The sequence below is a fragment of the Lolium perenne genome, chromosome 4 (assembly GCF_019359855.2).
Source record: "Lolium perenne isolate Kyuss_39 chromosome 4, Kyuss_2.0, whole genome shotgun sequence".
Classification (NCBI taxonomy): Eukaryota; Viridiplantae; Streptophyta; class Magnoliopsida; order Poales; family Poaceae; genus Lolium; species Lolium perenne.
Window position 1 is genome coordinate 31,812,714 of NC_067247.2, and position 72,089 is coordinate 31,884,802.

Below are 72,089 nucleotides of genomic sequence, written 5' to 3' on the forward strand. Positions count from 1 at the left end.
ATCATCAACCACCAGCTGTACAAACGCATCGTAAGTGGGGTGTTCTAGCGGTGCGTCGAGCCAGCTGAAGGGATAGAACTCCTCAGAGAGATCCACCAGGGAGAGTGCGGACATCACGCCTCCTCCAGAGCCATCGTAGGCAAAGCCTTCCGGCACGGCTTCTACTGGCCAACTGCATTGAAACATGCTGAAGAAATGGTCAAGACATGCAACGACTGCCAGCGCTTCGCCAAGAAGAGGCATGCGACGGCTTCCGCCTTGAAAACCATCCCCATCACCTGGCCATTTGCTGTGTGGGGCCTTGACATGGTTGGCCCATTCAAAACTGCCCGAGGCGGCATGACACACCTACTGGTGACGATCGACAAATTCACCAAGTGGATAGAAGCCAAGCCGATCAAAAAGATAGATGGCTCCATAGCCGTCACCTTCCTCAAGGACATCATCGTGCGATATGGCTATCCCCACAGCATCATCACCGATAACGGCACCAACTTCACCCAAGGCGTCTTCTCTTGCTTCTGCGGGGAAAAAGGAATCCAGCTGGACCCAGCGTTCGTGGCACACCCAGAGTCCAATGGACAGGTGAAAAAGGCCAACGGGTTTATTCTAGCCGGCATCTATCCCCGGCTGGTTGAGCCGCTCAAGTGAGCAGCCGACAGCTGGATCGAAGAGCTGCCCTCCGTACTATGGAGCCTGCGCACCACACCAAACTGCTTTGTTGGCTTCACACCCTTCTTCCTCGTTTATGGGGCCGAAGCCGTCATGCCGACTGATATCGAGCACGACACGCCAAGGATCAAGCTATACACCGAAGCGGAAGCCAAAGAGGCCCACGAAGACGGAGTCGACTTGGTCAAAGAGGCCCGGCTGCTGGCCGTGTCCAGATCTGCTATATACCAGCAAAGCCTCCGACGCTATCACAGCCAGAAGGTTCAACCCTTGGCATTCCATGAAGGCGACCTAGTGCTCCGGCTGATCCAATGGACAGCCAGCCAGTACAAGCTATCCTCCCTATGGGAAGGTCCCTTCATCGTGAGCAAAGCCCTAGGCAATGATTCCTACTATCTCATAGATGCCCAAGAGGCTAAGAAAAACAAGCCGGACAGGGCCGACGAGGAGACTAAATGTCCCTGGAACGTCAACCTGCTCCGCCCATTTTACACTTGAAGAGTGGAATGTATGTATCCCTTTTGTAATCTGTGTTATAATGAAAAAACTTGCGCCCAAGTGCGCCCCGTACCAATGATTTTTTCAAGTACTACTTTCGCTGACTGGCCTAACCCCTCTCACGCGTCCGGCTTAGTACCGTGATCCGGCTTCTGGTAGCAAACTCCCGACCCAGCTACGGACCGCAACCCGGCTGTCCAGCTGGCGGGAGCCAAAAGCTCAAGGAGCTGGCACGCGAAAAACGACTAAGGGAAAGAGCTAAGGCGAGTCGGCCCTCATGCTAACCCTTCAAAAAAGCGTCGGTTTGTTCCAACTTTGCTCCCTTTGCTGAAATATTATCGGCCTCACTCAGCGGCCCCTCCCTTGCCCAGCTACGGACCGCAACCCGGCTGCCCGGCTGGCGGGGGAGAAGCCAAAGGGTGGGGCGGATGAGAAAAGGCAAGTACGCGGAGGAAAAACAAGCCAGAAGCATAAAATGATAAAGGAAACACACTAAAAGTGCTGCATAATAAAAAGATAACGAATATTGTCTTTACAGCTACACCTGGCATCCCGGGGATTTAACGATTGTCTTGTTGAAAGCAAAAGAAACAGGCGGGTAAAATCTAAGCGCCGGCTGGAGAAGGACCAGTCGACGGAGCCCCCAAGCCAGAAGCTGGATCAGCCTCAGGCGCAGCCGCCTCCTCAGCATTAGCCATCTCTTCATCCTCTCCCGGCCCTTCCTCAGGAAGTTCGGGGTCGTTGACGAAGATATTCTTATTGACATAGTCGGCGATGGCGCAGGCCCTCGCAAGCCGGCGGGTCTTGTTCTCTGCGCTGAGCGTATCTTCCACGCCAGCTCGGTGAGACTCCAGCTGATCCAGGGAGACCTCATCATACCACAAAAGCACGAAGGAGAGGGCCATGTCGGCACCAGCGCGGGCAGACTCCTTCTAGTCCAGCAGGCGGTCGGGCGCGTTCTCGAGCCACTTCACCAAGTTGGCGAGTTTGCCCAGCAGCGTCTCGGTCGGCTACAGAGCCGGTAGAGCTCTTCAGCTGCAACCCGGAGCTCGTGTCCCAGCATGGTGATGGGGGTGATCCTGGCGTGCATGGACACCAGGTGATCCTCCATGCTGAAGAACGGCGAGCTCTCCTCGCCGGCTGCCCGGCGCGCATCCCACGCCCTGCCCACGGCCGCCAGCGCCTCCTCCTGAGTCTCGGGGAAGGCAGCTGAAACAACAAAAAAGAAAAGCATAAGAAGCATGTGTATCCGGCTGAAAGCAGCCGGCAGAGACCTGCCACCAGTATCAGCCAGAAGCTGGGGAAAGGATAGAAAAATGCAAAATTTTGAAGTCAAAAGTCTGCCTGGCGCTAGCCGGCAAAGCACTTGCCGCCTGCCACCAGCCGGAAGCCGGGGATATTCCAAGTTATCCTGCTGCCGGCTGCCGGCAAAATCCTTGCCGCCAGCCACCAGCCGGAAGCCGGCAAGGGGAAGAGGAAAATATAACAAGTGTAAATAACCTGCCATGCCGTGGTCCAGTGCGCTGATCTCATCGACCCAGCGCTTGGGCGTCTCGGAGAGCACCTTGGACTGGGCGGCCATGTCGCTGCTGAGCTTCTGGCACTTCTCCTCCACCTCGCCCAGGCGCTGGTTCAAGTTGTCCAACTTCTCCTGCTCAACCCGCTTAACAGCGTCGAGCTCGGCCAGATGGTTGGACTCCAGCCTGCGCAGACGCGCCAGCTCCCCCTCGGTCTCCTTCGCCTGGGCGGCCAGAACCCTGGCCGTCTCCTGGCTCGCGGTGCACTGCGCACGCAAGAGCTGGAGCTCCTCCTGCAGCTGGGGAATTTGGGCAGCCACAGCTGCAAGCCGGCAAGAATCAAGGCATCAACCGGCTAGAGCAAGAAAAAGTGAAAATATATGCAAGGCGGAAGTAAAAGAAACATACCTTGGGCGGCTTCCAGCTCGCGCGCCATCTCGGCGCGCTCAGCCTTGGCCTTGTGGTAGCTGGTCACGAGCTTGTTGTACAAGTCGGCCCGCTTATCGATGACCATCTGAAAAGAAAAAAACAAAGTCAGAAAAGGGCGAAACCCGAGCCGGCTCCGCGACAGCCGGCTCCAAAACAGCCGGCCCGTGCCTCGGAGGGCTACCAGTACAATATCATTTGCAAAAACAAACTCAGCCAAAAACTTACCTTGGCAACCTTCTCAACCCGCTTGAGGCGGTTGTCGGCTTCGGAGGTGGAGGTGGCTATGAGGGCGCGGAAGTCAGAAAAGAACATCTCCATGGGAACCACTCCCTTCCGGCCCTCCCGGCTCGTTACCTCGTAGGCGTCGGCGTCGCGCCACTCCTTCTCCATGGTGCCCACAGAGCTCAAGCTCGAGTTGGCGGCAGAGACAACGTGCGCCAGCTTGGCAGCCGGACCCACGTGCAGGCTCACCAGCGGTTGCGAAGGCCACTGAGGCTCCACAGCGGGGCCCTTGGCCTTGATCAAGGCCCTGGCGTCTGTGCTGGCCGAGCGCGCCGGCTCCTCCCTGGCCGGCTCCGAAGCTGGAGGCGGCACGGCCTGGCCCACCGGGTCAGATGTGGCCGTGGGCTCCGACGGCGGCACTACCCTTGGGCCCGAGTCAGCACCGCCCCTCGGCGCGCCCCCATCTCCTCCAGCCGGCGGCACCTCTGGCCGGCTGCGCCGCAGCAGGTCCCCGATGGTCGGCTGGCTCGTCCGGCGAGCCGGCTCATCCCGGGAGCCGGAGCTGGCTGGAGGCGGCGCAGAAGATGAAGTCCCCGCTCCCACAGAGGGCAGCGGGAAGACCGGTGGTGTGCGCGCCCGCTCCCGAGCCGGAGGCTGCGGAGTCGACTCCCTCCTCGCCCGTGGCAAAACAGGCGGCGACGCAATGGTGCCGGAAGCCGAGCCGGCTCCCGCACCCTTGGAGAACTTGATGGCGGAGCTGCACCAAGAAAGCAAAAAGAAAGCAAATAAGATACCCACAAAGATGAGAAAGTGGAAGGAAAGAAAAGGAATCAAACAAGTTTAAGAAAGAGAACTCACCCGGCCGCCTCCGGGACCTGCTTCTGCTGCTGCCGGCCCTGCTTCTTCGTCGCGGCCTCTAGCTGTGAGGTGGTCCTCTTTAGCGCCCGGAGCGGTGGCGCGGCATCAGCTGCGGGAGGCACTGCGGCTAAGGGAGTCACACGGAGCGGCTCGACAACCGTAACCTCCTCGTCGTCCGGCTGCTGGGGTGAGGAAGGCTCACCTTGCTCCTCGCCGTCTTGAGGAGCGGCGTCTGGGTTCTCATCCTCGCCGGTTGTCCGGTCCCTCTCGTCCTCCGGGCTGGGGAGGTCGGCCTCCCACACCTTCTCCGCCAGATCGCCGTCTTCGACGATCATCCGCGGGAAGTTCTGCAGCCGACAGGAACAACAAAGCTATAACGGCTAAACAAAGCAAAGGAAAAACAGTCGCAAGCCGGCAAAAGTATCAATGACTTACCAGAGCCGGAGGATCGTTCTGGCTGAAGGGCTCCATCCCCCACTGCCAGTTGTCCGGCAGCTTGGCCTGGGAGATGGCGTTCACCCGGCGCGCCACGCCCTCGTGGGTGAGTTGGACCTTGGATGTCCGGGTCGGGTCGAGCCGGCCGCTCATATAGCAGATCTTGTGGGCCCGCCGCTGCAGTGGCAGCACCCGCCGGCTGGTGAAGGCGTAGAGGAGGTCCGTCCCCGTCAGCCGGTCCCGCATGACACAGGTCCGCAGGAACTCTAGCAGCATGTTGACCTCGGCCGTTGGGTCAGTCAGCTTGAGGCAGTAGCCCCAATTCATCTTGGTGGGCGGATCCAGCGAGAACTCCAGCAGGTTGAGGAGATCCCTGGCCTGGTTCTCGTTCTTCACGTAGAAGAATGAAGCCTGCCACTTCTTCACCGAGTCCACCGTTGGGATCTTCGGGAAGGGCCCCTGGCGCGGGTACAGTGAAGCCGCCCCGCACGCGCGCAGCTCGCCGTAGGTGGTCTGCGCCTTGATGAAGAACTATCGGCTCCAAAAGTCGATGTCGGGCCACACGCTAGCGTAGCCCTCGCAGAAGGCCACGTAACATGATAGCGTCACGAAGGTGTTGGCCGGCAGGTGGTGCGGCTAGAGCCGGAAGAACTCCAGGAAGCCGCGGAAGAAAGGGCTTGCCGGCAGGCCGAAGCCACGGTCGAAATGCGCGACGAAGTCGACGCGCTCGCCGGGCTCCACCACCGGCACGGTCTCCTCCTTCGGTAGCCGGGTCACCACCCCCACCGGGATGCGGTGCGTCTGGCGGAGACGCTGGATCTCCGCCATGGTGGTGGTGGCCGCCTCCCAAGAGCCGCTGGCGTGCGCCATCTCCTCCGTCGACGGCGGTGAGGACGGCGGTGTCGTTTGCGGCGGTGAGAAGCGAGGGGCGGGGGTACGGGCTCCCGTGGCACTGAAACCGGCTGCGCGGCGGTGGCATGGCGAGAGGAGGCTCCGCCGCGTCCGGATGCAAAGAATCGCCGAAGTTCGCCGGAGAAATCGAGCTCTGCGCGCGGAAGAACAGAGGAGAAGAGAGAGAGGCGCGGTGCGATGGAGACAAGGAAGAAGATGAAGTGAGCGGAGGGCCTCGAAGCCTCCCCTCGCCCCCATTTATAGTGGCCGGTGAGTCGGGATCGTGGGCGGCGACGTGGGATTAACTGCGCCCACGATCTCCATTAACTCGTGCGTTTTGGGTAACTGCCCACGAGCCGGCGGATTTTTCGGGGCCACGTCAGCCTTGGCCACAGAGGATCCTTGGCCGGTAGCGACATGACAACACGCTGGGCCAGGCCCAGGGAATCTCACAGGAGCTGGTCGCGTCAAGGCCTGTGCCCCGAGGTGGTGCTGAATTCGGAGCAGCAGAGTCCAAACCGGCCACGTTGCCCCAGAACAAGCCGGCACCTACTTCATCAAGCTGGAAACTTCTCGAACACTTAGCGCAAAAAAGGTTCATAGTCCGAGCCGGCATCCGCCTCGAGGACAGTCGGACGACGCAAGCCGGAAAGGGCGAAGCCGGCCAGAAAAAATTTCCTGCCGGCCCCTTCAAATGCTTTTCAGCTAGATCCATGAGATCAATAACGAACGGCCAGGAAAAACCTGCCCAGGCCCTTCTCTACGTAGGGCCTCGCCAGCTTCAGGGGCTAATGTCGGGGGGAAGACCCCGAGTATGGCAAAAGACTAGGAACAGTTGGCTCAGGGCCGGCTGAGGAGCGGCCAGCTGGAGCCGTGGCCGGCTGCCTTGGGGCTGGCTGGAACCAGGTCTACGCCGGCTTGGCCATGGCCGGCTGAGCCATGGTTGAGGCCGGCTTCAACATGCTATATCCGGCTTGGTCCATCTTCCCCCTGGCCGGCTCTAGGCTGGTGATCCTTGCAGGAGAAGGCTCCGGGAAGGTCATCCGGGTCCAAAAGTCCACAAGGACATCCAATCCTGCGGATCCTGGAACACTGCAGAGCAACAGGGGTCCGCATCGGGACAGGCCATCATGGCCCGGCTTCTGTGGGCAGCGCAGGCTACGGGCGGCGCTACCTAGCGGCTGCAGGCTATGGCCGGAAGCTAGATCCGACCTACTGCACGTCGCTCGGTCCGTCCTGTCCCTGCCGGCCGCGACAGGAAGGACGAGACGTGGCGACAGCCGGCGGGCCCTGGGCGCCTCGGGAAGGCACGATCAAGCCGGAGCCGGCGGAGCCGGCACCTTAGGCTGTAGGGACTTCTATGTAAATGTTTCAGGCTCTATATAAGCCGCACTAGCACCCTCCTGCGTGGGCACGATCGATCGCTCACTACTCATTCACACTTAGAAGCGCTCGGGAGAAAGGCCTTCGTCTACCTCGAGCCCTCTCTCAAGCCGGATACAGCTCAAGGAGCACCATTGTACTATCTTACACATCATATACATCACTAGAGCAGGAGTAGGGGTGTTACCTCCATACGAGGGCCCCGAACCTGGGTACATCGATGTGTCGCTCGTGCTCATACCCGCATCCGGAGACCGCCGTGGACCAAGGCCGGAACCACTCGACTTTAGCCACCCCATGGCATATGCCGTGACGATACCATGACAGCCGAGATGCACAAAGCTCTCGGCGATCTTCACGTGGTAAGCGTTTGTTCGTGCAGTATGACATCCACCCAGTCCCCGAGGGTCGACTTGGGCTAGAAGGGCGAGTCGAGTCTCTTTCTTTTTGAAGCTAGATGACTGACTTTCTTATTTTGATTTTGCAGGCCGAGATGAAGTCCTTGGGCGCTGAAGTGAAGCGCCTGAATGCGCTTGTGGAGGAGGCGGCGGAGAAGAACCGCGCCTTTATTTCCATTGGCAGTAAGTGGTCTTTTTGCTATCCTTTGTCCTTTTTCTTTCTGCGAGTGGAATGTCCTCAGTTGCTTTGTATCTGTAGCAGAGGTGCGTGAGAAGGTGCTCGCCGACGCCCGAGTCGGGTACGTGAAGGAAGCGCGCCTGAAGGAGGTCGAGGAGCGCGCGACTGCGGCTGAAGCGGCTGCCAAGCGAACCGAATCGGAGGTGACGAACCTCACTCAAGTCCTGAATGACAAGAACAAGGAGCTTGAGGACGTCATCGCTGAGCACAAGGGCAAGCTTGTCGCGGCATTGAAGGAGAGGGACGAGGCACGCACGGCGACCACCGCGGCTCAAAAGCAACTAGCCGCGTGGAAGAAGAAGCACGACAACGATCTTGCTGCGGAGAGGGAGGCGTCGGGCGGAACGATCTTGGCGCTGCAGAAGGAGAAGATCTCCTTCATGGCGTTCGTCCGGGAGATGTTGCGGCAGCTCCTAGGTAGGTCTTTTGTGCGTTCCCCTTGGCATTTGTGTTGTTCGTCGAGCTTGAACGGGCGAGTCCCCGAGCATGGCGAGTCCGCTTGGGCGGCAAGTCCCCGAGCGTGGCGAGTCCGCTTGGGCGGCGAGTCCGGAGTTGTCTTTTAGTGGCTAACTTGGTTGCTATTTCTCCTTTGCAGGGACCTTTGACTTTGTGGAGACCGTGACTCCTCGCGAGTTCTTGGAGAGTGCGATGACCTGCATCATCCAATGCGTGGCGGACATGCATCCTGGTGGCTCTGAAGTACTTGAGTCCGCGGGAGCGGATCCCCCATGATGCCCCGTTGGTGTTCAAGGCCATGTCCGATGTCCCCGCCGTCGTGGACTGGCTGTGCCACTCGTCGTGCCGGGTGGGCATTACCATGGCTTTGAGCATGGTTCTTGCCCACTACTCCGAGGGGTTTGACGTGGAGGAGGTGACAACGGGCTCCCCCTCCGAAACTGGCGAGTTTGACGTGGCGGAGGTGCTGCGGCTGATGGCATTGGTCCAGCCGTATGCCGACCGAGTCTTGGCTGTGGCTGACTTGGAGTCGCACATCACGAGCCAGACCGCCCCGGAGGATGCCGAGAAGGATCAGGGCGAGGAGAAGCCTCTGGACTTCCCCGCCGAGGGGCTATTCCATGCCGCTGTGTCTAAGCAGCTGAGGACGTATCCCATCATGATGTACGTGCCGAAGTTCATGCATGGCGAGAGCGGCGTGGAGAGGGTGTCTGACCCGGGGCCAAGTGCCTCGAAGTAGAAGGTCTTGTGATCTTGGGGGGAATGCCCCCCATTGCCCTGTAATAAATAACTTTGCGTCCGCGAGTCGGCCGAAGCGACTCGCGGATTTTTTGAGTACTGACAATAATATGCTTTAGCTTATTGAATGATTTTGTACCTTGTGATTTTGGCTAAGTCCCCGATCGCTAGACTCTAATCGTCGCGGTCGACTGCAGGGCTTTTCGCTGTGTTAGTCATTGTCTTTTAGTTAGCGTGCCTACTCGTCGTGGCCCGAGGGGCCAGTCGCTTGGCGACCCCAATGGAGGCTCTCGTCTTGACTGTTTTCCTGTTCGAGCTAGCGGTTTGTTTTGCGAAGTCCCCAGTCGCAGTATGATGTGGGCATTACCCTTCGGGTAACCAACATTAGACTACCTCCTTCGGCCCAACCAGGGGCCGAAGAAGATTGCCTCACAACCAAGGTGGGCCTATACGTCTGTTGGGGGGATGACCCCCGGTATGCCAAAGGCATGCCAAACCGGATGGTTTGAGCCATCAAGATACCGGTTTAAAGGTTATTCCGGCTAACAAGAGTTGATTCTATGCGAAGTGAATCATGCCGGTATCCCAGGAGGGGTATACCGGCACCGGCTAAGAAGATACCGGAGTACCGGTACAGGCTACACTGTAGCACGTCGGCAAGGCTGGTCAAAGATTCTCTCCGGAGCTAGAGGACAAGGATGAGCGAAGCACTTCAGCTTTAAACGAAGCCCTGACGCCTAAAGCAGAAGGTGACGTAAAAGGTACCGGATGATGTCGGCGCCCCTGATTAAAGAGATACCGGCGTCACCGGTAGCTAAAGTGACTTTGTAAAGTAGTTTGTCTGTTCAAAGATGCCATTAGGGTTTCCTAGGGTTTCTTCCCCTGTAAGCCACCCTCTCCCCTATATAAGGAGAGGGGGCACACCCTTGCACGGGTACGATCTAACGTTCAGCAGGCGTCTCATACGGTCTAGGGCTACCAGAAACCTGTAATCTCTGGTGATCAAGGAATAGAAAGATCTGAGGGAGAAGTAGTTTGAGTGTTCTTCTTCTTCCTCCTCTAGCCAAGGCCAAGTTCTTCATAGGAAAGCAACCGGCTCTACTTCCGGAAACCCTCCCCCAAATCCTCTAGCGCACATTCGGCCCCAACTTAAGCCATCCCATGGCATCTGTCTGTTCACCACGACGACAGTTGGCACCCACCGTGGGGCCAGCAGCGGCGCTTGCTGGAGTTCACATTCGGGCGGGCCTCCTCACCATCTCCGGCGAGCGTGTGGTGTCTGGTCTCGTCCAGCGCCTCGGCTCGTTGGACTTCATCAACGACAACGCAGGCTGCTTCGCCAACGGAGGTAAGTTCCCCAAGAACGGCAGCATCATCGAGTTCGGCAGCCTCCGCGTCTACTACGGCACCGTCCCTGAGCGCCAGTGCCTCTCGCCGGTACTGGTGGCTCCGGACCCGCCAAGATCTGCGCTTCGCAGCGGCCACGCCGCCGGCAGCGTGGAGGTGCTGGTGGTTGGCACGGCTGGTGTCGGCAAAGAACCTGCGGCGGAAGGCGCTGGACAAGCAAGATCCACGCGCACGGCCAAGCCACCAACCGAGCGTGACCAGGAGGTTGCGGGTACATCTACAGCGCCACCGGAGACTCCTCTCCAAGCAGCCATGAATGTGCTGGCGACGCCTATCGCGCAGAACATCGACCCGGCAGCGGCTCAGGCGGAGCTGGAGGCGCAACGACAGAAGCTTCTTTCCGGCGGCGCGGACATCATCCGGGCGCAACGCGAGCTGAACCTAACCCTACGTGAGTATAACGCTGCTCATGGCTTTGCTTCTGTTAGCGCTCAACCTGCTAGGGTACCGGAAAACCGGCTTAAAGCTCGCAATCTAGACCAGGACCTGCGTAAGGAGATTCTTACCGGTAAAAGTGCCTCGGCATCTTTGAGCATTGTAGAGAAACCTAAGTACAGTAGCCCGGATAAAACTATAAAAGCTGCTAGGGCTGCTGTAGAAATGTGTGATTCGCTTACCGGAGATGCTCTTGCAAAACAACAAGATCGTGTCAGGGAGTTACTTGACATAATACAGGAACAACATGCTGAGCAGCTTGCTAAAATGAACAAAGCTGCGGCATCAAAATCGATGCGTTCGGCAAAGAATGCCGGAAGCAAGTCCCATGGGCAGGCATCGTCCCCCCATCCGGACAGAAGAAGAGAAAAAGATGTGAATGCACAGCAAATGACTGTGTATGATCCGGTACTTGCCGGAAAACAACAAGCCGGGCAACATGAGGCCGGAAGAAAAAGCCAAGGGGCAGCACGTGGCTATGCCGGAAATGGCTATGCCGGAAACAATTATGCCGGTAAAGGTGAAGCCGGGCAAAATTATCGCGCGGCAAGAGCAGCGTATGAAGAGGAGGAAATGCCTCCGCCAAGGTACCGGCAGGCAAGAGCCGCGGTACCGTTACGATGAAGCTGATTCCGGAGCAGAAAGAGCCGGAGCCTACCGAAACCCTTTAGGGATACGGCTAGGAGAAAGATGCCTGCCAGACCGGGATGTGAGGCACAGGCTGGACAGAGTATACTTATCCGAGATGATCGAGGCAGAGGGTCCTCCGGGTCCGAAATGTTTTGGCCCGCGGATCATGAAAGAGGAACCACCGGTTCGCAACTTCCAGTTGCCCCGCGATACAAAAACATACGATGGCACCACTAAGCCGGAAGATTGGCTTGCGGATTATGTTACCGCAGTATACGTCGCTGGCGGCGGAGGAACCGTCGCGGGTGGAGGAAACCGGCGTTGGGCCGTAAGAATCGTACCTTCCTTCCTGGTAGGGCCGGCACGTATTTGGCTTAACAACCTGCTGGCAGGAAGCATAAATGGTTGGATAGACTTTGAGGAAGCTTTCGTGAGCAACTTCAGCAGTACCTACCGGAGGCCAAACAGACCGCAGCAGCTCGCCCTGTGCGTGCAGCGCTCGAATGAAACAGACCGGGATTACCTGACCCGGTGGAACTCCACAAGGAACTCCTGTGAGGGGGTAATCGAGGCACAGGCCATTGCTTGGTTTTGCAATGGGTGCAGAAGAGGTTCACCGCTGTTGCAAAAGCTGCAGAGGAACATGCCGGTAACTTTGGCAGAAATGATACGTGTGGCAGATAGCTACGCATTGGGAGACCCAATGCAACCGGCGGTTCAAGCTGAACCGGCGCAGGCAAGCCAACCGCGCCATGATCCATACTGGGACAACCGGCATAACAAAAGAAGGGAAGATTTTCCGGATCGGAGGTATGGCCCGCAGCAAGTTGCCGCGGTGCAGGATAACTCTGGTGCCGGCGGAAGCCAGAGACAAAAAACCGGATCGCAGCCGTGGGCGGGTCCTAAAAAACAATGGGTTGAAAAGAAGCCGTGGCAAAATGATGAAAAGTACACCATGGAATCCGCAATGGATCAGCCATGCCGGTGGCACACACCAAATCCGGCAAGACCAGCGAACCACTTGACAAAAGATTGCACTTGGATAAAAAGGTTGATGGAAAGAGGCATGATGAAAGATGCCAGGGATCAGGGTTCCGGAAGACTTCCACCACCACCCCCGCTTACCGGAGCAAACGCTTTACCGGTACACCCTCAGCCGAACCGGCAGCAACAACAAGTTCATCAGGTGGCACAAGGTGTTAACCAAGCCCCACCACCGGCACCTTTAGGCCGGAACGTTTATCAGGATCCGGACATGTGCTGTGTTGTGTTCGTAACTGAGCCAACCGACAAGCAGAGCATGCGCCGCCGCTCCATGGAAGTAAACGCAGTGATGCCGGCAGTGCCAAAGTACATGCTGTGGTCAGATCAAGAAATTACCTGGTCATTCAAAGATCACCCTAAGATCATGCCGAATCCGGGTGGTTACGCTCTCGTTGTGGACCCAATCATGCATGGGCCAACGGCTCGTGTCAAATTCAGCAAGGTGCTGATAGACAATGGGAGCAGCATAAACATTATGTACCGGCATACCATACACACGCTTGGCATAACAGAAAACATGCTTCAGCCCACTCACACAACATTCCACGGAATCGTTCCGGGGTTGTCCTGTTCGCCCATGGGAAAAGTCCGGGTGGATGTGTCGTTTGGGGGACGCGATAATTGCCGGGTGAAAAATCTCTTGTTTGAGGTGGTGGACCTAGACAGCCCTTACCATGCACTGCTGGGGAGACCGGCGTTGGCTGCGTTCATGGCCTCAACTCATACGGCGTATCTTAAGATGAAGATGCCGGCACCCAACGGACCCTTAACCGTGGTGGGAAACTACAAAGTGTCGCTGGAAACTGCTTCTGCCGGATCGAATCTGTCGTCGTGGTGAACAGACAGATGCCATAGGATGGCTAAGGTTGGGGCCGAATGGACGCTAGAGGATTCGGGGGAGGGTTTCCGGAAGGGTAGCCGGTTGCTTTCCTATGAAGAACTTGGCCTTGGCCAGAGGAGGAAGAAGAAGAACACTCAAGCTTTCTCTCCCTCAGATCTTTCTATTCCTTGATCACAAGTGGTTACAGGTTTCTCGTAGCCTAAGACCGTGAACATCTAGATGGTCACCCGTGCAAGGGTGTGCCCCCTCTCCTTATATAGGGGAGAGGGTGGCTTACAGGGGAAGAAACCCTAGGAAACCCTAATGGCATCTTTGAACAGACAAACTACTTTTACAAAGTAACTTTAATCATAAATGGCGGCGCCGGTATCTTTAATCAGGGGCGCCGACATCACCCGGTACCTTTTGCGTCAGCTTCCGCTTTGGCGCCAGGGCTTCGTTTAAAGTTGCTTTGCTTAGCTCATCCTTGTCCTCTAGCTCTGGAGAGAATCTTTGACCAGCCTTGCCGGCATGTTCTTCTTACCGGTAGCCCGGTGTCTTCTCAGCCGGTGTCGGCATACCCCTCTTGGGATACCGGCACGATTTACTTCGTATTGAATCAACTCTTGTTAGCCGGAACAACCTTTAAACCGGTATCTTGATGGCTCAAACCATCCGGTTTGGCATGCCTTTGGCATACCGGGGGCCATCCCCCCAACATTAGTCCCCGAAGCTGGTATAGTCCGGTGGATCCTATCCAACGGACCATGCCAGGTTCCCTTACATTCACGATACCGGTTTAAACCTTCCGGCAACCAGTTTAAACCTTCCGGCTTCTCTGCCGACCTCTAACTTAGCATAGTCCAGCGGATTCTATCCGATGGACCACGCCAGGTCCTCATCCTGAACGTACCGGATTAATCCTTCCGGTTTCCATTTGAACTCATCCGGCTCCTTGCCAATTCTTTCCGGTAGCTTCGTCATTAAGACTCTACTCGACGAAGTCGAGAATTTCTCGGGTACAGTGCCTGTCAGAGACATGCGCACTGTACCTGACGCGCCAGTGTCAGGGGTCACTTCCCTTCGGCTTCTGCGCCCTTATTAAATGCGGTGTACTGAATTCTCGCGCCACGTGGCGGCCCACGGGTGAACCGCCGCGGCCCAACGGTTGCCAGCCCACTAGCTTTTTCTCCTATAAAAGGGGGAACCGCTCCTTCTTCCTCCTTTCTTCGTCTTCTCGAGTTCTTCGCGCACACAGAGCCCTAGCCCCCTTGCGCCCTTCGCCGTTTTCGCCCAGTGCCTGAGCTCCGTCGGCCGGCGAACTAGCGCCGCAGCTCCACCAAAACTCGCCAAGCCTTGCTGCGTGGAGAGTCGCTGCTGCGCCCCTGCTGTGGCCGCCGCATCCGTGCTCCGACAGCTTCTTTTCCGCTTCCTCGTCGCCGGACTTCTCCAGCAACCGCGGGTTCACCGCTCCGCCGGCGACCTTCTCTCTCAGCGTCTCCGCCGCCTCAGGTTAGGTTAGATTCACCTTTACCCATTTCTTCTTTGCTTTTCAGATCTTGGGCCGGTAGGATATTTATCTTTTCTTTTCCTTTGTTTTTTCTCTTACTCGTAGATCTTCGCGAGCGGGTAGATCTGGGGAAAACTGTTTTTCCGGGTAGATTTGCATGTCTAGTGAAGAGTATCTTTCCGAGTCCTCCTCCAGTAGCCAACAAACCGAATCATCCGACGGGCTAAGCGCTGAACTTGCCCGGATGGAAACCGAGACCGGCAAGGATCAAGAGGCCGGCAGCTCTAGCCAAGCCCCCGGAACAGGCCTTTCCGGTGTCACACGCGGAGCCTGGAGAGGCTCCGACGTCACGCAGCACGAAATTGACTGGCTCTACCGGTCAAGAAGGATACCGGAAGGAGTATCCTGCCGGCTTCCCCGCGACGAAATCGAACCGATACTCAGACCCGGTGAGTACGTCGTGTTTCTTGCCCATTTTGAGCGTGGCTTCGGCCTTCCCGCCTCCGACTTCTTCCGCCAATTTCTTGATTTTTACGAACTTCAGCCTCACCACCTTCCCGGCAACGCCGTTTTCTATCTTTCTTGCTACGCCACCTTCATGGAAGCCTACATCGGCATCCGCCCCACTCTCGAGACCTTTGCTCGTTTCTTCTCTCTTAGGATCAACTCTGTTCAGGGCAAGGACATTCCCAAGCCCAAACCCCCCGTACAATGCGGGTCTTGTATCATCGGCTCCCGCCAAGGGAGCCCTTTCTTTAAATTCACCGGTCTCGAGTCATGCCGGTTGTGGCAAGAGACCTTCTTCTATGTGAAGAATGAGGGCGACGCTGATCTTATCAATCTACCGGCATTCAATCCGGCGCCGCCCAGGAAGACCAACTGGAACTACTCTCCCGGGGTGACTCATATCGAGACGAACCGGGTAGTACGCTTTATGGAGAAGCTGATGAAGGAGACCAACATCTGCTCGGACGATATCATCCGCGCATTCATTTCACGCCGGGTGCTTCCTCGTAAGCGCCGGGCTCACAAGATGAGCGAGATGTACGGTTCTGGCGACCCCACGAAGATCACCGGCCTCCCTCTTAGCAAGAAGGACGTAGTCCTCAAGGCTAAGCAGATCTGCCAGACTGCCATGTCGGCTGACTGGGAGTGGGGCTTCCTGCCTCTTAGCTCCACCAACCCTCCAACTGAGGAAGTAAGAGATTGTGCAACCCGGGTTCTTGTACCGGTAACTTTTATGCTGTGACTAACTTGTTTTTCATACGTCTTTAGGCCAAGGACCGCTTCCCCCGCATCGAAGCGGATCGGCGGGGCCCTCGCCGGAAGCGCCCTCTAGACCAGGTGGACCCTGACCCATACATTCATTGGTCTGACCTCAAGATGGGCCGGACTCACACCTCGCGCCCCGGTAACTTCTCATCTGAGGCTCCTGGCTCCGCTGACGACCTCCCTGTGCTTGAGGTAGCTTTCTTTTCTTGTCTCTCATACTTTATCGTTATTCCTCCTCTGTAGATGCCCGTTCAGCCAGCACCGAACCGCAGGTCCATGAGCACGTTGCTCCCTTGGACGCCGAGGCCGGAGACGAGTTTGTGGAGAAACTCGCCCCCCAAGGCAAGAAGAACAAGGCCCCGGCACCTGATGCCGGCACAAGCCAATCTCCTCCCCCCAAACGCTTCCGGACGGAAGTCCTGGCGGGGAAAGAGACGAGCAAGAGGCGCTACAGGGGCAAGCAGATGCCGGTAGTATCTGGGTAAGACTTTTGCTTCTCTTCGCTTGTTTGGTTCTTTTCCACTTTTCCTTCCGGTTCCTTTTTTCAACCTTTCTCTTTTTCCTGTTCAGCCCTGCGCTCAAGCTTGGCCCAAGGCCTGAGAGCTCTGAGGGAACCGTAAGGACCTCATCTCCTTCTCACCCAAGCCCGGCACCGTCTGGTGCCGGCAACGCTTCTGCCTCCCCTCTGGGAGGCACCTCAAGTTCGGGGCGCGCGGCCCCTACACCTCCAAAACACCGCGCGGAGGAGGAGCATGTCTCCCGTCCTGGAAAACAGGATACCGGCACCAGCAACACCGGCGCCGACTCCGAAGCTGCCGGGAGGGCGGAACCTCTGGTTCCTCCCGTCCCCAAAAAGAAGAAGGAGAAGAAGACCGCTGAGTCTTCCCCCTCCAAGCCGGTGCCGCAGCCGGAAGCTCCCAGCGCCAAGCCAACCGGGGCCACGCCTACGCCGCCGCCCGAAACCGTCAAGATCACTGAGGAGAAGGCCACGGCTTCCGGTACCTCCTCCGCCGACCCGCAGCAAGTAACGCTGCATGCCGGCCGCGCCGCTGTCGCAGCCGGAGACAAACCTTCCGGCGTCCTGGGCCGGATCATCGAACTAAAGCGCGGAGGCCGCGATCTGGGGCCCTTGCTCCCCTATGCTGAAAGATGGAACGCTGCGGATGTGTCCGCAGCCACACGCGGCCTGGGCAAGGACCGGCTCCCGGCGCTGGACCCGTCTGGCCCTCGTTGCACGGAGGAGCACTTCATGCGGTTTCGGCGCGCCGTGAAGGAGCTGGACAATGCGTGGCATGATGCCACCAACAATGTTTTGGTAAGTTTCTCCAAATTCTTTCCAATTTTTCAATTCATGCCGGTTTCTTTCTTTCCGGATCTTGTCTATCTTCCCAGTCCCCGAGTTTTGTGTTGAGAGCGCAGCTCTTAGCGCAAAACTTAAGTAGAAACTCAAAAAACTGGCATGCCCAGTCCCCGAGTTTCGGGTTAAGAACGCAGCTCTTAGCGCAAAACTTAGGTGATAGCCTAGAGAAACCGGCTTCATTTTTCTAACATCTTTTCTTGAACAGAGCACGGCCGACACCCGGAAGCACCTCTTTGAGGAGCTTCTGTGGGAGCACCGGGATCTTGCTGAAGCGCACAGCAAGTGCCAAGGTGAGCTTCTGTGCCTCCGGCATCTTTTTACCGAAAGGTTTTCCTTCTTAACACTTATAACTTTTCTGCTTAACAGCCATCCCGGAAGCTTCCGTCGAAGCCCTCAAGAATCAGGTCGCCACGCTCCAAGGTACCGTTACTTCTTTTCCGGTTAACTTGTTTATTCTTCATTTTACCAACAGCAACTTTGTTGACACCTTCTTTCCGGGCTCTAGGTGAAAAAGAACAGCTCATCCGGCAGCACCGCGAGGCACTGGATGCCCAGGAGACTTACTCCAGTGGGTTAGAGGAGCAGCTGACCCAGCTCGGGCTAAAGCACAACGAGGCGATGAAGGTCGCCCAAGACGCCGCTGAAGCTAGGCTCAATGAGGCCCTGGAGGATGCCAACAACGCCACCGTGGTGCTGCGGACGGAGCTGGAGGAGGCAGCCAAGGCGCGGCAAGCAGCCGAGGATGAGGCCGCGCGCTTGAAAGCAGAGCAGCAGGAGTATGACCTTTTGGTCATGCAAACTGACGCGCTTGCCCTCAGTAAGTGTCTTCTTTCTTTTCCGGTTTCGCTTATAAGCTTATCTCTTCCGGTAGCGTGTACTTATCTTTTTCTTTTGTTTGGAAGGGCTCTTCCCGGATTCTCAGGCATTTGCCCTGAAGAAGGTGGCGGAGCGCCGGGTGGCACAAGCATACAAGAACCTGGATGCGCCCTGGGACCCCTATGATCATCTGGTTGCACTATCAGCCCGCGTCTCCCACATGCGTGCGGTGGACCAGAACCTTGCCGAGATCCCTGAGGTGGCCATCCAGCTTTTCAAGGTGCTTTGGCCTGAGGAGGAGGTGCCGGACAACTTGTCCCTCACCAACGATCGCCTGAAAGGTGCCGGTCGGAGGATCCGGGAGTGGCAGTGCTCTGCGGCTCGTGCCGGAGCGGATTCGGCGCTGCGCGTCGCCTGCTCCTGGTACCCGGACTTGGACCTGGATGCCCTTCTTGGCGTGCGCGAGAACGCTCCAACCGACTTGGATCCGGTCCTCACCGCGAAGCGGCAAGATCGGGCCTACCGGATTGCAGAGTACGCCGAGGTCCGCACCTTCATCCCCCCTCCTCCCAACGTCAAAGACTATCTTAGCGACGAGGAAGAAGAGGACGAAGAAGGTGAAGATGTCGAAGCCGGCGACGCGCCTCCGGAAGCTCCAGAAGCCGGTGCTGTTCCTCCCGAGGCTCCTTCTGCTTAAGCGCTGTTTGCTATATGTCTGCCTGTCCTGGTTAACTGAAAACAATGCTCATCAAATTCTACCCCGGTATGCCGGGGTCTTATGATGTAATATACAACTTAGCCTTTTGGTTGTGGTGTAACAATTTCTGCCGGTATGTTATACCGGTATGTTATTAAGTCATGTTTGTCTTATCAACTTAGCACTTTGCTCATGGTTTGTCTTTTTTATCTTGCACTGTGAAGATTCCGGAATTGCTTCGGCATCCAATCCGATGCACACTTGGTTCTTTTACTTTGGCTCTGCCTACCCTCTGGGTTTTTTGGCGTATGAGTTCCAAAGTTCTTTTGCCAAGCAAGCATTTTCTTGAACTTAGAAATAACTCGAAATTTTGCACAAAAAACCGGTATAGCCGGGGTTAGTTAAAATTTTCCGGATTGTTCGTTCCCACTCCCTCTCTTCGTCGTTCACGTGTTTAATCGTTACCGGTTTATCTTGCTTGCCATGAAGCCGGGTTGCAGACAGCAGCAGAGTCGAAGACTCCGGTAAGTTTGACACGCTACTAAACCGGAAAGAAAAAATGTTCACTAAGCAACCGGTAACTGAAAAAATAAACATATTACATGCAATTCTGGTAGAGACAGTCCCCGAGATTTATTCGAGGTTCCGGCATCTTTTATTCATAGCAAATAAGGTACAAAAAAGAACTTCTTACAGCACATCTTCAGGAATAGAAAGGACGTAGCAAAGCTATGTTCCATGGGCGCTTGGTTTCATCTCCGGACCTGTCCGCCTTTCCTTTCTTCCATTCCTGTGCATCGATCAAATAGTATGCATCATTGTGTAGAGCCTTGCTCACAATGAAAGGTCCTTCCCAGGGAGGTGAGAGTTTGTGGCGCCCCTCAGTGCGCTGCACTAGGCGTAGCACCAGGTCACCTTCCCGGAACACTCTCGGATTAACCTTCCGGCTATGATAGCGTCTGAGGTTCTGTTGGTATATGGCTGTTCTTGCCAAAGCCAACTCTCTTGCTTCCTCTAGCAAGTCCACATCATTTTCTCGGGCCTCTTTTACCTCTTCCTCGGTATAGAGTTGAACCCTTGGTGAATCATGAATGATATCGGTTGGTATCACGGCTTCAGCCCCATAGACCATAAAGAATGGAGTGTATCCGGTTGACCGGTTCGGTGTTGTTCTTATGCTCCACAGCACTGATGGCAACTCATCAAGCCAGCATCCTGGTGTCTTTTCAAGCGGTTCAATTAACCTTGGTTTGATACCGGAAAGCACCAAAGCATTGGTTCTTTCCACTTGGCCATTGCCTTGCGGGTGTGCAACCGAGCACAAATCCAACCGGATATTGTTATCCTCACAAAACCTTTTGAACTCACCTTGAGCAAAGTTCGTGCCATTGTCAGTGATAATGCTATGCGGGTATCCATACCGCAAGATAACATCTTTCAAGAATTTCACGGCTGTATGCCCATCACACTTTGCGATAGGTTTCACCTCTAGCCACTTAGTGAATTTATCCACCATCACTAGGATGTGGGTAAAGCTGCTCCTAGTAGTTTTGAATGGTCCAACCATGTCAAGGCACCAAACAGCAAATGGCCAGGTTAACGGTATAGTTTTTAAGCCGGATGCTGGGGTATGGTTTTGCTTGGCGTACCTCTGGCACCCGTTGCATTTTCGTACCAAATCCTCAGCATTTTCCAGCGCAGTAGGCCAGTAGAATCCATGCCGGAACACTTTTGTGACCAGCGCCCTTGATGAGGCATGATGCCCACACTCTCCTTGGTGAATTTCCACCAGCATCTCTTTTCCCTCTTCCGGTTCCACACATCTTTGGAGGACACCGGTAACACTTCTTTTGTATACCTCTCCGTTGATGATGGTATAAGCCTTGGATCTTCTCTGGATCCTTCTCGATTCATTTTCGTCAACCGGCAAGGTGCCGTTGATCAGGAATTCCTTAATAGGTTCAACCCAAGCTGGTGCTTCCCGAACCAGAAATACCGGCACGTCCACCTCCATATTGTCCACCAGCATAGCTTCTTCCGGTATGGATCCGGTAGCCCCCGAGTTTACCGGAACAGTCCCCGAGTTTACCGGTACAGTCCCCGGGTTTCCCTCGTCAATGTCCATTGGCACAATGTGTGACTCCGGCACAAAAATTGACTCAGATTCCGGACTCGGTTTAACGGATGGCATCCTCAGGTGAGCCAAAGCCACTCCGGGAGGAATTTCTTGCCGGGAGGATCCCAACTTAGAGAGTGTATCCGCGGCTTCATTTTCCGCTCGCGGCACATGGTGGAATTCGCACCCTTCGAAGAATCCGGCAATCTTTTGCACATGAAACCGGTATGAGACCATGTTGGCATCTTTTGCATCCCAATCTCCGGAACATTGCTGCACCACGAGATCTGAGTCACCGTAGCAAATGATCCGGCGGGCACCGATTTCTTTTGCGACTTTTAGCCCATGGATCAGAGCCTCATACTCAGCGACATTGTTTGATGCCCTGAAATGCACTTGTAAAACATACCGGAGATGGTCTCCTTTTGGTGAAGTAAGTACTACACCGGCACCTAGACCCTCTTTGAGCTTGGATCCGTCAAAGTGCATCTTCCAGTACTCCATTTTTTGTTCCGGCGGTTTGTATTGCGTTTCCGCCCAATCACCCAGAAAATCAGCCAAGGCTTGTGATTTTATGGCTTCTCTTCTCTCATATACCGGCACATACGGTGACAGCTGAATTGCCCATTTGGCAATCCTGCCGCTAGCATCTTTGTTGCACATGATATCGGAAATGGGTGCCTCGCTCACCACCGTCATGGGGTGCTCCTCAAAGTAGTGCTTAAGCTTTGTTGCGGCCATGTACACGCCGTAAGCCATTTTTTGGAAGTGAGGGTAGTTTTGTTTTGAGAGAGAGAGCACCTCGCTCAGGTAGTTTACCGGCCTCTGCACGGTTTTTCCTTCCTCTTCTCTTTCTACCACAACCACAACGCTCACGACCCGGTTAGTTGCTGCTACGTACAACAGCATGGGTTCCCTTTCCAAAGGTGAAGCCAATACCGGTGCGGTTGCTAGCATTTTCTTTAGCTCTTTAAACGCTGCGTCTGCCTGCGTGGTCCAGACGAAGGTATCGGATTTTTTCATTAAAGCGTACAGCGGCAAAGCTTTTTCACCCAACCGGCTTACAAACCGGCTTAGCGATGCCAAGCTTCCGGTAAACTTCTGCACATCTTTTAGATTGCGCGGTATGTTCATTCTTTCGATAGCCCGGATTTTTACCGGATTAACCTCTATCCCGCGGCTTGACACGAGGAAACCAAGTAGCTTACCGGCAGGAACGCCGAAAGTGCATTTAGCCGGATTGAGTTTCATCCGGAACCTTCTTAAGTTATCAAATGTTTGCCTTAGATCGCTGATCAAGGTTTCTTTTTCTTTAGTTTTTATGACAACATCATCCACATAGACCTGCACATTTTTTCCGATTTGGTCAAACAAACACTTTTGCATACAGCGCTGGTACGTTGCACCAGCGTTGCGCAAACCGAATGGCATAGTGACATAGCAATAAGCCCCGTGCGGGGTAATAAACGCAGTCTTTATTTGATCTTCCTTTTTCAAGGGAATTTGGTGGAAACCGGAATAAGCATCCAAGAAAGACAACAGTTCACAACCAGCAGTGGAATCGATCACTTGATCAATCCGGGGTAAAGGGAAAGGATCTTTTGGGCAAGCCTTGTTCAGGTTGGTGTAGTCGATGCACATGCGCCACACCTTTGGAGCCTTGGGGTCTTCTTCCTTTTTCTTTTCGACCAGCACCGGATTGGCCAGCCACTCAGTGTGCAGTACTTCCACGACGAAGCCGGAAACCAGTAACTTGGTTACTTCCTCTCCAATGATCTTCCTCCTATCTTCAGCAAACCGGCGTAAAGGTTGCCGCACCGGCTTCGCGTCCTTCCGGACATTCAGAGAGTGCTCAGCCAACTCCCTCGGCACACCCACCAAGTCATCAGTAGACCAGGCAAAGATGTTCCGATTCTCACGGAGGAAGTTGATGAGCGCGCTTTCCTATGCTTCATTCAGGCCGGCACCGATACGAACGGTGCGCTCTGGGTAAGCCGGGTCCTGCACAATGTCCTTTGTTTCTTTTGTCGGCTTAAAAGCCGGTGAGCCAAGCTGGCCGCTCATTGCCGCTAAGTTCAGCTGGGAGGATTGAGCCAGCGCCACTGCAGTTTGCATTCTCCTTTTTTCTTCCGCTATCACCAGCGACTCGGCCAGATTTGATCCGGCAGAAGCAGTTTCCAGCGACACTTTGTAGTTTCCCACCACGGTTAAGGGTCCGTTTGGTGCCGGCATCTTCATCTTGAGATACGCCGTGTGAGTCGAGGCCATGAACGCAGCCAATGCCGGTCTGCCCAGCAGTGCATGATAAGGGCTGTCCAGGTCCACCACCTCAAACAAGAGATTTTCCACCCGGCAATTGTCGCGTCCCCCAAACGACGCATCCACCCGGACTTTTCCCATGGGCGAACAGGACAACCCCGAAACGATTCCGTGGAATGTTGTGTGAGTGGGCTGAAGCATGTTTTCTGTTATGCCAAGCGTGAGCATGGTATGCCGGTACATAATGTTTATGCTGCTCCCATTGTCTATCAGCACCTTGCTGAATTTGACACGAGCCGTTGGCCCATGCATAATTGGGTCTACAACAAGAGCGTAACCACCCGGATTCGGCATGATCTTGGGGTGATCTTTAATTGACCAGGTAATTTCCTGATCTGACCACAGCATGTACTTTGGCACTGCCGGCATCACTGCGTTTACTTCCATGGAGCGGCGACGGATGCTTTGCTTGTCGGTTGGTTCAGTTACGAACACCACACAGCACATGTCCGGATCCTGATAAACATTCCGGCCTAAAGGTGCCGGTTGCGGGGCTTGGTTAACACCTTGTGCCACCTGATGAACTTGTTGTTGCTGCCGGTTAGGCTGAGGGTGTACCGGTAAAGCATTTGCTCCGGTAAGCGGGGGTGGTGGTGGAAGTCTTCCGGCACCATTGTCCCTGGCATCTTTCATCATGCCTCTTTCCATCAATCTCTTTGTCCAAGTACAATCTTTTGTCAAGTGGTTCGCGGGTCTTGCCGGATTCGGTGTGTGCCACCGGCATGGCTGATCCATTGCGGATTCCATGGTGTACTTCTCATCGTTCTGCCACGGCTTCTTCTCAAGCCATTGTTTTTTAGGACCCGCCCACGGCTGCGATCCGGTTTTTTGTCTCTGGCTTCCTCCGGCACCGGGATTATCCTGCACCGCGGCAACTTGCTGCGGGCCATACCTCCGATCCGGGAAATCTTCCCTTCTTTTGTTATTCCGGTTGTCCCGGTATGAATCGTGGCGCGGTTGGCTTGCTTGCGCCGGTTCAGCTTGAACCGCCGGTTGCATTGGGTCTCCCAATGCGTAGCTATCTGCTACACGTATCATTTCTACCAAAGTTACCGGCATGTTCCTCTGCAGCTTTTGCCACAGCGGTGAACCTCTTCTGCACCCATTGCAAAACCAAGCAATGGCCTGTGCCTCGATTACCCCCTCACAGGAGTTTCTTGTGGAGTTCCACCGGGTCAGGTAATCCCGGTCTGTTTCGTTCGAGCGCTGCACGCACAGGGCGAGCTGCTGCGGCCTGTTTGGCCTCCGGTAGGTACTGCTGAAGTTGCTCACGAAAGCTTCTTCAAAGTCTATCCAGCCGTTTATGCTTCCTGCCGGCAGGTTGTTAAGCCAAATACGTGCCGGTCCTACCAGGAAAGATGGCACGATTCTTACGGCCCAACGCCGGTTACCTCCACCTTCGACGGTTCCTCCGCCGCCAGCGACGTATACTGCGGTAACATAATCCGCGAGCCAATCTTCCGGCTTAGTGCTGCCATCGTACGTTTTTGTGTCGCGGGGCAACTGGAAGTTGCGAACCGGTGGTTCCTCTTTCATGATCCGCGGGCCAAAGCATTTTGGACCCGGAGGACCCTCTGCCTCAATCATCTCAGATAAGTATACTCTGTCCAGCCTGTGCCTCGCATCCCGGTCTGGCAGGCATCTTTCTCCCAACCGTATCCCTAAAGGGTTCCGGTAGGCTCCGACTCTTTCTGCTCCGGAATCAGCCTCATCGTAACGTTCCGGTACCGCGGCTCTTGCCTGCCGGTACCTTGGCGGAGGCATTTCCTCCTCATCATACGCTACTCTTGCCGCGCGATAATTTTGCCCGGCTTCACCTTTACCGGCATATTCTTTTCCGGCATAGCCACGTGCTGCCCCTTGGCTTTTTCTTCCGGCCTCGTGTTGCCCGGCTTGTTGTTTTCCAGCAAGTACCGGATCGTACACAGTCATTTGCTGTGCATTCACCTCTTTTTCTCTTCTTCTGTCCGGATGGGGGGACGATGCCTGCCCATGGGACTTGCTTCCGGCATTTTTTGCCGAACGCACCGATTTCGATGCCGCAGCTTTGTTCATTTTAGCAAGCTGCTCAGCATGCTGTTCCTGTATAATGTCAAGCAACTCCCTGACACGATCTTGCTGTTTTGCAAGAGCATCTCCGGTAAGGGAATCACACATCTCTACAGCAGCCCTAGCAGCTTTTATAGTTTTATCCGGGCTACTGTACTTAGGTTTCTCTACAATGCTCAAAGATGCAGAGGCACTTTTACCGGTAAGAATCTCCTTACGCAAATCCTGATCTAGATTGCGAGCTTTTAGCCGGTTTTCCGGCATCCTAGCAGGTTGAGCGCTAACAGAAGCAAAGCCATGGGCAGCGTTATACTCACGTAGGGTTAGGTTCAGCTCGCGCTGCGCCCGGATGATGTCCACGCCGCCGGAAAGAAGCTTCTGGCGCTGCGCCTCCAGCTCCGCCTGAGCCGCTGCCGGGTCAATGTTCTGTGCGAGGGGCGTGGCCAGCACGTTCATGGCCGCTTGGAGAGGAGTCTCCGGTGGCGCTGCAGATGTACCCGCAACCTCCTGGTCACGCTCGGTCGGTGGCTTGGCCGTGCGCGTGGATCTTGCCTGTCCCGCGCCTTCCGCCGCTGCCTCCTTGCCGGCTCCAGCCGCGCCAACCATCAGCACCTCCACGCTGCCGGCGGCGTGGCCGCTGCGAAGCGTAGATCTTGGCGGGTCCGGAGCCACCAGCACCGGCGAGAGGCACTGGCGCTCAGGGACGGTGCCGTAGTAGACGCGGAGGGTGCCGAACTCGATGATGCTGCCGTTCTTGGGGAACTTACCTCCGTTGGCGAAGCAGCCAATGTTGTCTTTGATGAAGTCCGTCGAGAGGATGCGGTCGACGAGCGCAGTGACGACACACTCGCCGGAGATGGTGAGGAGGCCCGCCCGAATATGAACTCCAGCAAGCGCCGCTGCTGGCCCCACGGTGGGCGCCAACTGTCGTCGTGGTGAACAGACAGATGCCATAGGATGGCTAAGGTTGGGGCCGAATGGACGCTAGAGGATTCGGGGGAGGGTTTCCGGAAGGGTAGCCGGTTGCTTTCCTATGAAGAACTTGGCCTTGGCCAGAGGAAGAAGAAGAAGAACACTCAAGCTTTCTCTCCCTCAGATCTTTCTATTCCTTGATCACAAGTGGTTACAGGTTTCTCGTAGCCTAAGACCGTGAACATCTAGATGGTCACCCATGCAAGGGTGTGCCCCCTCTCCTTATATAGGGGAGAGGGTGGCTTACAGGGGAAGAAACCCTAGGAAACCCTAATGGCATCTTTGAACAGACAAACTACTTTTACAAAGTAACTTTAATCATAAATGGCGGCGCCGGTATCTTTAATCAGGGGCGCCGACATCACCCGGTACCTTTTGCGTCAGCTTCCGCTTTGGCGCCAGGGCTTCGTTTAAAGTTGCTTTGCTTAGCTCATCCTTGTCCTCTAGCTCTGGAGAGAATCTTTGACCAGCCTTGCCGGCATGTTCTTCTTACCGGTTGCCCGGTGTCTTCTTAGCCGGTGCCGGCATACCCCTCTTGGGATACCGGCACGATTTACTTCGTATTGAATCAACTCTTGTTAGCCGAAACAACCTTTAAACCGGTATCTTGATGGCTCAAACCATCCGGTTTGGCATGCCTTTGGCATACCGGGGGCCATCCCCCCAACAGAATCTGGCCGAATCGCTGGTGATAGCGGAAGAAAAAAGGAGAATGCAAACTGCGGTTGCGCTGGCTCAATCCTCCCAGCTGAACTTAGCGGCAATGAGCAGCCAGTTTGGCTCACCGGCTTTCAAGCCGACAAAAGAAACGAAGGACATTGTGCTGGATCCGGCTTACCCGGAGCGCACCGTTCGTATTGGTGCCGGCCTGAATGAAGCATAGGAAAGCGCGCTCGTCAACTTCCTCCGTGAGAATCGGAACATCTTTGCCTAGTCTACTGATGACTTGGTGGGTGTGCCGAGGGAGTTGGCTGAGCACTCTCTGAATGTCCGGAAGGATGCGAAGCCGGTGCGGCAACCTTTACGCCGGTTTGCTGAGGATAGGAGGAAGATCATTGGAGAGGAAGTAACAAAGTTACTGGTTTCCGGCTTCATCGTGGAAGTACTGCACACTGAGTGGCTGGCCAATCCGGTGCTGGTCAAAAAGAAAAAGGAAGAAGACCCCAAGGCTCCAAAGGTGTGGCGCATGTGCATCGACTACACCAACCTGAACAAAGCTTGCCCAAAAGATCCTTTCCCTTTATCCCGGATTGATCAAGTGATCGATTCCACTGCTGGTTGTGAACTGTTGTCTTTCCTGGATGCCTATTCCGGTTTCCACCAAATTCCCTTGAAAAAGGAAGATCAAATAAAGACTGCGTTTATTACCCCGCACGGGGCTTATTGCTATGTCACTATGCCATTCGGTTTGCGCAACGCTGGTGCAACGTACCAGCGCTGTATGCAAAAGTGTTTGTTTGATCAAATCGGAAAAAATGTGCAAGTCTATGTGGACGATGTTGTCATAAAAACTAAAGTAAAAGAAACCTTGATCAGCGATCTAAGGCAAACATTTGACAACCTGAGAAGGTTCCGGATGAAACTCAATCCGGCTAAATGCACTTTCGGTGTTCCTGCCGGTAAACTTCTGGGTTTTCTCGTGTCAAGCCGTGGGATAGAGGTTAATCCGGTAAAAATCCGGGCTATTGAAAGAATGAACGTACCGCGAGATCTCAAGGATGTGCAGAAGTTTACCGGAAGCTTGGCATCGCTAAGCCGGTTTGTAAGCCGGTTGGGCGAAAAGGCTTTGCCGCTGTATGCTTTAATGAAAAAATCCGATACCTTCGTCTGGACCCCGCAGGCAGACGCAGCATTTAAAGAGCTAAAGAAAATGCTAGCAACCGCACCGGTATTGGCTTCACCTTTGGAAAGGGAACCCATGTTGTTGTACATAGCAGCAACAAACCGGGTCGTGAGCGTTGTGGTTGTGGTAGAAAGAGAGGAGGAAGGAAAAACCGTGCAAAGGCCGGTATACTACCTGAGCGAGGTGCTCTCCCTCTCAAAACAAAACTACCCTCACTTCCAGAAGATGGCTTACGGCGTGTACATGGCCGCCACAAAGCTCAAGCACTACTTTGAGGAACACCCCATGATGGTAGTGAGCGAGGCACCCATTTCAGATATCATGTGTAACAAAGATGCTAGCGGCAGGATTGCCAAATGGGCAATTCAGCTGTCACCATATGTACCGGTATATGAGAGAAGAGAAGCCATAAAATCACAAGCCTTGGCTGATTTTCTGGGCGATTGGGCGGAAACGCAATACGAACCGCCGGAACAAAAAGTGGAATACTGGAAGATGCACTTTGACGGATCCAAGCTCAAAGAGGGTCTAGGTGCCGGAGTGGTTCTTACTTCACCAAAAGGAGACCATCTCCGGTATGTTTTACAAGTGCATTTCAGGGCATCAAACAATGTCGCTGAGTATGAGGCTCTAATTCATGGGCTCAAGGTCGCAAAAAAATCGGTGCACACCGGATCATTTGCTACGGCGACTCAGATCTTGTGGTGCAACAATGTTCCGGAGATTGGGACGCAAAAGATGGCAACATGGCCTCATACCAGTTTCACGTGCAAAAGATTGCCGGATTCTTCGAAGGATGTGAATTCCACCATGTGCCGCGAGCAGAAAATGAAGCCACGGATACACTCTCTAAGTTGGGTTCCTCCCGGCAAGAAATTCCTCCCGGAGTAGCCTTGGCTCACCTGAGGGTGCCATCCATCAAACCGAGTCCGGAATCTGAATCAATTTTTGTACCGGAGTCACACGTTGTGCCAATGGACATTGACGAGGGAAACCCGGGGACTATACCGGTAAACTCGGGGACTGCCGGATCCATACCGGAAGAAGCTATGCTGGTGGACAGTATGGAGGTGGACGTACCGGTATTTCTGGTTCGGGAAGCACCAACCTGGGTTGAACCTATTAAGGAATTCCTGATCAACGGCACCTTGCCGGTTGACGAAAATGAATCAAGAAGGATACATAGGAGATCCAAGGCTTATACCATCATAAACGGAGAAGTATACAAAAGAAGTGTTACCGGTGTCCTCCAAAGATGTGTGGAACCGGAAGAGGGAAAAGAAATGCTGGTGGAAATTCATCAGGGAGAATGTGGGCATCATGCCTCATCAAGGGCGCTGGTCGCAAAAGTGTTCCGGCATGGATTCTACTGGCCTACTGCGCTGGAAAATGCTGAGGATTTGGTACGAAAATGCAACGGGTGCCAGAGGTACGCCAAGCAAAACCATACCCCAGCATCCGGTTTAAAAACTATACCGTTAACTTGGCCGTTCGCTGTTTGGTGCCTTGACATGGTTGGCCCATTCAAAACTGCTAGGAGCAGCTTTACCCACATCCTAGTGATGGTGGATAAATTCACTAAATGGCTTGAGGTCAAGCCTATCGCAAAATGTGATGGACACACAGCCGTGAAATTCTTGAAAGATGTTATCTTGCGGTATGGATACCCGCATAGCATTATCACTGACAATGGCACAAACTTTGCTCAAGGTGAGTTCAAAAGATTTTGTGAGGATAACAATATCCGGTTGGATTTGTGCTCGGTTGCACACCCGCAAGGCAATGGCCAAGTGGAAAGAACCAATGCTTTGGTGCTTTCCGGTATCAAGCCAAGACTCATTGAACCGCTTGAAAAGACACCGGGATGCTGGCTTGATGAGTTACCATCAGTGCTGTGGAGCATAAGAACAACACCAAACCGGTCAACCGGATACACTCCATTCTTTATGGTCTATGGGGCTGAAGCTGTGATACCAACCGATATCATCCATGATTCACCAAGGGTTCAACTCTATACCAAAGAAGAGGTAAAAGAGGCCCGAGAAAATGATGTGGACTTGCTAGAAGAAGCAAGAGAGCTGGCTTTGGCAAGAACAGCCATATACCAGCAGAACCTCAGACGCTATCGTAACCGGAAGGTTAATCCGAGAGTGTTCCGGGAAGGTGACCTGGTGCTACGCCTAGTGCAGCGCACTGAGGGGCGCCACAAACTCTCACCTCCCTGGGAAGGACCCTTCATTGTGAGCAAGGCTCTACACAATGATGCATATTACTTGATCGATGCACAGGAATCAAAGAAGGGAAAGGCGGATAGGTCAGGAGACGAAACCAAGCGCCCATGGAACATAGCTTTGCTACGTCCTTTCTATTCCTGAAGATGTGCTGTAAGAAGTTCTTTTTTGTACCTTATTTGCTATGAATAAAAGATGCCGGAACCTCGAATAAATCTCGGGGACTATCTCTACCGGAATTGCATGTAACATGTCTATTTTTTCAGTTTACCGGTTGCTTAGTGAACATTTTTTCTTTCCGGTTTAGTAGCGTGTTAAACTTACCGGAGTCTTCGACTCTGCTGCTATCCGCAACCCGGCTTCATGGCAAGCAAGATAAACCGGTAGGAATTAAACACGTGAACGACGAAGAGAGGGAGTGGGAACGAACAATCCGGAAAAATTTAACTAACCCCGGTTATACCGGTTTTTTGTGCAAAATTTCAAGTTATTTCTAAGTTCAAGAAAATGCTTGCTTGGCAAAAGAACTTTGGAACTCATACGCCAAAAAACCCAGAGAGGTAGGCAGAGCCAAAGTAAAAGAACCAAGTGTGCATCGGATTGGATGCCGAAACAATTCCGGAATCTTCACAGTGCAAGATAAAAGCAAACAATAAGTAAAATGCTAAGATAGCATACAAACTCAAACTTCATAAGTTACCGGTATATCTTACCGGCATAAAATGTTGTAGTACAGCCAAAAGCGCAAGTATTATCTTACATCATAGACCCCGGCATACCGGGGTAAAATTTAATGATCATTGTTTTGAGATATCAGATGATACATATAAGGAGATAATCAGGCAACCGGAGGCTGCGTGCCGGCTTTGGAAGCTTCCGGAGGAGCGTCGCCTTGTTCTGGAGGATCGCTGCCTTCTGCGGTTTCCTCATCCTCCTCGTCCTCAGCATCTTCTTCGTCATCGGAGATTTCGTCTCTGACGCCGGAAGGAGGAGGGATGAAGGTGTGCGTTTGGGCAAACTCCGCGATCCGGTAGGCGCGATCCTGGCGCTTGGCAGACAAGACTGGATCTGTATCTGTGGGCGCGTCGCCGCGGATGCTATGGAAAGCGTCCAGATCCAAATCTTCATACCAGGAGCAGGCGATGCGTAGCGCCGCATCCGCTCTGGCACGAGCCGCAGAGCATTTCCACTCCCGGAACCTCCGGCAAGCATCCTTCAGCCAATCTGAGATGAGCGTCAGATTCACCGGAACGGCCTCCTCAGGCCACAGGACTTTAAAAATCTCTATGGCCCTTTCCGGCAGCTCGACCAGATGCCGGTCCACCGCTCTCATGTGGCAGATCCGGGCGGCCAGCGCCACAAGATGCTCGTAGGAATCCCAGGGCGCATCCGGATTAGTCGTGGATTGCTTAGCCCTGTATTCCACCACCTTCTTGGAAGCATGCACCTGTGAATCCGGAAAGAGTTCTGCGGGAGGAAGAAGAAAAGAGAACCGGTATGAGAAAATGTTGCCGGTAAGATAGGAAACAAGCTTGTAAGCAAAAAAGACAAAGAGAACAAATATAAAAAGATCTTGCCAGAAAAACAGAGAAGCTTTTAAGCGAAAGAAAAGAGAAAAAGGACTTACTGAAAGCCAGGGCATCGGCTTGCACGACCAACTGGTCATATGCGGCCTGGTCCGTGGTGAGGGCAGCGATCCGTTCTTCTGCGGCTTTCCGCGCCTTACTCTCCTCTTCCAGCTCCAGCCGCAGCACCTTGCTGTTGTGGGCAAACTCCTTCAAGGTGTCGTCCAGCTTCGTCTCAGCGGCGGCTTGGGCGTCCTTGAGCTCCTGAGAGTGCCGGACTTCAGACTCCATGAGCTTATCCTTCAGCTCAGCGGTAACTTTCCGTTGAGCATCCAGAGCTTCTTGGTGCTCCTTGGCGAGCTGCTCTTTTTCAGCTGCAATCCGGAAGCAAAATGTTAAGAAACCGGTAGGTTAAAAAGACGGGAACCAACCGGAAAGGAAGAGATACCTTTGAGCGTGGCGAGCTGGTCGGAGAGGTCCTTGATGGTAGATTCTGGCACAGCTGGCGTGCAAAGAGATTATATAAGTACTTGGAAAGAGACAACCGGTAAAAAGAAGCCGGAGGCACAAAAACTAACCTTGGCATTTGCTGTGGGCCTCGGAAAGCTCCCGGTGCTCCCACAGAAGCTCCTCAAAGAGACGCTTCCGGGTGTCGAAGGTGTTCTGTTCAAGTGGAAAAGTTCCGGTAAGAAGATGCCGGTATGAACACAAAGTTTCACGCTGAGCTGCGCTCTCAACCCGAAACCCGGGGACTGGCTATGCCGGTTTCTTGGTTTTTCTAACAAAGTTTCGCGCTGAGAGCTGCGCTCTCAACCCGAAACTCGGGGACTGGGAAGATATATATAATCTTGAAAAAGTAAAACCGGCATAAGTTTAAAGAGTTGTGAAGGTTGTGCAACTTACCGCCACGTTATGATTGGTGTCGTGCCACGCGGTGTCAAATTCTTTGACCGCGCGCCGCAGCCGGCCAAAGTGCTGACCGGTGCTCCGGGGGCCGGCAGGATCAACCACCGGTAGCCTGTCCTTCCCCAGACCGAGTGTCGATGGGGACAGATCTGCCCGATTCCACTTTTCAGCGTAATCGGCAAGGTGGCCCAGGTCGGCTCCGCCGCGGGTGAGCTCGGTGATCCGGCCCAGCTGAGCTGAGGCCGTTTCTCCGGCCATATGGGCGGCGCGGCTGGCGTGCAGCACGAGGCTCCGCGAGCCAGAAGAAGGAGAGCTGGCGGCGCTGGCCACCGCGGCAGGGTCTTGCGCTGGAGTTGTAGGCCGGCCGGCGGCTGGATTGCCGGCAGGAGCAGCCGGGGGAGGCGCAGGAGCTTCCGGTGCATCCTTTGCCGGAGAAGGATTTGCCGGCACGGAAGAATCCGGCACGGACTTAGAGGGAGAGGCAGTTGATGTCGTAGTCTTCTCCGGGACGGGAGGAACCAGAGGTTCCGCCCTCCCGGCATCTTCTGTGCCGGCGCCAATGTTGGTGGCGCCGGTGTCTTGAACTTCTGGAGGGGAAGAGAAATCCTCCTCCGCGCGGTGGTCTGAAGGTTCAGGGGCCGCGCGCCCCGCACTTGTGTTGCCTCCCCGGGGGAAGGCTGGAGATTTGCCGGCACCAGTTGGTACCGGACTTGGTTGAGGTGGAGATGGGGCCCTGGCGGCACCCTCAGTGCTTTCCGGCCTCATGCCGGTGGCGCTCTTGGCAATCTTGAGCGGAGGGCTAAAAAGATAAAGAAAAAAGGAAGTTCAGAAAGAACTTCCGGAAAGAGAAAAATCATGAAACAAAAGGAAGGGGAAACGGAAACTTACCCGGAAGATACCGGCATTTCCCGTTTCCGGTAGCGCTTGGAGGTGACCACCTTCCCGGCAACAGTTTCTGTCCGGGAGCGCTTGGGGGGAGGAGCGTCACTCGTGCCGGCCTCAGGTGCCGGAGCCTTCTTCTTCTGACCCCTGGTGGCAAGTTTGTCCAGGAACTCCTGGCCAACCATTGCCTCCAGCGGGGTGGCGTGCTCCACAATCGGAGGGTCGGCACTGGCAGAGGGGAGTTCTGCACAAAAGCAAGGTATAAGGTACCGAAACAGTAAAACACCAAGGAACCGGAAGCTGCGGCTGAGAACTTACCGGGGCGCGAAGTGTGGGTCCTGCCCATCTTGTGCTTGTGCCCGGCTGCGAGAGGATCCGGATCCTCCTCGTCCAACACACGCTTGCGGATGGGGCCTTGTAGCGCCTCCGCAGTAATGCGAGGAAAGCGCTCGCAGGTCTGAAAAAAGAAAGGAAAAAGATGGTTAGCAACACATTAAAAGATACCGGAAAGACAACCCGGATTGCTCAGTTCTTACTTCAGCGGTTGGGGGATTCATAGCGCTGAGAGGAAGGAGGCCCCACTCCCAGTCCACCGGCATCTCTGTTTGGCAGATTTGCTTAGCCTTGAGGACTACGTCCTCTTTGCTTAGTGCGAAGCTGGTAATCTTTGTCGGATCACGGCGGCCGCGCATCTGGCTCATCTTGTGAGCCCGGCGCTGGAGAGGAAGCACCCGGCGAGAGATGAACGCCCGGATGATATCATCGGAGCAGATGCCGGTATCCTTCTTGAGATTCTCTAGGAAGCGAACAATCCGGTTGGTTTCAATATGGTTGGTCCCCGGATTGTACGTCCAATTGGTTTTTGAAGGCATCCCCGGTAGGTAGGCCGGCAGGTTGATAAAATCTGCGGTACCCTTGTTCTTCACATAAAAGAATGTCTGTTGCCATGCCCGGCATGACTCCAGACCGGAGAATTTGAAGAAGGGGCTCCCCTGGCGTGCGCTGATGATGCACGAGCCGCACTGAACCGGAGGTTTGGGGTTCGGAATGTTTTTGCCTTGGACCGAGTTGATCCGAAGGCCAAAGAAGCGAGCGAAAGCTTCTTTTGAGGGAAGGAGACCTACGTAGGCCTCCATGAAGGAAACAAAGCAAGAAAGATAGAAAATGGCGTTGCCAGGGAGATGATGGGATTGGAGTTTGTAAAAATCAAGGAACTCCCGGAAGAAGTTAGAGGCCGGGAGGCCGAAACCACGCTCGAAATGAGCAGAGAAAACTACGTATTCTCCGGCTTCCGGCACGGGCTCTACCTCGCCGCGCGGAAGCCGGCAGGCTACCTCAGCCGGTATCCTCCGGGAGCAGTATAGCCAGTCAATCTCCGGCTGCTTCACATCGGAACCTTTCCAGGCGCCGCGGGTTATTGCCTGGTTGGAGCTGCTGGCTTCCTGGCCCTTCCCGGCTCCGGCCTCGGGAGCAGAAGAGGAGATGTTCATCCGGTCGATCTCGGCCTCAAGCCTGCCGGTAGCTCCGCTGTGCTGGCTGCTGCCGGTAGAGTCCGAAACATACTCTCCGGAAGACATACCGGTAAAAAGAGCTCGAGTCTATCTAGAAACAACTTTCCCCGAATCTACCCGCTCGCGAAGATCTACGAGTAAGAGAAAAAACAAAGGAAAAGAAAAGATAAATACCCTATCGGCCCAAGTACTGGAAAGCAAACGAGAGAGAATGTAAGGGGGTCGAGGCTAACCTGAGGCAGAGGATGCGAGGACGTTGGTCACTGGAGAAGCGGCGGAGGTGAACAGAGATGGGAAAGTAGAAGGAGTAGCCGGGGCGGAGCTCGAGACGGAAGCGGCGGAGGAGCTTCGGTGAAGCGCTGCGGGGCAAAGCCTTGCGGAACTTCCTCGCAGTGTCTTGGCGGAACGGCGGGCCTTGGCGGCGACCGGCGGCAAGAGGAGCGCAAAGGGCGAATGGCTCGAAGTGCTCTGGGAGTGCGAGTGCGGGGAAGAAGATGAAGTGGAACCTCCCCCCCTTAAATAGAGAGAGGAGGTCGTGGGCCGGCCACCGCTGGGCCACGACGGTTCGCCTGGTGGGCCGCCACGTGGCGCAACGATATACGCGCGGAAAACGGAATGCCACAGGGAAGCCGCACGGATCCGGAACGGCAGCGAGGATCCGGTGTGGCGTCATAATTGCTGGCGCCGAAGTCGAAGGGAAGTGACCTCTGACACTGTCGTGCCAGGCACAGTGCGCATGTCACTGACAAGCACTGTACCCGAGAAATTCTCGACTTCGTCGAGGAAAGTCTTGATGACGAAGCTACCGGAAAGATTTGGCGAGGAACCGGATGAGTTTAAATGGAAACCGGAAGGATTAATCCGGTACACTCCGGGTGAGGACCTGGCGTGGTCCATCGGATAGAATCCGCTGGACTATGCTAAATTTGAGATCGGCAGAGACGCCGGAAGGTTTGAATTGGTTGCCGGAAGGTTTAAACCGGTATCATGAATGAAAGGGAACCTGGCATGGTCCGTTGGATAGGATCCACCGGACTATACCAGCTTCGGGGACTAATGTTGGGGGGATGACCCCCGGTATGCCAAAGGCATGCCAAACCGGATGGTTTGAGCCATCAAGATACCGGTTTAAAGGTTATTCCGGCTAACAAGAGTTGATTCTATGCGAAGTGAATCATGCCGGTATCCCAGGAGGGGTTTACCGGCACCGGCTAAGAAGATACCGGAGTACCGGTACAGGCTACACTGTAGCACGTCGGCAAGGCTGGTCAAAGATTCTCTCTGGAGCTAGAGGACAAGGATGAGCGAAGCACTTCAGCTTTAAACGAAGCCCTGACGCCTAAAGCAGAAGGTGACGTAAAAGGTACCGGATGATGTCGGCGCCCCTGATTAAAGAGATACCGGCATCACCGGTAGCTAAAGTGACTTTGTAAAGTAGTTTGTCTGTTCAAAGATGCCATTAGGGTTTCCTAGGGTTTCTTCCCCTGTAAGCCACCCTCTCCCCTATATAAGGAGAGGGGGCACACCCTTGCACGGGTACGATCTAACGTTCAGCAGGCGTCTCATACGGTCTAGGGCTACCAGAAACCTGTAATCTCTGGTGATCAAGGAATAGAAAGATCTGAGGGAGAAGTAGTTTGAGTGTTCTTCTTCTTCCTCCTCTAGCCAAGGCCAAGTTCTTCATAGGAAAGCAACCGGCTATCCTTCCGGAAACCCTCCCCCGAATCCTCTAGCGCACATTCGGCCCCAACTTAAGCCATCCCATGGCATCTGTCTGTTCACCACGACGACAACGTCGGTTCCAGTAAAGGAGACTCACCCGAAGAAGGATTCTTGACGAACAAGGCAAGAAGACGCTATACAAGAAAAGATTAGAGTAGATCTCTTTGTAACCTAGTCGAGTCCGGAAAGAACTCTCGGGACCTGGCCTGCTATATAAGGGCCAGGAGAGGGTCTGCCGAGACACAACTTCAACACATAGATTCACCGCAAGTCAAGAGCTAGAACCCTAGAATCTTAGTCTCTCGACGAGACAACAACATAGCCTATCGGCTACCCCATTGTAACCCAATATATTCGATAATCAAGATCAGACAAGCAGGAAGTAAAGGTTTTACCTCATCGAGGGCCCCGGACCTGGGTAAATCTCTCTCCCCATTTTTTGGTATCCGATGTCTCGTGTCAGCCTACAGGATTCCGTCAACCCTAAGCCCCTCATGGGCATTGCCGGGGAGCACCCTCGTCAATTGGCGCCGTCTGTGGGAAACTTGTCGGCACAAGACACGTCATCAGCTGCTCCAGTCACATCGGATGCGTTCTTGTTGGCGTCACCAACACCTTCAGGCTCAAGGGACCCGATTCGCTGCGGATCCTTCGAGTTTACTCCACGCAACGACACATCGCGTCCAACTCGTTCGGAGTTACGCGGCCATATGGGCACAATGTTCGGCGGTGTTCACTTCATCGTCGACTCAGGTGGTTTTCTTCGACTTCCGGGTTCAGGCGCGCTGGGCTCGGAAAGGACTTCAGTTTCAACAATCGCCGTTCCTTCGCCGTATTCGATTGACAACAATGACGCAAGCATCCGGAGAAATCTTGGTAGTAGTGGAAGCAGGCAGGAGCGCCAGAAGAGTAGAAGGGATCTTCATTATGAGGCAATTGACCGAGCCGCGAGTGTCCCTATCAGCATGGCGAAGGATGTTACAGTACGCAATTAACCAAAGGTCGCGGCCGGCATGATCGCCTCCCTCGGGTGCCTTACCTGCCAGCTGCAGAACAACATGTTGCTCCATGCTACTTGCATACTTACATCGACCCAAAAGACAATATTGAGAAGGCATCGCATCTACTCAAGGATTGTCGGCAGTTCCTCGATATTCAGAAGTTGTGTGAGGAGCTAAGATCTAACTCAGAAGCAAAGGCACGTCTGATAAAAGGAGGAACAACTACCTATGCTCAGCCACAACAACAACAGTATGTGCCAACCGAAGATATCTACGTGCCTGCCGAAGTCTACCCTATATCTCGAGGGCAAGTGAGCATGATTCACAAGGCCAGCGTTTCAAAAAGGGAATCCAAGAAGTTTTCGCGAGAGATAAAGCTTGCAGAGGTAGCTATCGCGACCATGCCCGAATATATCGATTGGTCAGATCAAAACATCCTGTTCAGCAGGGCAGATCATCCGACAGCCGTTCCAAGGCCCGGTCATGCCGCCCTAGTCCTCGAAGCACAAATTGGAGGATACAACATGAGCAAGGTGTTCATGGATGGAGGAAGTGGTTTAAACCTCTTGTTTGCAAGCACAATAAAGGCGATGGGTCTAACAGCCGATATGTTAAAAGAATCCGACACTGGCTTCCACGGCATCATCCCGACCCGACCCGCATATCCTCTTGGCAAGATCTCGATGGACGTTGTCTTTGGCACACCCAGCAATTTCAGGAAGGAGAGACTCGAGTTCGAGGTAGTAGATTGGGAATCACAGTACCACGCAATCCTTGGCCGACCAGCGTTTGCCAAGTTTATGGCAGTTCCTCATTATGCGTATTTGAAGCTTAAGATGCCAGGCAATAACGGGACTACAATAACTATTCATGGAAGTTTTTCTTGTTCCGCTAACTGTGACAAGGATTTTCAGAAGACCGCCTCCAAATTCGGAGTCAGAGAAGAGCTCAATGCACTAGGCGTACTCACCGACCATACGGATCCACCTGCCGACAATCAGAATACAAATTTCGATGAGTTTGACACCGCCAAGGAAGCAAAAAAGCATCAAGTGCATCCCTCTGATCCGAAGATAACAATCAATGCATCGGCTGATCTTACTGTCGCATAGGAAGGCGCGCTCATCGAGTTCCTCCATGAGCGCTGGGAAATATTTGCATGGGAACCAGCCGACATGCCAGGTATTCCCAGGGAACTCGCTGAGCACGCCCTCAATGTTGACCCCAAAGCCAAGCATGTACAGCAGACGCTACGTCATTTTTCGGAACCAAAAATAAAAGCCATTGGAGAAGAAGTTAATCGGCTCCGCAAAGCCGGGTTTATTCGAGAGCTCAAGGAAGCCAAATGTGTAGCTAACCCAGTCATGGTGCTGAAGAAAGATACGACAACTCTTCGTATGTGCATCGACTTCACGAGCCTCAACAAGCATTGCCCGAAGGATCATTTCCCGTTGCCCCGCATCGATCAAATAGTCGACTCCACGGCAGGCTGCGATCGCCTCTCCTTTTTCGATGCTTACTCAGGATATAATCAAATCAAACTCAAAGAAGAAGACCAGGAGTTAACAGCATTCATCACACTGCATGGTGTTTACTGCTACAACGTCATGACTTTCGGGTTAAAAAATGCGGGTGCAACCTATCAACGGTGCATGCAAGCCTGCCTCGGGGAGCAGATTGGCCGGAATATCGAGGTTTATATCGACGACATCGTCGTCAAAACCAGAAATGCCGCCACGCTCATCGATGACCTGAGAGAAACCTTCGACAACCTCGACCATTACAAAATCAAGCTGAACCCGAAGAAATGCTTTTTCGGGGTACCAGGAGGCCAAGTCCTCGGGTACTTTATTTCAGCTAGAGGAATAGAGGCTAATCCTTTAAAGATTAAGGCCGTTCTCGACATGGAGCCTCCAAGGACTTTACAGCAGGTGCAACAGTTAGCAGGACGAGTGGCAGCTCTCAGCAGGTTCATTGCAAAACTAGGAGAAAAGGCTCTACCCTTCTATCAGTTGATGAAGAAATCGGAAAAATTCGAGTGGACAGCAGAAGCACAAGACGCTTTCGACAATCCAAAGAAGGTTTTGTCAACTTCTCTGGTCCTCGTTACTCCACACGATAGGGAGCCGATGTTACTCTATATTGCAGCAACCAGTCGAGTTGTCAGCACTGTGCTTGTTGTCGAGCACGCGGAGGAAGGGAAAGTTCACGGTGTACAACACCCTGTCTATTACCTCAGTGAAGTTCTTACACCAGCAAAACAGCGGTACACACACTACCAGAAATTGGCATATGTCGTATGGATGAGAGCACGGAAGTTGAGGCATTACTTCGCCGAGCATCCGATTATCGTCGTAACTGAAGCTCCGTTGAAGAATATACTCAACAATCTAGATGCTACAGGTCGTGTATCTCAGTGGGGTATCGAGTTAGCACCACATGATATTTCCTACATCAACCGAACATCTATCAAATCTCAGGTCCTCCCAGATTTCTTTGTCGATTGGATTCAGTCGCAAACTCCGGCTGCACCCGATATGTAAGGTTCTTGGACTATGTACTTTGATGGTTCCAAACGAAGCACGGGCACAGGCGCAGGAGTAGTATTAATTTCACCACAAGGAGACAATATGAGGTATGTGATGAGGATGAATTTCTCGCTGCCAACAAACAACGAAGCAGAATACGAAGCATTATTGCACGATGTGCGTATGGCCAAGGCATGTGGAGCTACCCGTTGGATATTTATGGGGATTCGAACCTCGTGGTTCAGCAGTCAATGAATTTGTACGACGCCATCAGTGACAACATGATTGCTTATCGCCAAATGTATCAATCGATGGAAGTAAAGTTTGAAGGTTGCGAGTTAAAACATATCGGCAGAGCTTGCAACGAGGAAGCAGATGCCTTGGCGAATATCGGCTCCACATGCTCCCCAATTCCAGATGGAGTCTTTTATGAAGTAATTACTCAACGGTCTATTAAAATAAAGACTTCAGCACCTCCTGAAAAATCGACTGCTGACTCGGGGGCTACGCCCCAAGACGCTGCCGAAGATATTATTGTTGGACCCGAACAACAAGTTCTACTCCTCGAGCCTCTGTGGACCGAACCTTTCTGATGTATTTACTTCAACAGCAGTTGCCGGATGATCCAGCGGAGGCTAGGCGCATTGTGCGACGCTCTAAAGCATTTACTATAGTGGATGGCAAACTTTATAAATGGAGTATCTCTTGCATCTTCCAACGGTACATCGCCATCAACGATGGAAAGGCCCTGTTGCGAGAGATACACGAAGGCACGTGTGGTCATCATGCAAGCAACAGAACACTTGTGGCTAAAGCTTTCAGAGGTGGGTTTTATTGGCCAACAGCAGCAGCCGATGCAAGAGACTTAGTTTGGAAGTGTGATCCTTGTCAACGTTTTGCACCGAAACCACACGCACCTGCTACGGACCTCATGACGATACCTTTGACATGGCCTTTTACGCAGTGGGGACTCGACCAGGTTGGTCCAATGCCGAAATCATCGCCAGGTGGCCATACATATTTGCTGGTAGCAGTCGATAAATTTACCAAGTGGATTGAGGCCATACCAGTAACCAACCAAACAGCTACAACGGCTGTCAAATTCTTCAAAGGCATCACCTGCCGCTTCGGTGTACCTCACAGCATTATCACGGACAATGGAACCAACTTTGCATCCAAAGAATTTCATGAATTATGTGAAGATAATGGCATCAAGCTCAGTTTTGCTTCGGTTTCGCATCCCCAAACCAATGGGCAAGTAGAGAGAATCAATGGTTTAATCTGCGATGGCATTAAAAAACGTCTCACAAAAGCAGCTGGAGCTTGGGTCGAAGAATTGCCATCGGTACTTTGGAGCCTGCGGACTATGCCGAATAGATCGATGCAGTATACTCCCTTCTTCCTCGTGCATGGAGCCGAAGCCGTTCTGCGTGCCGACGTTCGCTTCGAGGCACCACGGGTGGTCGCATATAATGAGAAAGCCTCTGTTCAAGCATTACAGGACGCTGTGGATCTCATCGATGAAGGTCGAGATGTTGCTCTGGCGAGAACAGCAGTATATCAGCAGGCGATATGGAATTATCACAACCGAAGGGTGCGCACTCGAAGTTTTGACGTAGGCGACCTAGCACTACGATTAAAGCAGAAGGGACATCTGAAATTTGAATCTCCATGGGAAGGACCATACATCGTCACTGAAGTTATCCCAGGAGGAGCCTATTGTACCAAGAATACTACAACAGGACAAGTGGAAGGCAACCCATGGAACGTTGCACAATTGCGACGTTTCTACGCTTAAGCTTCAAACTGTTCACTTCCCTTTTATTTTACAATAAGGCTTTTCAGCCAAATAATGTATATCCTAGTTGCACATTACGAATAAAAATTTCTGATTCAGCTTATATAATTACTATCTCACTCGAACAAATGTTCAGGAGATTTTTTATCGGCTACTATTTCTCTCATTGGGAGCTCTGGTTATCAACATATTGTGGTTTACCCGGCAATACTCGGGGGCTGCAAAGGTTTATTACAGTTTCGTCGATTACTATTGCTCCCATCGGGAGCTCTGGTTATCGACATATCACAGTCTACCCGGCAATACTCGGAGGCTGCAAGATCTATTATGGTTTTCGTTAAGAGCCTCAGTAAACATGCGAGTGCTACGATTGATGGGAATCTTCATACAAAAACAATTCCACCAAGCCTCAAGGAACATGCGAGTGCTGCAATTGGTGGAAACAATGCAAAATATGAAAGGCTCATGCCGGTGCACCGTGTTACGAAGCCGAATAAGCGCATGGTTCCCTCGTTTACTCGGGGGCTATCGCCATTACAAACATACGTACGACCTAGCAAATATATTTGCAATTACTATAGGGTCGTCGAACGAGCAAACTGACTTGATCCCTCATTGCCTTCGACAAATAAAAAGCTTCGACTGGGCTTACGGTCCATCGACTCAACATGATGGGATGTTAAAAAAGAACATCGTTATTGCAATACAAAGTTCCCTTTAGAACAAAAGAGTGATTCATTTACAGTAATAGCAAAAGCACACTATGTGCAAGGATAATTAAAAATATCTGTCATGACGAGGTTCCTTGATCCGCCTGATTTTTCAAGTCTCTTTCAGTGCCTGCCTCCATCCTAGAGATAACAATATAAGCAGGATGCCTAGCCACGGGGTAGTACTGATCAAGTTTTACATTAACATTGGCTATGGACTCTAAATCCAGGATCGGATGGCAAGCTAGCACAGAAGCAAACGCTAGTTCAGCTCCAGCAAGTAGTTATTTGCGTACCAAGGACTAAATTCTGGCAGGATTCTTGAATCGAGTCAACAAAGCAGACAGAGTTTCGGGAGCTGGATCCAGAGGGAACATGGTCCTCCACACCATGGATAGATGAGCATGGTACTTATCAAAGTAATAATGTACCTTCTCTACCCGATACTCAAACTTCGCTACAATTACGGCTTTTGATCTATTCGACCACAATGAGCACTTCAGATGCGACATATCAGTCATTACTGCAATCTTCTCGTGGACTCGTGCATTTTCTTCTGATTCGTTGAAAGCAACGACTGTCGAAGATAAAGGAAAAAAGCCAAGTCAGGGGAAGATTCATTCTAAAAGAAAAGTACAAGAAACAAAAGGGTGTTGATTGCTTACAACTTAAGCTTTCAGTAGCCACACGCAGACGGTCCAGAGCATGCTGTTCAACTGCTGTGGCGAGCTCGCTCTTCTTCTTCACAAATGCAGCCATGGCATGGAGCCCAATGATAAGGGGTGGCCCGATCTTCTCGTTGAGCGATGGTAGATGGTGGATGATAACTCGCGAGATACCCTTGAACTCTCCGGCTGTTCCCCCACTGCCAGTGCAACAGATCTTCAACCCTATGGATATTCGCAACACCAAACACTTGCGCACGTAGCCGCTGACCACGAAGCGGTGATGCAATCTTCTAATTCCCAGTGGAACATCAGATCACACGAAAACTTTCAGTAACACAAACTCCAGATCGATACGAATTGAAGAGTATAATTTCAGAGGAATGCGTATAGCAATTCAACTAAACATATTTTTGTCTAAAACATAGTCTAACCCTAAAATTACAGTATGCTAGGTATTTATTGGGGTAGGCGTAGGGATGCGCCGTGTCGATGCCCTAGCTGGGCTCTCACGTCCTCGACCGTGGCTCATCCTGGACCACAGATGTACGGCAGCGCAGGCCCACAGTTACGCACGCATGACGGCCAGACGGCAGTAGCTTCATTTGCGTACGTTTCCTGATTGCATCGAAGCCATGCATGTAGATGGCCATATCGCATGTATCATATTGATAGGCCCCACTTGGATGAATTACGTGACTAGCTCATGCATGAAGATGAATTAGCATTGCCTTGCTTTGTTCCTGCTTGCACGCATGCATCATTCGTGCACTTATATATATAGCATACCATTTGACTTGCATATTGTACGCATCTTTTAGTGCCACCCAAAGCGAGTAAGATTCATTGGTCGCCTTGCAGTCAATTTTCATAGTCTCGTCGCCATCCCCCCTCTCCTCCCGTTGGCGTTATTTTTATAGTCGACAAACCTAATAGAAAAATAATACAATGATTTAGGTAGTATAAAATTCTCACATATCAAAGTACTATTTTCAACTAGGAATAAATTCACCTGATAATAATCATCAATTTGACTTGGTATTTCTTTCCAGCTCAAGCATGTACCATCATCATATTTCCTGAGTGTATCCTCGTCATCCTCCCTTTCTTCAGGAAAAGCCGTCCTCGGCTTTGGGTAAGCTGAAAGTGGAAGGAACAAAAAGAACAACGTGTATGCACAATATATGTATATATAACATGTTGTATGATTATAGTGTACATAAGTTGTATTTCCATTATTCAGATTGCAACTTAACTTGCATGTATAAGTGAAGCATATAGTGATACTATCAGGATGAGGAACATATATATATATATATATATATAGTCTTATTGTTTAGTATTAACTCAAGTGTCCTCACGGAAGATCGATGATCAAATTTGATATAAACAAGGTCAAACCAATCCAGAATACTCAAATATCTAGACGTTTGATACCATGCTTTTACTGCGCTACTCTGATATGTATTAGAAATAGGTATGGAATCATGACCAGAACTCACAGTGTATAATATGCAACGTAGTTTGCAAATAGAAGTGAAGCATACATCAATAGCATTGAAAAGCAACATGTGTTGGGACAAACACATAGAATATGACAAATCTGATTCTATTCTAGAAGAATTAGAACAATCCAACAGCCGGTAAAATTACTTTTGTTGGCTGTAGTATATCAACTATAAAGGAATCAATATCCATACAATCATGGAAATTATGGATGATCCCACAGCAAAAAGACTTCATCACATAGCATATAGAACTACAAGCAGCAATTTTCAATTCAGCAATCTTATCACAAGTAATGCATATGTGATCTACCAGAAAGTTCTCATCCATGCTATAAACACCAATAAGATTAAACATGAAAGAACATGCATATGCGCTAGAATTCACATAAGAAATTTCAGAAATCTTGTCCATGCTATTTCGTTAATTTTTTTAATCCATTTTTTTTAATTAATTTTCACTCCCTCATTTTTTTCTATTTTTCAAAATTTCTAGTATTTCAGTTATTTGACAAGTTTAGTCTCTAACTACACTTAATCTCTAGTCAAATCACTTACCCGTGGTCAAACTTCCCGCTCGGTCACCCATCCTCCCACTACTCTAGCACTAGCACGCTTAACTTCCGAGTTCCTTCCTGTCCCGCTTCCAAGTGCTTCGTACGCATGTATGTGATACTAGTATCATATCAATCATATTAACATGTTGGTCGATGTCGCATTTCTTTATTGTTTGAATTCCAAATAATTCTTTTAATAAACAAAAGTAATGATGTAATAATAATCTTAAATAAATAAATAAATATTAACTTTTTTAATTTATATTATAATTAATTTTTTTTAATAAACTTTTTTTGCCAGACCTGAAAATTTGAAAATCTAAAAATTGGCTAACTTTATGGTTAAATAAACTTAATGCCGGATGCAATTATTAATTTAAAAATTTTAAAAATATAAAATCCTGAATTTATGGCAAAAACTAAAATCTTCCTGCTTTCGTATTTTCATTTGGAATTTTGAGAATTTAAAAATTGGCTAACCGGGTAAACCCCGGTGAATTCGAATGTAACTTTTTTCCACGATCATTTTGATATATTATACGCCATTTTACCTTTTTCTAAACTTTTTATGCAAAAAAAAGTCGAAATTCAAATTTGTTAATTTTTCCTAATAGTAGGTTGCGTAACATACAGGAATCTCAAAAGATTATATTTTTTGAATTTTCTATCATTTTCTTTTGTATTTTACAGAGCTAAAAAAAGGCGATCCACAGGGGGGTAGAGGTACGTGGGGCGGCAAAAAAATGTAAAAAGCCTTTAGTCCTGGTTGGTAAAGTGAACCGGGACTAAAGGGTAGACCTTTAGTCCCGGTTGGTATTACCAACCTGGACAAAAGGTTTCTGTCGGACGCAAAAGGCCTCAGACCATTTTGTCCCTGTTTGAGGCCCCAACCGGGACAAAAGAGCCCGTGCCCTCTCGCTGATTTCGGGGCGACGTGGCCTAACCATTTGTCCCGGCTTCAGACTGGGCCGAGACAAAAGGCCTGGACGGAAGATCCGTTTTCTACTAGTGTTACCCAAAGCCGAGGACGGCTTTTCCTGAAGAAAGGGGGGATGATGAGGAGACGCTCAGGAAATATGATGATGGTACATGCTTGAGCTGGAAAGAAATACTAAGTCAAATTGATGATTATTATCAGGTGAATTTATTCCTAGTTGAAAATAGTACTTTGATATGTGAGAATTTTATACTACCTAAATCATTGTATTATTTTTCTATTAGGTTTGTCGACTATAAAAATAACGCCAGTGGGAGGAGAGGGAGGATGGCGACGAGACTATGAAAATTGACTGAAAGGCGACCAATGAATCTTACTCGCTTTGGGTGGCACTAAAAGATGCGTACAATATGCAAGTCAAATGGTATGCTATATATATAAGTGCACGAATGATGCATGCGTGCAAGCAGGAACAAAGCAAGGCAATGCTAATTCATCTTCATGCATGAGCTAGTCACGTAATTCATCCAAGTGGGGCCTATCAATATGATACATGCGATATGGCCATCTACATGCATGGCTTCGGTGCAATCAGGAAACGTACGCAAATGAAGCTGCTGCCGTCTGGCCGTCATGCGTGCGTAACTGTGGGCCTGCGGTGCCGTACATCTGTGGCCCAGGATGAGCCACGGTCGCGGACGTGAGAGCCCAGCTAGGGCATCGACACGGCGCATCCCTACGCCTACCCCAATAAATACCCAGCATACTGTAATTTTAGGGTTAGACTATGTTTTAGACAAAAATATGTTTAGTTGAATTGCTATACGCATTCCTCTGAAATTATACTCTCCAATTCGTATCGATCTGGAGTTTGTGTTACTGAAAGTTTTCGTGTGATCTGCTGTTCCACTGGGAATTAGAAGATTGCATCACCGCTTAGTGGTCGGCGGCTACGTGCGCAAGCGTGTGGTGTTGCGAATATCCATAGGGTTGAAGATCTGTTGCACTGGCAGCGGGGGAACAGCCGGAGAGTTCGAGGGCATCTCGCGAGTTATCATCCACCATCTACCATCGATCAACGAGAAGATCGGGATCCCCTTATCATGTGGTATCAGATTTCTGGGTTGCTCACGGCAAGGTATTGTTGATCGATCTCATCGGATCGGTTTGCATCGGAGGAGATTGGCTCAAGGTTGAAGGAGGTTGAGGTGGAGGAAGTTTTGTGCTGTTCGGGCGCAGTTTTTCCACCGTCTCGGGCTGTTTTTGCTGGCAGAATCACGAATTTCGAGGTTTGGAATCGGGAAGAAGTTGCAGTTTCGGGCAGCATCCGGTGCCAGGCCCGGCACACCGGCCCCACCACTGGCCCACCCGGTCTCAGGCCCGGCCAGACCGGCCCCACCACCGGTCGGCCCGGCAAAAACCGGCCTATACGCCGGTGCCCACCTGGGCGATGTACTGGGGGCTCCGCCCTTCAGCCCGATGCACAGCCCGGCCAGACCGGCTCCTAGGCCGGACCGCCCGGCCCCAGGCCCGGTCCAACCGGCTCCCAGGCCGGACCATCTGGTTCCCAGGTCGGCGCAACCAGCTCCCAGACCGGCGGCTCAGCAGTCTTCCGGGACGGATTCGTTTCCAGGCTATGTTTTTGGCATACGGTGTTCGCGTGGCAAGAAATCTAGTGTTGTTTTCAATGACTATCTTGATATTAGGCTGGGAATACAATGTCATGCATCCAAGCTTCGTTGGTATATACACCATTTGGCGACAGTTGAGGAGTATGAAGATTGAGAAAAAAACATGGAACTGGGTTTCAATCGATGTCGCATATACAATGGGAAGTTCAGTGGGTATGATGCATTTGTTCTTGCTCACCGGCGTGTGGACGAAGAGTTAGACCATTGGTGGTGTCATGCGGTTGAAAGAGGAGAATTTGCTTGTACTTGGGAGGACTTCAAAACTTTTCTTCGTGATGGTTTCGTGTTACCATATATGGAGGCAATTGAGCAGCCGTCCGGAGTTGTGCATGCAATAGAGGAAGTTGGCAAGTGCGTAGTTCCTATTCAGGAGGTTGGTTCAGTACCGACAATCACTAAGGGCGAGGTGATATCTTCAGAGGAGAAGGAACCTGGCTCTGATACCATGGGCACTACTGTGACTATGGAGGAGGATGTACCATTGAGCGGGCTAAATATGCAACTCAAGAAGGTACACGGTGGTGCTTGCAAGACAGTTGACAAGGTTCAGCGGTGGAGTTTGTTTCAGACTCAGTGCATTATAAAGGGCAAGGCTTGCAAGTTGATGATTGATGGTGGTAGCTGTACTAATGGCATAAGCAAGGCGATGGTGGCAGCGTTGGGGTTGTCTACATGGCGTCTTCCTGAACCTAAATGTCTTGAGTGGTTGAATAGCTGTGGTATGCTGAAGATTACTCATAAGGTGCGTGTGCCATTTACAGTTGATGATTATGTTGATGAGATAGAGTGCGATGTGTTGCCATTGGAGGTGTGTGGATTGCTACTTGGGCGTCCATGGCAGTATGATCGTAATGTGACACATGCTGGGAGAGCAAATACATATTATTTTCTGCATGGTGGCAAACAGCGGACTTTGAAGCCTATGGGTGATGATCATATCAAGTCCGATGTGGAGTTGGTGGTACGCAAGAAGAAGTTGCACAAGCCTAAAGTGCAGCATGAGGTGCATGATGTTCCAAGCGTCGATGTTGGTGATGTTTCAGCCATGCCTGTAGATGACAAGCCAGTTCTTGTTGGTGACAAGCCGGATGAAGCTAATCCTATTGTTGATGAAGATGTTGCAGCATGTGCTACAATTCCAGTTTGTGTTGATGCCAGTATACAGACTGATGATGTTTGTGCTGATAGTGTTTCAGTGCATATGGCGCAGATGCGCGTGGGAGGAGTGGGAGGCGAGCGCGTCAGTGGAGACAGTGGGCAGCGGCAGTACCGTGCTAGGAGTACTGCGGTCCAGTTTTCCGCGACACCGCGGATGCATAGATGCAATGATGGTCGTGTTCGACAACTTTGTGGCCCGGGCATTACTCATTTGCAGGGTTGCACAAAGAAAGTTCATATTCAGCAACACAGGGTTCCATCAAGACCTCACAAGAAGAAGGTATTGGCGCCGAAGTCCAAGCTCATGTGGAGAAAAAAGGAGGCGTCAAGTGCTGTATCAAGTCAAGCACGCCGAGAGGGAGGATGTGGTGTGGTAGGAAGGCAAGACTTGAAGACGGCGCGGAAGTGTGATGTTCATATCACGTCACCTTTTCCAGAAGACCCTCACGCGTTGGGGACAACGCTTCTTGAAGGGGGGGGGGGGAGGATGATACGGGCATGAAGGCCAAGGTGAAGCCCAATTTAAGGACTCCACCTAGTTAGTTATCTTATTTATCGTATTTTATATCTATGGTCATATGTGGGCCAATTAGGGATTTTATTGAGTTGAGTCAGTTTGGTTTGGGCCTGTCCAAACCAAGGTAGAGAGGCACACTAGGGCTGGCCGGCCAACCCCCTCATATAAGGGCTAGGACGGCTAGGGTTTTAGAGGTTAGAACTAGTTTGAGTTAAGATTAGACGCTATCGCGTGTGTGCTTGGTGAAGCATCCCTCCGGGGACGGCGCCGCCGTTTATCTACTATAGTTGCTGCGGAGGTTCTTGTGTTCATCAAGGATTGTCGTGCTTTGGTCTTGAGGCGTGGTGATCTCCATCACGTTGCTTGCTAGATTTATCCCCCACTTCAGGTTGCGTTCCACGCGTAATTGGAGGTATCTATCTACCCGGGTTCTCGCTGTGAAAGATCGGGCAACACCCTTAGGAGGATCGGCTGGGATTTCCTTATCAGTTGAAAAGCAAGAACCGCTCCATAGAGGCGAGAGTGACGCTTCAATACCTCAATAGCGCTACTGGAGTCGATGAAGAAGGTGTTCGCCAGCTCTCCAAGAGTCTTGTTCTGGTCCAGCCTGGGGAACATCAGCGAGAACAGCTTCGACAAAGCTCCCTTGGCCTTCTTCAGAAGTTCTTGGATCTGCTCACTGCATTCCACAGCAAAAGAAAGGGCATCCAACATGGAATCCACCCTAAGCTTATTGGTACGGTCGACGGGCATGTCGGCAGTACCTAAAAATATTACGGAAAGTAATTCATTACAACGACAAAATATCCTAGGGAAAGAGGAAATAAACAAGGCGAAGAAATCTTTCTTAATAGGCTCTCGATGGATTTGCGAAGAGCGCCCTCTTTCTTGTCTGCTTCAGCATAAGCTTTAAGCTTCGACTCCTGCTCCTCCGTCATCTTTTTCTTCAGCTTCTTCAGCTCTTCCTTCAGGCTCGCATTCTCGTTCCGAGCTTTGGCTGCCAGCCTATTTGCTTCTTGCACTTGATCAGATGAAGATTTGGCAGCCTCGCGGAGCTGAGCGTTTTCTGCTTCCAATCGAATGAATTGATCAGCAAAGTCCACCACGATGTCAACTGCGGCGTGAATTGGCTGCAACAAAAGAATTAAAGTATTATGTCAGAATATGCAACAAACATATCATAACCTATACTCGGCTCTGACCAAGCCAACTATCGGCTGCTGGGTACGGACTATTAAAAGAAAAAAACACTTACATGATCATTCGATGGTGGAGGAATGGAGGCGCTTGCTGAAGGAGCAACTGAAGAAGCTTTGACCTTGGCCACGGCTTTCCTTGGCGGGAGAGGAGCAGCAGGTTCATCTTCGGTAGATAAGGGCGTCGACTCCTTCGTTGACTCTAGATTATCAGAGTTCACCTTTGTCTTCTTCAGAGGAGGAGCATCTTCATCTTCACCAGAACTATTCGAAGAAAATATGGACTGTCGTGAGGTGAAGGTTATCAGGAAGTATAAAAAGAAACGCAAGGGAAAAGAAACTTACGAAATTGACATCAAATCTTCTTCTCCGGTGAAGAATCCTGATGATTTCTTTGGTGTTGGGGGAGCCGAGGCTTCACGAGAAGGCGCAGGAGAAGGACTTGCATTAGCATCATCGTCATTGCGTCCACTAGGACTCGACTCCGTTGTTGCCATCAGATCTTCATTGATTCTCCTGCGATGCCTGGAGGCGAGGAGTGCATCATCTTCAGGAGCTTCATCACCCGAAGCATCGCTATCTTCAATCGCATCAGGATTATCTTCGGTTTCTTCAGAAGCATCATCGTCTTCGGGAGCTGTCGTTGCCTATTCGACGGTACCTCAGAGGAGGGATCCTCACGAGGGGGAGAAGAAGTAGGGGCCATTGGGCGGAGAGTCCTCGGGACGGTTGTACGCGATTTACCCAGCTTCGGAACACCTGCTCGAGGACAGGGCCTACTGCTGCTTGTCTGGAATTATGTGGGCGCTTTCGCGTTGTTACAATGAGTTGTGGTTGTGCCTCTAGGGCTCCTAGGATCCGGCTTATAAAGGCGCCCGGATCCAGGGTTTCTACGGAGAGTCCTACCCGGAATACAAGTTACCTAACTACGGAATATTACATTGTCGTGCACGTCAAGAATCCGCCTTCCATCAATGTCGTACTGGATCCGGGTACTTTATGGGCCTTCACGGATCCGGCCTCCTTCGTAGGTTGGTTAAGATCCGGCTCCTTGCTCCTGGGTCGTACTTCATCCTCACTGATCTACAGCAACTGGGCTGCCCGATGGGCCACATGCCTCATCACCATCTGTGGGCCACCCGGGCTTGCCGGATCTTGGCCATGCCATTGATATACCCATAAAGTATACCCACAACAGTAGCCCCCGAAGTTCTCCGAGATTCATCATTCCGCCGGCTTCATTTAGCTCAGATCCGAAGAGAATCTCGAAGAGCTTCCAAAACTTTCTTGTTTCCGACTCTAATCAACCGGAAATCATTTGCCTTTCTATAGCGGTATCTTGGCAGATTTTTCACCTTTGTCGCGCTTAAACTTCCTTTTTTCCCGCGCTAAATTTTCGGAGATGCGAATCTTCAGCCGGAAAGTTCGGAGTTACTCAGTTCAAGTTACCGTTGCCTCGATTTCACCACTTTAACCTAATACACGTGGCGGCCATCCAACGGTGTGACCGTTCTGTTTCCGCCGTTGGATCCGGCTCACGAATCTCCGCGCGGGGTCTATAAATACCCCTCGCGTTCGGTAACTTTCATTCTTTTCACCGCATCATCTCTTCATCTTCTTCCTCCCGACAGCGCCGCTCCCTAGATCTCATCTCCGGCGAGCTCCTCCACAGAGAGCTTCACCCGCCGCCGCTCCAGTGCTGATTTCGACCCGAGCTGTGCGCGGTTGATCGGGAAATCTCTCCCGCCGCCGATTCGTGGTCATCCGGGGCTTCGCACTCCAAGTTCGGCGACCTCAACTTCGCCGGCGCGACGGGGAACCGCCACACCATTAACGGTAAGCTTCGCCGGACCCATTGAAGAAGAACTAGTGTAGATTAGCTTAATTCCGGCTACTCAGATCATTTCGCCATATGCATGCAGCCGGAAACATGTCCACTAATTCACCTAAATGTACTGGTAGTTCCCCGAATAGTCCAGAACCAAGTTCGCTGGAACCAATCTGTCCGGAACCATTAGCTTTCCTACCACCACATATTTCCGACCCCAGGTTAGCTCAACCTTTCACCGCATCTTCCAGCAACGCACTAGGCCGGATCCCAACTCTCCAAGAGATCCGAGAAGAACTCGAAGGACAAGCAAGGATGGCCGCAAAAGTGCAGGAAGCGGAGCTGAAGAAGGCTTCCAAAGCCCAGAATCGCGAAGGTGAAAAGGGGCAATGGTGGCCATGTGAAGTCAAAGACTCAGAACTCAGAGACCTCTAGAACGAGGGCATGATTTCTCCGCATTGGAGTTTCATGAAAGACTTCGTCACCCCCAAACCAGATCCGGACGAACGCGTCCTGACGAAGGCCTGGGTAGAGCGCGGTCTAACGCTCCCCTGTTCCGAATTCTTTCTCTCCGTCCTTTCCACATACGGCCTCCAACCACACAACATATGTCCTAACTCTTACCTCCTCCTCTCAAACTTCGTGACGCTCTGTGAAGGGCATCTCGGAATTCGCCTCGACATCCGCCTATGGCAATTCTTTTTCCGAGTCAAGAAGGAGACGAAAGACAAGGTTATGGTGAACTGCGGAAGCATGACCTTTATGCTCCGCCCTGGAAGGATGTATCCGCCTCACTCTTCTCACGAGTCCGTTCGTTATTGGAACGCCGGATGGTTTTATGTGAAAAACATCCAAGTTTCGGACGTCCACGACGGGCTACCCGAGTTTGTCAACAAGCCTCTGGAGGAACTGGCCAGCTGGAGCTTCGTCCCCACACTTGCTCACTTCCCCATTCTGGAGAAAGCAGCGCGGAGGATTTCCTAGTTAGTCCACGACGGGCTAACCGGAACTGACCTTACTCTCAGTTGGTTCTCTCGCCGGATCCAACCGCTGAAGTATAACCCGCGCCTGATCTGCGAGTACACCGGGGTGGATGATCAACTCCGAGTCTCCCGCGACAATCTGCCAGCGGATTCTCTGAAGAGGAGGATCAAGACGCTTGTGAAGATTCCCCGGGGCCAACCGGTCCCAAAAATAGTGAAAGACATCAACATGAACAACCAGTGTCCTCCGGTACGTATCCGTGCTTTGTTATTTTAACTTCTCATTTTTCGAAGTGTTTTAATCTTTCCATGTTTTCCTCTCCAGCTCAACTCTTTGGCGGAGGAGGACTTTCGAAGTATACTCCGAGTGCATGTTAGTGGCGACGCGACGGAGGAGGATCCGGAGGAGGATGACGAGGAAGAGGAAGAGCAAGCCCCCAAGAAGGCTGCTACCCGTACCGTCAAATGTCCCCGCGCCAAGGTTTCCGGCACCGAAGCCGGAGCCAGCGGCGAGGCCTCCGCCAAGAAGGCCAAAATCAAGCCACCCCCACTCGACTCGAAGAAGGCGGAACATGATTGCCTCAAGATGCTGTCCACAGCAGGGAGAGGATCGCGCCCGCTCATTCCCAGCGCCACGTAAGTATCCGAGTTCATACCTCTTTTTTGACTTGTGCAGTTATTACTTACACATTTCCTTTGCTTGTTGTAGGAACCCAACCACCACCACCACACGGACCAACATCCAGAAGCCTATCACAAAGTACATGAAAGCATCTCCGGCTGTTGGTCCCCCTACTCCAGCTCCGCCAAGTACCTCTCACGCTGCTCCCCCGCCATCTCCGCCCAAAGCTCAACCTTTGCCTACTCCTGCTATCGAAACTCAAGTGGAAATCATTCCAGTGAGTAGCGAGAAGGTAGGCGAAGGAAGCTCCGGAACGAAGCGACCTGCTCAAGAAGAAGCTCAGATCCAAGGCCAAGAGGAGGCGGAAATTTCCTCGGAACGGGCTGAAGCTGCGGCTAGTGATGCCGTTGGGTTCCCAGAGAATTTTGGCGATCCGGCCGATCTTACCTCCACCCCCAAAGCATATGCGACCAAGTTTTTCAATAAACTTACTGAGGAGGAGAAGTGGGAGCTTGAACAAGATCTGCTTAACTCCATGCTCAATAACGCCTGGGGCAAAGCTGATATGGAATCGTCGGAGATCCAGAATTTCAAGAAGGAGGTCGGGGAATTCTGCGACAAGCTTCTCGTCAAGCGCAAGGTATCTCCCAGTAGCCCCCAAGTATCTAGGCGAAAACTTAGCAAAAGTTAGCACCTGGATACTTAGAGTAGAATGAACTGAAGAAACAATTTTTTAAAGTGATGTAGTAGCCCCCAAGCGTTATGGCGGAAATGTTTCCGGCAATAATGCTTCGAAAAGGTCAACATATTTAAAACATAATCGGAACTTATTCCTACTCTGCTTCTGTTATAGGAACAACAAGCGCTGCATTACGAGTTCCACAAGAACATCGCCTTGCAATGCCGCGTCACCTTGACCCAGGCGGAGAAAATCCGTACTACTAGGAATGATAATGTAGAACTGAAGAAACAGCTGGCGGAAGCCCAAGGTTTGTTTCCAGCCAAGCTTTCTCATTAGTCCAGATTCCGACTATTGAATTAATTTTGTAACTTAACTTGGACAGGTACATCTTCTTCCCTCGCTGCTGCCTCCTCCGAGCTAGAGAACCTGCGCTCCTCTTATAAAGATCTAGAGACAAAGCTCATGGAGGCGGAACAGAAACGAGAGCGTGCAGAGAAGCAGCTGACGGAGAAGAACTCTGAGCTCATCAAAAAGGAAGGCGAGTTTGCACTGAAGTGAAAGGGTGACAGCGAGATAATTCAAAAGCTGCAGAAGGAAGTCAATGGGCTCCAGAAATACATGGATACTGCGGAGAAAGCTTGGGACATTCTCGACGCAGATGTCTTTGGTAGGTATCCGGAACTTTCCAAGTCAAACTTATCCTTGAATTCAATCTTACGCTTGTCTCCGATCATCTCATGCAGAGCCATTTGGATATGATGAAGAGCGCCGCAAACAATTTCCCCACGATGACCTGCTCCAGCTTGTCGGAGAGGACTGCAAAGATTTGATCTCATCCTGCCGGAAAATCTGCCATAATCTGGCACTCAAGGACAGCCGTACTTGCGACGTCCGCGGGCTTATTCGGAGAATGGATATTCTTTCGGAACTGGTTGTAGATCTTCAAGCCTCATCAGCTCGAGGTGCTGCTGCAATGTCTTTGACCATGTGCCTGGCTCATAACCCGGAGCTTGATATAGACAGAGTCACTACCGGAGTTCCTCCGACTGCAGATGTCGGTGCACTCCTGAATGCAGTTAGTGGCTATGACACCCGGATCGCCCGACGAATCCGCCACGATGAATTTTACGATAAGGTTGTGCTTCCTGCCGACGAGACTCTTGAAGCAGAGCTTGAGAAGGAACGTGAGGCGGAAGCGTGACCCTCCGGATCCGGCGACGGGAGCCGCTACACCTGGACAAGCTCCAAGGAGGCCAAGAAAAACAAGTCCCAGGGCAGCGCAGCATCTCCGAATGAAGAGAATGAAGAGAGCGATGATGATGACGCGTCTTCTTCTCCAACCAAGAAGTGAAAAACTCATTCATGCGGGAAGGAAACAATGCATCATTTTGGCCCCATCGAGGGTTTGTAATATAACTTAAAAATTCTTAAGTAGCTAGGAACGAAACAACTGCATGTGGGTGGAAAACTTATCCTGCGATCCTTTATTTTTGATGAGTGCATGTTTCTTTCGCTGAAAAAGCAAGTGCTAGTTTCTAAGTTTCCGGCTTACTCACTTGACCTTCCACGAGCCGGAAGACCTTTAGCCAGAAACGCTCGCCTGCGGCGACGAAGCCCAATGGCGATCCATCAATAACCGCGGAAACAAGCCCCCAGCCAAGGTGCCGGAAGTCGCTACCAGGAATCCATGAGTTCACAACGAAAAACTTGTCCACCAGAAAACTTAAGCTTACGTCCTAAAGGACAATTTAAAAAAAATCACAACTTCCATACACGCCTAGGCGGAAACATCCAGCTCTGCGGTTTTAGTCGGAAAACTTTACACGATCTAAAAATGAACAACTAAAGGAGGTAAAAGACTCAAAGAGTGAACCATATGCTTTATTTCATTGATCATGTATAACTATTACAAAGTATGTAAAAATTGCTAAGTGTGGAAAGGACGTAGCTGTGCTATATTCCAAGGGCGGTCTGTTTCATTGTAGATGTCACCCGGATCCTCCCGTTTACATTTCCGGTGCCAATTGGCGGGTCTGTCTTTCAACTCACGGAAATCAACAAGGTAATAAGATCCATTATGCAGCACTTTGCTGATGACGAAGGGTCCTTCCCATGGAGATTGCAACTTATGCTCTTTCACCTGTCGAAGGCGGAGGACCAGGTCACCTATCGTAAACGAACGATTCCGAACTCTACGGCTGTGGTAGCGTCGGAGTTTCTGCTGGTAAATGGTGGAACGCTGGTCAGCTAAGTTCCGAGCTTCTTCAATCAGGTCCACAGAAAGTTGTCTAGCCTCGTCAGTTGTATCTTCGTTGTAGGCGGAAACTCGCGGGGAGTCGTGGATGATGTCGGAGGGAAGCACAGCTTCAGATCCGTATACTAGGAAGAAAGGGGTAAACCCTGTTGATCTGTTAGGGGTAGTTCGCAAACTCCACAGAATAGAATCCAACTCCTCAGCCCAAGCTCCGGCTGCGCGTCGCAGTGGTTCTTCAAGGCGAGGTTTGACTCCGGCTAGTATGAGACCATTGGCTCGCTCGACCTGTCTATTAGACTGTGGATGTGCCACAGATGCCAGGTCAAGTCGGATCCCAAGGTCGTGACAATAATCCTTTAGTTCTCCTTGTGCGAAGTTCGTACCATTGTCTGTGATTATGCTATGTGGGATGCCGTATCTCACTACGAGGCTGCAGACGAATTTTAGTGCCGTAGCACCATCGGCTTTTCTCACTGGCTTTGCCTCGATCCATTTACTGAACTTATCAATAGCAACCAAGAGGTACTCAAAACCGCCAGGAGATGATTTTTTCAGCTTTCCAACCATATCAAGCCCCCAGACCGCGAACGGCCAAGTGATAGGGATGGTCTTAAGCTCCTGAGCTGGAGCATTTGGTTGGGTAGCGTAATATTGACAGCCTCGGCATGTTTTCACTATTTTCTCAGCATCTTCTTTAGCTGTGAGCCAGTAAAATCCTTGCCGAAAAGCTTTTGCAATGAGGGATCTGGGAGTGGCGTGATGCCCGCAATCACCAGCATGGATCTCTCTGAGGATTTCAATGCCATCTTGATTTGAGACACATTTCAGAAATACCCAAGTTGTACTTCGCTTGTAGAGCTGTCCATCAACTATTGTGTAGGATCTTGCTCGTCTGACGATCTGTCGCACAAGAACTTCGTCCTCCGGTAACTTCTGATCAATAAGGTAATCTGATGTCTACGCACGCTTCTATTCCTGTAGACAGTGTTGGGCCTCCAAGAGCAGAGGTTTGTAGAACAGCAGCAAGTTTCCCTTAAGTGAATCACCCAAGGTTTATCGAATTCAGGGAGGTAGAGGTCAAAGATATCCCTCTCAAGCAACCCTGCAATTACGATACAAGAAGTCTCTTGTGTCCCCAACACACCTAATACACTTGTCAGATGTATAGGTGCACTAGTTCGGCGAAGAGATAGTGAAATACAAGTAATACGGATGATTGTAAGTAGTAGTTGCAATCTGAAATAAATATGGCAGCAAGTAAACATGTAGCAGAACTTGTTGGAAACGGTGTTTCAATGCTTAGAAACAAGGCCTAGGGATCATACTTTCACTAGTGGACACTCTCAACAATGATCACATAAATAAATAACTTCTCTTCACTTGTGCTACTTCAAACACTCTCTTGTTGGATAACAAACACCATTCATTGTGTAGGGCTATAAAAGCACACCTCAAGCCGGAGTAAACAAGCTCCACAACATCCGGAGTTCATATTAAAGTAACCTCTAGAGTGCATAATATACCGTTGTAATTTAGACCGAGTACTAACATAGCATACACACTGTCAACAATAGCTATGAAAGGGGGAATAGATCGCATCAATACTATCATAGTAATAGTTAACTTCATAATCTACAAGAGATTACAATCATAACCTACACCAAGTACCACATGATGCACACACTGTCAACTTTACATCATGGGGGAGGAATAGAATACTTTAATAACATCACTAGAGTAGCACATAGATTAATAGTGATACAAAGCTCATGATCACATAAAGATCACATGGGAGAGAGAGATGAACCACATAGCTACCGGTAGAGCCCTCAGCCTCGGGGGAGAACTACTCCCTCCTCATCATAGGAGACAGCAATGGCAATGAAGATGGTGGTGGTGTCGATGGAGATGGCTTCCGGGGGCACTTCCCCGTCTCGGCGGCGTGCCGGAACAGAGACTTCTGTCCCCCGAATCTTGGCTTCGCGATGGCGGCGGCTGCGTAACTTTTCTCGTATCGTGGCTTCTTGGTTTAGGGTTTTCGCGACGGAGTCCTTAAGTAGGCGGAAGGGCAGCCTCGGAGGGGCCCTGGTGGGGCCACACCATAGGGGGGCGCGCCCCACCCCTTGGCCGTGCCGCCCTGGCGTGTGGGGCCCCCCTGGCTCCTCTCTGGCCCTTCTTCGGTGCTCTGGAACCTTCCGGGAAAAATAAGATGCTGGGCGTTGATTTCGTCCAATTCCGAGAATATTTCCTTTCTAGGATTTCTGAAACCAAAAACAGCAGAAAACAGCAACTGGCTCTTCGGCATCTTGTCAATAGGTTAGTTCCGGAAAACGCATAAAATCATCATAAAGTGTGAACAAAACATGTAGGTATTGTCATAAAACAAGCATGGAACATCAGAAATTATAGATACGTTGGAGACGTATCAGCATCCCCAAGCTTAGTTCCTACTCGCCCTCGAGTAGGTAAACGATAACAAGAATAATTTCTGAAGTGACATGCTACTTACATAATCTTGATCATACTATTGCAAAGCATATGAGATGAATGCAGTGATTCAAAGCAATGGTAAAGACAATGACTAAACAACTGAATCATATAGCAAAGACTTTTCATGAATAGTACTTTCAAGACAAGCATCAATAAGACTTGCATAAGAGTTAACTCATAAAGCAATTGATTCAAAGTAAAAGTATTGAAGCAACACAAAGGAAGATATAAGTTTCATCGGTTGCTTTCAACTTCAACATGTATATCTCATGGATAATTGTCAACACAAAGTAATATGATGAATGCAAATAAGCAAGTATGTAGGAATCAATGCACACAGTTGACAAAAGTGTTTGCTTCTAAGATGGAAAGAAGTAGGTAAACTGACTCAACATAAAGTAAAAGAAAGGCCCTTCGCAGAGGGAAGCATGGATTACTATTTTTGTGCTAGAGCTTTTATTTTGAAAACATAGAAACAATTTTGTCAACGGTAGTAATAAATCATATGTGTTATGCATAAGACATCCTATAAGTTGCAAGCCTCATGCATAGAATACCAATAGTGCTCGCACCTTGTCCTAATTAGCTCGGATTTCCATGGATTATCATTGCATTACATATGTTTCAACCAAGTGTCACAAAGGGGTACCTCTATGTCACCTGTACAAAGGTCCAAGGAGATAGATCGCATTTGATTTCTCGTTTTTGATAGATCTCAACTTGAGGACATCCATACCGGGACAACATAGAAAACAGATAATGGACTCCTCTTTAATGCTTAAGCATTCAACAAATAATATTCTCATAAGAGATTGAGGATTAGTGTCCAAACTGAAACTTCCACCATGATACATGGCTTTGGTTAGCGGCCCAAAGTTCTTCTCTAACAATATGCATACTCAAACCATTCAACTCATGGCAAATCACCCTTACTTCAGACAAGATGTCGTCGTGGTGAACAGACAGATGCCATGGGATGGCTTGAGTTGGGGCCGAATGTGCGCTAGAGGATTCGGGGGAGGGTTTCCGGAAGGATAGCCGGTTGCTTTCCTGAAGAACTTGGCCCTGGCCAGAGGTAGAAGAAGAAGAACACTATAACTATTTCTCCCTCAGATCTCTCTATTCCTTGATCACAAGAGATTACAGGTTTGTGTATAGCCTTAGACTGTGAAAACGTAGATGATAACACGTAATAGCTCAGGACGTACCCGCATAAGGGTGTGCCCCCTCTCCTTATGTAGGGGAGAGGGTGGCTTACAGGGGAAGAAACCCTAGGAAACCCTAATGGCATCTTTGACTAGACAAACTACTTTACAAAGCCACTTTGGCTACCGGTGACGCCGGTATGTCTTTAATCAGGGGCGCCGACATCATCCGGTACCTTTTACGTCACCTTCTGCTTTTGGCGTCAGGGCCTCGTTTAAAGCTGAAGTGCTTCGCTCATCCTTGTCCTCTAGCTCTGGAGAGAATCTTTGACCAGCCTTGCCGACGTGCTACAGTGTAGCCTGTACCGGTACTCCGGTATCTTATACCGGTAATCCGGTATCTTTGTTCCGGTATCTTTGTTCCGGTATCTTTGTTCCGGTATCTTTGTCCGTGAGGACCGGCTTCTTACCCTTTGTATCTCAATTTCTCCTCTTGGCATATCTCCGGCTTAGATATCACCGGTTGCCTTTACTCCGGTATACCCCTCCTGGTATACCGGATTGTTTCATCCTACACTGTTAAACTAAGCCATCATAATCCGGTTTATTCTTTAATCCGGTATCTTATTCTTTTATCCAGTATCTTATTTCTTTTCCGGTATCTTATTTCTTTTCCGGTATCTTTGGTTAGAAATGACCATGTCCGGTATCTTTACCTTTGAACTCCGGATTAATCTTTAATCCGGTATACAAATGACATCTTGTGACATATTTGCCATAGTCTTGGCCTACCGGGGGCCATCCCCCCGACATTAGTCCCCGAAGCTGGTGCGGTCCGGCTGATTCTTCCGACGGGCCACGCCAGGTTCCAATTCCGAATGTACCGGATTAATCATTCCGGTTTCAAGTTAAACTTAGCCTGTGTTTCACCGAACTCAATCCGAATAACCCAACTCATCCGAGCTTTTCCGGCTTCTTTTAGCCGATTTCTTTTATCAACAAGCCTCCGTCCGCTGAAAAATTTGCATTCTCATAGCATGATATTAACCAATGCCAGTATCGTATGCCTGTTTTCCGGTATCTTACCGGTTTAAACATGAAACCTGATGTATATATACTCACAGTCCCCGAGATTCGGGTTAAGTGAGAAACACTTAGCGTGAATCTTCCAAAAAGCACTTCCTCTTTTTTTTTTTTTTTTTTGCATCTTTTTCATACCGGTATACACAGTCCCCGAGTTTAGGGTTAAGCACGCAGTACTTGGCGCGAAACTTGCCAAAAAACCGGCATAGCTAGTCCCCGAGTTTCGGGTTAAGCACGCAGTACCTGGCGCGAAACTTGTCAATGGTTAGCTCTCGTTCTCATCTCCTTCTTTTACCGGCATCTTTTTCATACCGGTCTAGCCTTCTTGGGCTTTTGTCACTTACCGGTGTATAGCCTTCTTGGGCATATACCGGATTGGAATCTTGCCATCTTGGCATGTTTGACATTTTGCCCTCTTGGGCTTTGTCACATACCGGTGTATACCGGATGGAATTTTGCCATTTTGCCATGTTTGACATTTTGTCCTCTTGGGCTTTGTCACATACCGGTGTATACCGGATGGAATTTTGCCATCTTGGCATTTTTGACATTTTGCCCTCTTGGGCTTTGTCACATACCGGTGTATACCGGATTGGAATTTTGCCATCTTGGCATGTTTGACATTTTGCCCTCTTGGGCTTTGTCACATACCGGTGTATACCGGATTGGAATTTTGCCATCTTGGCATGTTTGACATTTTGCCCTCTTGGGCTTTGTCACATACCGGTGTATACCAAATGGAATTTTGCCATCTTGGCATGTTTGACATTTTGCCCTCTTGGGCTTTGTCACATACCGGTGTATGCCGGATGGAATTTTGCCATCATGGCATTTTTGACATTTTGCCTTCGCGGGTTATGCCAGAATGATATTCGGTGAGCCATGGTGGTTGGCCATCCCAAACCTGCAGTGACCTGATATGGTAGTCAATACCGCGTTGTCTGTGATACGACGTAGCTGACTTTGGCATGATACTTTGGCCAACCGTAATAGATAGCGATCTGAGATATTAGATGGTGCCATGATAAACGGCGATCTGGGATATTAGATAGTGCCATGATAAGCGGCGATCAGGGATATTAGATGATGCCATGATACATGATGAGTTAAGAAAGCTAATGGTAACGATGAATTCTCATCCGGGAACAGCTGTGCCTAAAGACAAGGTTAGTCAATGCATATACATCATAAATACTTGACCTTTGTAGCAACTCTACGCATATGAATGCCGGCCCGCTTTGTTCGAGCCTTGCTGCACCTGGGCAAGCCCCAGAAACACCTGCTACTGCCACTCAAGCCCCGGAGAGCTCATCTCCACTTTACCCGTGACAACTTTGTTCCTATCTCATAAAAAACAACCTCGTGAAATTTCCCCGGTATGCCGGGTGGGAGAATGTATGCTACTTAAGTCGTTGGTGGTGCTACTCTTAACTTTAACCGGTGCACCGGTAGGCTTGCACATTAAGCCGGCATTTATGTGATTAAGCCCCTTTCGGTTTGTTTTGGTTTTACTTCCACTTGCATGGTGAAGATTCCAGATTTGTTGCCGCATCCAATCTGATGCACACTTGGTTCTTTTGCTTTGGCTCTGCCTACCTCTTTGGGTTTTTTGGCGTATGAGTTCCAAAGTTCTTTTGCCAAGCAAGCATTTTCTTGTACTTAGAAACAATTCGAAATGTTTCACAAAAAAACCGGTATGACTGGGGTTAGTTAAACTTTTCTTAGTCTGTTTGTTTTCGGTTTCTTTTCATTTTTCACGTGCTTAGAACCTTCCGGTTTATCTTGCTTGCCATGAAGCCGGGTTTCGGACAGCAGCAAAGTCGAAGACTCCTTTAGGTTTAACACGTTACTAAACCGGAAAAGAAAAGCTTCCAACAATCAAACCAGTATACAGAAAAAATAAACATATTGCATGCAGTTCCGGTAAAGGCAGTCCCCGAGATTTATTCGAGGTTCCGGCATCTTTTATTCATAGCAAATAAGGTACCAAAAAGAACTCCTTACATTACCGGGGTTGATAGCAATGGGTGTGGCCAGCGAGCTCACGGCGGCCTGCAGCAGGGTTGCCGCCGGTGGCGCGGTATGGGCGCCGGGATGATCCCGTCGCACTCCGTCGGAGGCTTTGTCACGCGCGTAAACTTCGTCTGTCGAGCGCCCTCCGCCGCAGCCTCCTTGCCGGTGTCAGCCGCACCAACCACCAGCACCTCCACGCTGCCGGCGGTGTGGCCACTGCGAACCGCAGATCTTGGCGGGTCCGGAGCCACCAGCACCGGCGAGAGGCACTGGCGCTCGGGGACGGTGCCGTAGTAGACGCGGAGGCTGCCGAACTCGATGATGCTGCCGTTCTTGGGGAACTTACCTCCGTTGGCGAAGCAGCCCGCGTTGTCGTTGACGAAGTCCAACGAGCCGAGGAGCCGGACGAGACCAGACACCACACGCTCGCCGGAGACGGTGAGGAGGCCCGCCCGAATATGAACTCCAGCCAGCGCAGCTGCTGGCCCCACGGTGGGCGCCAACTGTCGTCGTGGTGAACAGACAGATGCCATGGGATGGCTTGAGTTGGGGCCGAATGTGCGCTAGAGGATTCGGGGGAGGGTTTCCGGAAGGATAGCCGGTTGCTTTCCTGAAGAACTTAGCCTAAGCCAGAGGTAGAAGAAGAAGAACACAGCAACTATTTCTCCCTCAGATCTTTCTATTCCTTGGTCACAAGAGGTTACAGGTTTGTGAACAGCCTAGAGCGATGATAACGTAGATGATAACACGTAATAGCTCAGGACATACCCGCATAAGGGTGTGCCCCCTCTCCTTATATAGGGGAGAGGGTGGCTTACAGGGGAAGAAACCCTAGGAAACCCTAATGGCATCTTTGACTAGACAAACTACTTTACAAAGCCACTTTGGCTACCGGTGACGCCGGTATGTCTTTAATCAGGGGCGCCGACATCATCCGGTACCTTTTACGTCACCTTCTGCTTTTGGCATCAGGGCCTCGTTTAAAGCTGAAGTGCTTCGCTCATCCTTGTCCTCTAGCTCTGGAGAGAATCTTTGACCAGCCTTGCCGACGTGCTACAGTGTAGCCTGTACCGGTACTCCGGTATCTTATACCGGTAATCCGGTATCTTTGTTCCGGTATCTTTGTTCCGGTATCTTTGTCCGTGAGGACCGGCTTCTTACCCTTTGTATCTCAATTTCTCCTCTTGGCATATCTCCGGCTTAGATATCACCGGTTGCCTTTACTCCGGTATACCCCTCCTGGTATACCGAATTGTTTCATCCTACACTGTTAAACTAAGCCATCATAATCCGGTTTATTCTTTAATCCGGTATCTTATTCTTTTATCCGGTATCTTATTTCTTTTCCGGTATCTTATTTCTTTTCCGGTATCTTTGGTTAGAAACGACCATGTCCGGTATCTTTACCTTTGAACTCCGGATTAATCTTTAATCCGGTATACAAATGACATCTTGTGACATATTTGCCATAGTCTTGGCCTACCGGGGGCCATCCCCCCGACACAAGACGAACATGCATAGCAACTCACATGATATTCAACAAAAGTGTAACAGTTGATGGCGTCCCCAGAAACATGGTTACCGCTCAACAAGCAACTTATAAGAAATAAGATACATAAGCGACATATTCATTACCACAATAGTTTTTAAGGCTATTTTCCCATGAGCTATATATTGCAAAGACAAGGAATGAAGTTTTAAAGGTAGCACTCAAGCAATTTACTTTGGAATGGCAGAGAAATACCATGTAATAGGTAGGTATGGTGGACACAAGTGGCATAGTTTTTGGCTCAAGGATTTTGGATGCACGAGAAGAATCCCCTCTCAATACAAGGCTTTGGGCTAGCAAGGTTGTTTGAAGCAAACACAAGTATGAACCGGTACAGCAAAACTTACATAAGAACATATTGCAAGCATTATAAGACTCTACACTGTCTTCCTTGTTGTTCAAACACCTTAACCAGAAAATATCTAGACTTTAGAGAGACCAATCATGCAAACCAAATTTCAACAAGCTCTATGGTAGTTCTTCATTAATGGGTGCAAAGTACATGATGCAAGAGCTTAAACATGATCTATTTGAGCACAACAATTGCCAAGTATCAAATTATTCAAGACATTATACCAATTAACACATGAAGCATTTTCTGTTTCCAATCATATAACAATGAACGAAGCAGTTTCAACCTTCGCCATGAACATTAAAAGTAAAGCTAAGAACACCAGTGTTCACATGAACGAGCGGAGCGTGTCTCTCTCCCACACAAGCATGAATTTATTCAGAGAATGAAAATAACAAAACGAAAATAAAAGCATACAGACGCTCCAAGTAAATCACATAAGATGTGACGGAATAAAAATATAGTTTCACTAGAGGTGACCTGATAAGTTGTTGATGAAGAAGGGGATGCCTTGGGCATCCCCAAGCTTAGATGCTTGAGTCTTCTTGAAATATGCAGGGATGAACCACGGGGGCATCCCCAAGCTTAGACTTTTCACTCTTCTTGATCGTATTATATCATCCTCCTCTCTTGATCCTTGAAAACTTCCTCCACACCAAACTCAAAACAATCTCATTAGAGGGTTAGTGCATAATCAAAAATTCACATATTCAGAGGTGACATAAACATTCTTAACACTTCTGGACATTGCACAAAGCTACTGAAAGTTAATGGAACAAAGAAATCCATCCAACATAGCAAAAGAGGCAATGTGAAATAAAAGGCAGAATCTGTCAAAACAGAACAGTCCGTAAAGAAGAATTTTTTCGAGGCACTTAACAGGCTCAGATGAAGAAGCTCAAATTGAATGAAAGTTGCGTACATATTTGAGGATCATTCACGTAAATTGGCAGATTTTTCTGAGTTACCTACAGAAGGGGCTACTCAAATTCGTGACAGCAAGAAATCTGTTTCTGCGCAGTAATCCAAATCTAGTATCAACCTTAGTATCAAAGACTTTACTTGGCACAACAATGTAATAAAATAAAGATAAGGAGAGGTTGCTACAGTAGTAACAACTTCCAAGACACAAATATAAAACAAAATTGCAGAAATAAAAACATGGGTTATCTCCCAAGAAGTGCTTTCTTTATAGCCATTAAGATGGGCTCAGTAATTTTAATGATGCTCGCACAAGAAATAAGAGTTGAAGCAAAAGAGAGCATCAAAAGTAAGTATAAAACAAGTTTAAGCCTAACCCACTTCCTATGAAAAGGAATCTTGTATACAAATAAATTCATGAAGAACAAAGTGACAAGCATAGGAAGATAAGACAAGCGCAACTTCAAGATTCTCAACATAAAGAGGGGAAACTTAATATTATTAAGATGCATATAACCATGTTTCCCTCTCTCATAATAACTTTCAGTAGCATCATTGATGAAATCCACAATATACCCATCACTTAAAACATTCTTATCATGGTTCATATGCATAAAAGTATCATTAATTTTGGCATAAGAAAAACTCTTCTTATTAATAGTAATTGGAACATGATCATTATCAAGAATTTGAACATGGTAAACAAGTTGCATACTAAGGGAATGGTTTTTGGCAATCCCATCATAACTATGACAAGTTTCATAAGGATAATTATAACCTATGTCATAGCATTCTTTATAATAATTGTCAAAGATTGGAGGCATAGTGTCATCATAAGAAATAGAATAGTTATCTTCCACAGTATGTTCATCTGTAACCATACCATCATTCTTACTAGAAGGAGATGTATCAAACATATAATCATCAGTAGCAAAAGGATTTTCAAACACCTCATCCCCAAGCTTAGAGTTTTCTATATCATTATGGGAAGAAGCATGGATAGTACTAATACTATGGCAATTATTAACATCATCATTTTCAGAATTAGTTTCCCAGAGATTTTCAATATCAAAAGTAGTGTGCTCTTCTAAATCATGATCACTAATGTAGGTAAAGGGCATAGGAAGATCATTGTACTCAGATTCATTATCATAATAATCATTAGGAGCAACATACTTACGGTTACCTATCGTTATCTCATACACGCTGGAATATGCCGTTACCTCTTTCTTTTTATTCCCCCTCTTCTTCTTCTTCGTTTCCTTCTTCTTCTTCTTTTCCTTCTGCTCGTTCCCTTCTTTAGGAGGAAGAGGCTTGAAGGGAGGCTTCTCCACATAACCTGATTTATTTCCAGAAACAATAGAAGAAACTTGGGAGGATTCCTCCCTTTCATTAATAAGTTCAAAACACACAGCGGTCCTATCATATTTTGGCAAAGTGTCATCTTCTAAAATATTTTGTATGTAAGTATTTGTATGGCAATTATCAATGCAATAAGAAAGACACCCATGCAGGACACTATTAATATCAAGATCACTCATGTCTAATAAAGAAATTTTTCTTGATAACTCTTCACACCCCAAAAATAAGGTAAGTTCATCATGCTGATTAGGAATGATTTCATCATCGCAATACAAATTTGCAGCACTCATGGGGTTCGAATTATCATTGGAGGAGCATTGAAAATTAAAATGACCCACTCTATGGCAAAGTTCACAAATAAAAGGATAGAGGGCACAAACTTTTTCACCAAGATCATCTAGAGCCCTAAACCACTTTCTAGTTTTTTCATTCCTATGATGGATACAATATTCATCTTCGATTTGATTAATTCCACAAGGTCTATGCATTCCACAAAAATTAGCATGCTTATAAGAAATAGTATTTTCAGAAGTTTGGGCATGTTTATTGCAATCATTAACAACAATTTCATTTTCCATGCAAGTGTCTTTGAAAGGTTCATGATACACGTACCAATTTTCTTTAGGAACATTAATATGAGAAGCAAAGGCTCTATAGCAATCGACCATAATTTGAGGATCAAGACCATATTTAGCACTAAGCTCTTGAAAATCAACAGTTTCAATGAAAGACTTAATGCATTCATATTCATAGTTCATACCTGATTCTTTACCTTTGTCGTTCTCCCAATCTTCAGCGTTCTCCTGAATCCGATCAAGAAGGTCCCATTTAAACTCTTCTTTATTGCGCGTGAATGATCCAGAACAAGTAGTATCCAGCAAGGTTTTATCTTGAAAAGAAAGTCTTGCATAGAAATTATCAATGATGATATTACCAGGAAGCTCATGAATGGGGCATTTGAGCATTAAAGACTTCAATCTCCCCCATGCTTGGGCAATACTCTCTCCATCATGAGGCCAGAAATTATATATGCGGTTTCGGTCTTTGTGAATTTCACTTGGAGGATAGAATTTAGAATAAAATAGAGGCATAATATCCTCCCAATCAAGAGAATGCCTATTCTTCAGCAATTTATACCAATGCGCCGCTTTACCAGACAGTGACATAGAGAATAGTTTCTTCCTCACTTCATCCATAGAGATACCTGCACACTTGAATAACCCGCATAATTCATGCAAAAACAGTAAATGATCTCCAGGATGGACAGTTCCATCCCCTTCATAGCGGTTATCCATGACACGTTCAATAATTTTAATAGGTATTTTATATGGAATACTTTCAACAGGTGGATTTAAAATATCACAAGCATCATTAGAGTTATCGCATATGGGAGATAAAGTATTATCAGAGCAAATTTTCTCCCCTAAAGCTGGGAAGCTAAAAAGATCATAAAAACTAGCTTCCCCAAGCTTAGACTTTTCCATAACATTAGCAGTAATTGCGTTCATACTAATAACATTGCTACTAGCATGCAAATAAGGTTCCATAGGTTTTTTAATTTTCGCATCAAACAATCCATGTCTTAACTCAGGAAAAAGATTAAAAAGCTCACTAAATTTTTTGTTGTTTTCCATTATGCCTAACTAGTGAAAAATAAAAACAAGAAACAAAAAGATATAATTGCAGGATCTAAAGGAAATAGCTTCGAGCACTCACACACCGGCAACAGTGCTAGGAAATAGTTTAGTAGTCGGAGGATGTGAATACCTTTTACCTTACCTCCCCAGCAACGGCGCCAGAAAATAGCTTGATGTCTACGCACGCTTCTATTCCTCAGAGATGTGTTGGGCCTCCAAGAGCAGAGGTTTGTAGAACAGCAGCAAGTTTCCCTTAAGTGAATCACCCAAGATTTATCGAACTCAGGGAGGTAGAGGTCAAAGATATCCCTCTCAAGCAACCCTGCAATTACGATACAAGAAGTCTCTTGTGTCCCCAACACACCTAATACACTTGTCAGATGTATAGGTGCACTAGTTCGGCGAAGAGATAGTGAAATACAAGTAATACGGATGATTGTAAGTAGTAGTTGCAATCTGAAATAAATATGGCAGCAAGTAAACATGTAGCAGAACTTGTTGAAAACGGTGTTTCAATGCTTAGAAACAAGGCCTAGGGATCATACTTTCACTAGTGGACACTCTCAACAATGATCACATAAATAAATAACTTCTCTTCACTTGTGCTACTTCAAACACTCTCTTGTTGGATAACAAACACCATTCATTGTGTAGGGCTATAAAAGCACACCTCAAGCCATAGTAAACAAGCTCCACAACATCCGGAGTTCATATTAAAGTAACCTCTAGAGTGCATAATAGACCGTTGCAATTTAGACCGAGTACTAACATAGCATACACACTGTCAACAATAGCTATGAAAGGGGGAATAGATCGCATCAATACTATCATAGTAATAGTTAACTTCATAATCTACAAGAGATTACAATCATAACCTACACCAAGTACCACATGATGCACACACTGTCAACTTTACATCATGGGGGAGGAATAGAATACTTTAATAACATCACTAGAGTAGCACATAGATTAATAGTGATACAAAGCTCATGATCACATAAAGATCACATGGGAGAGAGAGATGAACCACATAGCTACCGGTAGAGCCCTCAGCCTCGGGGGAGAACTACTCCCTCCTCATCATAGGAGACAGCAATGGCGATGAAGATGGCGGTGGTGTCGATGGAGATGGCTTCCGGGGGCACTTCCCCGTCCCGGTGGCGTGCCGGAACAGAGACTTCTGTCCCCCGAATCTTGGCTTCGCGATGGCGGCGGCTGCGTAACTTTTCTCGTATCGTGGCTTCTTGGTTTAGGGTTTTCGCGATAGAGTCCTTAAGTAGGCGGAAGGGCAGCCTCGGAGGGGCCCTGGTGGGGCCACACCATAGGGGGGCGCGCCCCACCCCTTGGCCGCGCCGCCCTGGCGTGTGGGGCCCCCCTGGCTCCTCTCTGGCCCTTCTTCGGTGCTCTGGAACCTTCCGGGAAAAATAAGATGCTGGGCGTTGATTTCGTCCAATTCCGAGAATATTTCCTTTCTAGGATTTCTGAAACCAAAAACAGCAGAAAACAGCAACTGGCTCTTCGGCATCTTGTCAATAGGTTAGTTCCGGAAAACGCATAAAATCATCATAAAGTGTGAACAAAACATGTAGGTATTGTCATAAAACAAGCATGGAACATCAGAAATTATAGATACGTTGGAGACGTATCATAATCCAGGAAAGGCCGCGTCCAAGCCGGAATGATAACCATCACCTCCTTAGCCGGAGACACTGCCACATCTGGGTTTTCCGGGTTAGCGCCCTTTACCGAGGGTATCCGTAGGTGCTCAAGGAAAATTCCGGGAGGAATGGGTTTCCTGCCGGATCCGAGCTTGGACAGCATATCTGCCACTGTGTTATCGTCTCTCCTGACGTACTTGACTTCATATCCGAGGAAGCACTTGGCGATCTCATCAACTTCGTCTCTGTAAGCCGCCATGATGGAGTTTCTGGCGTTCCAGGTTCCGGCTACTTGTTGTGCCACTAGGTCGGAATCTCCGCAGCATATGATGTGCTTGATCCCAATTTCCTTAGAGATGCGCAGACCGTGTAGTAGAGCCTCGTATTCCGCCATATTGTTTGTGG